This window comes from Solanum dulcamara, chromosome 9 (assembly GCF_947179165.1).
Source record: "Solanum dulcamara chromosome 9, daSolDulc1.2, whole genome shotgun sequence".
In the NCBI taxonomy this organism is placed as follows: domain Eukaryota; kingdom Viridiplantae; phylum Streptophyta; class Magnoliopsida; order Solanales; family Solanaceae; genus Solanum; species Solanum dulcamara.
The window spans coordinates 26,321,202-26,393,290 of NC_077245.1; positions in this window are offsets into that span (position 1 = coordinate 26,321,202).

Sequence of the window (72,089 nt, forward strand, 5' to 3'; positions counted from 1 at the left end):
TAAGTCTATTCTAAAACTGAAGGGTCATGATTTGTTGGTGAAGGGTAGGATCATTTCTTATCTAAAGGCCTAAAAGTTGATTACTAAGGGTTGCATCTATCAAATAGTGAGTGTTAGGTATATCAACTATAAAGTACTTCTCTTGAGTTGGTCCCCGTATTCATTGAGTTTCCCGATGTCTTTCTCAATGATCTTCCCAGTGTTCCTCTCGAAAAAGAAGTTGATTTTGGTATAGACCTTCTCCCCAATGCCCAATGTATCTCTATTCCTACTTACCAAATGGCACCGATGGACTTAAAGAAGTTGAAGGAACAATTGAAAGAATTATTGGAGAAAGGGTTCATAAAGTAAGTATTTCACTATAGGGTGCTCTCGCATTATTTGTGAGAAAGAAGGATGGGTCGCTTCGAATGTGAATAGACTATCGGTAATTCAAGAAGGTGACCATTAAGATTAAATACCCAATACCTAGTATAGATGATTTGTTTGATCAATTGCATGGAGCAAGACATTTCTCCAAGATCAATCATCAGTCCAGCTATCATCAACTAAGGGTAAGGGAGTGTGATATTTCCAAGATGATATTTTAAATAAGGTATGGTCACTTTAAATTTATAATGATGTCATTTGGGTTAATGAATGCACCGACGGTGTTCATGGACTTAATGAATAGGGTGTTCAAACCCTACCTTGATACATTTGTGGTGAATTTTATTGATGACATCTCGATTTACTCTTGGGGTGAGGAAGAATATAAGAATCACTTGAAGGTTGTGCTTCAAACCTTGAGGGATAGACAATTGTTTGCCAAATTTAGTAAGTATGAATTTTAGTTAAAAGAGGTGGCAATTCATGGTAACATAGTGTCCGGTGATGGGATCAAGGTTGGTCCTAAGAAAATAGAGGCGGTCAGGAATTGGCCTAGACCATTATCTCCTTCGGACCTTAGTAGATGTTTTGGTCTAGCTGGGTATTATAGGAGATTCATTGAAGGGATCTCTTCCATCTCATCTCTTTTTATGAAATTAATCCAAAAGAAGGCAAAGTTTATATAGATGCATGAGTGTGGAAAGAGTTTTCATACTTTGAAAGATTGACTTACTGTCGCTCATATCTTGATGTTATCGGAAGGGTTAGAAGGGTTTTGATTTATTATAATACTTCAAAGATTGGGTTGGTCTGTGTCTTAATGTAAATAGGCAAGGTTATAGTCAATTTTTCTAGGCAATTAAAAGTGCATGAACGTAACTACCCTACCATGATATTTAGTTAGAGCCATTATATTTTCTCTAAAGATTTGGTGGTATTACCTTTATGGAGTACATGCTGATGTGCTCAACAACCATAAAAGTCTCAAATATGTGTTCTCTCAAAAGTACCTCAATCTAAGGCAAATGAGGTGGCTATAAAATCCTCAAAGACTGTTTTATGATTGCGCATTACCATCTGGGTAAGGCTAATATTGTTGTCGATGCAATTAGTAGGGTGTCTATGGGAAGTGTTTCCCATGTGTAGGAAGGGAAGAGATATTTGGTGAAAGATATTCATCATCTGGCTAGATTACGAGTGAATTTAAGTTGCTCAAATGATTATGGTATATTCGTTCATATTGAGTCCTAATCATCTTTGATGGTAGATGTTAAGTTAAAACAAGACCTTGACCCGAGTTCTGTAGAGTTAAAAAAGTTAGTGAAAGAAAATAAAGTAGAGGTCTTTTCATAAAGGGTAGAGGGGTACTTCACTATCAAGGCCGATTATGTGTTCTGGGTGTGGATGGCCTAAGGAGTTTGATTTTAAAGGAGGCTCACAATTCTTCATAATCCATTCATCCAGGTTTGATGAAAATGTACTGAGATTTAAAAGAGCTCTATTGGTGGAATGGCATAAAGAATGGCATAGCAAAGTTTGTGGCCGAGTGTCCAAATTGCCAACAAGTTAAGGCCGAACATCAAAGGTTGGGTAGCCTCACCCAGGATATCAAAATTCCCGTATGGAAGTGGAAAGATGTGACTATGGATTTTGTAGTAGGTTTGCCTCATACTAAAAAACTTCATCATTAGATTTGGATGACTACGGATAAAATTATAGTGTTGGCGTATTTTCTACTAGTCAAGACATCTTATAGTGCCAAGGATTATGCTAAGTTGTATATTCGAGAGTTGGTAAGGTTGCATATTGTGTCTTTATCGATTATTTTGAATTTTGGTACCCAATTCACTTCCCACTTTTCAAAGAGGTCTTGGTACCAAGGTGAAGCTAAGCACTGTATTCCATCCTCAAACCGATGAGCAAGCTGAACGGAAAACTCTAACACTAGAGGATATATTAAGGGCTTGTGTGTTGGAGTTAAAGGGTGTTGGGATGATCACCTACTGCTTATTGAGCTTGCCTAAAACAATAGCTAATACTCAACCATTGAGATGGCACCATTTGAGACCTTGTATGGGAGAAGATATAGATCTCTGGTTGGTTGTTTTTAAGTCGGTGAGGTGACCATTTTGGGTCCCTATTTGGTGCTTAATGCTATGAAGAAGTTAAGAGTCGTTAGAGAAAGGTTGAACATGGCTTAAACTCGTCAAAAGTCCTATTTTGATAGTAAAAGAAGGGATATTGAGTTTAGTATGTATGATTGGGTATATTTGAAGGTTTCACCTATGAAGGTTGTAGTTCGGTTTGGTAAGAAAGGAAAATTGAACCCTAGGTATATTGGGCCTTATAGGATCTTGAGACCTGTTGGCAAGGTTGATTATGAGTTTGAATTGCATTTGGAAACGACTATGGTTCATCTCGTGTTTCATGTGTCAATGTTAAGAAAATGTGTGGGTCATCCAAAATTAATTCTTCCTTTAGAAGTAGTGAATGTTGAAGAAAACTTGACTTATGAAGAGGTCCTAGTTGAAATTTTGTACCGGAAAGTTAAGAAATTGAGGGGAAAACAAAGTTACTTCCGTTAAAGTCCATTGGAGGAATCAACAAGTTGAAAGCGCTACATGGGAAGAGAAAGCTGATATGATGAAGCAATACCCTCATCTTTTTCATTCTACTCAAGGTTAAGGTACTATGTGCTTTATACTCAAATTTTTAAGACTCTTATATTTCAGATTTCCCAAGACTTCATATGCATGCATATTTATAAAGTTGAATTTTAAAGTCATGTTTTATGCTAAGTTTAAAGATCTCATGTTTTATGTATTTCAAGTGTCATTGTACTCATGTTGGGTTGTTACTCCTCATGCCATGTACTTTTCTATGCTAATGATTCTCATTCGAGGACGGATGTTCCCAAGAGGGAGATATTGTAAGACCCCAAAAATTTGGAAAGTCCTAATCCAAGGAACAAAGAATGAAAGTGTTGAGAAATATAGAAAATTGGCACCCAGTATTGACAATGGAAGGACATCATAGGTTGTGGTACACACCATGCCTCATGGTGACCCACCATGGTGGAGGTTCTGAGACCCAATCATGCGGGGAAGGGATTATGAAAAGTGACTACGGACCGTGGTGAGCACCACGGGCTGTGAAACCTTCCATGGTGACCCATCCCCAAAGTTCTCAATAAACTTTCCAAGGCTAGGACTATGGATGACCACCATGGCCCTTGGATCTCTTCACAGATTTTGCTATGACCCGTGGTGATCGCTTTTGCAAGCTGTCCTGCAGGACTTGGACCACGGACGAGCTTTATGGGCCGTTATGCCCTTCATGGACCATGAAGGTATCCGTGGAGGAAGTTTAGAGACTATTTTTGTAGATTTCCAAAATATTTTCCCCAATTCCTTTATCACGGGACACCATCACGGGCAATGGTGAGCACCACGGACTGGAAGGATCCCCGTGAAGGTGAGTGTGACCAATTTTAAAAAGGGGCATTTTGGTCCTTTCATATGTTATGACACAAAGTGAGGTCATTTTGAGGACTTAATTGATCTATCTAAAGGCCCTAAACTCTCCCAATCCCTCATTTCTCAAAATTACACTCAAATACAAGATTCTCTCCTCTCAAGTTCTCCCAAGGTTTCAAGAAAAGCTAGGGTTTTAAGAAATGTTAGAGTTTCATCCCAAGAGCTTCAAGCCTCCACTTTCAAGTTTGGATTAAAGGTTATTTCCCCAAGGTCTATGGGTCTCATTCATGGATTATTCCACCCATGGATTCCAAGTGATCTCTAATCTCAGTATCTCAAATTTTAGATGATGAAATCTTATGAGTTTTTATATGATGATTCTGAATGCATAGGTTATTATCTATTTGGAGTTCATTTACCTATATTGGTATATATTGACTTTCAATTTCATGAAAAAGATGATTTATCAAAGATCCTTATATGAAGGCATGAAAGTAGCTTTAAAGTATATTGGTGCGTTACTTTTAGATGCTTTAATTTATGCATTTCAATTACCCTCATACATTTTAGATTGTTTAAAATATATTTAAAGGATGAATCAAACACACCCACCTAGTTTCATTATGCTGAAATGAAGTTTAATTCAAAGCTTAGACTCCAAAATTAAAGTTTATGAAAGAAAATATTTATGATTAAAGGGAGTCTTATGAAATGAAAGAATGATTGAATCATGTTGAAAGGGCTTTTTAGCCAAAAAATGGATTCTATGTGATAAGGACAATTCTCACATAGTTTAATCAAATGAAAGGTTTTAATAAGATATTCTACCTAATGATGATTTGATGTCTAAAGTTATATGAATGCTTGTGTTATTATGATATACAAACATTATTCCATGGGATTTAACCTAGCACCGAATATAGCATGTAGATGGGAACTCGACCTAAGGGGTCCTTAGGTAAAGTCTCATGTTGAATTAACTATGCGCCAACATAGGAGCCCTTGTAGTCTTAGGTTAATGGATCCACAAAAGCCCTAAAAGTTAAAAGGTAAATAAATGATTAAAGTTGATAGAGATCTACCCGGAAAGTAGTCTGTCTGTGCTAATGTACGGGGTTATGTTGGATTCCATGTAATAGCTCGCATCGTCTTAAATGTAGGTTATGGTCATCTCCCCACAATTGAAGGTTTTAAATTTTATATACATGATTGATTATGTCTTTATTGCATAATGTTTCGTACTTCCTAAATGTTGTAATGTTTCTTACATGTACATGCATGCCTACATCCTTAGTACATTCAAAGTACTAATGCATACTTTTTTGACTACATGATACCACCATGTATAGATCGGATTTGCTCCACACTCTTCTCCACATGGCTAGTTGATTACGTTGAAGGCCTACTTTGTCGGTGAGTTCCCATGTTTTGAGAACAACATCCTTTCTCTTTCAATCTTTTTTATGTAAAGTCTTTTGGGATACTTATCATACTTCTTATTTCCATTTATTATGAGGGTGAGATAGATACATGTCTGTAAGACCCTGGAAATATAGAAGGTCCTAAACTAAGGAACAAATAATGAATTCTCAGAAAGTGCAAAAAACTGGCACTAAGAGCTTACCACGGAAGCCATCACGGGCCGTGGTAACATCACAGACCATGGGGAAAGATATGGTAGAGATTTGAAGAATCAAACATGCAGGTGACAAACCATGATGGAGGACCACAGGCCATGGTGAGAACCACGGATCGTGAAGCCCTCCGTGGTGACCCCTCCCTAAAACCCTCAGGAAATTTCTAAAGGTAAGGTCCATGGACGACCTCCAAAGATCCTAGAACCCTCCACGGACCGTGGTGTGTCCCTGTGGTGGTCACTCTATAGGCCTCCTACAGGACTTTTACCATGACCACCTTTCACGACCCATATTTTCCTCCACGAATTGTAAAAGGGCTATGTTGTGAACTTCAGAGATTACCCTGCAGGCCCTTTCCAAATATTTTTAATAGTCCCTTACCAGAAGACCCCACCATGCACCATGGTGAGTACTACGAATAGGGAAGGGTCTCTTTGAAGCCAGTTCCGGCCAGATTTTAAAAGGGGCAGACTGGTTTTTTCTATATTTTAATTCAATGTGGTGTTGTTTTGAGGGTAGAATCCACTCATCTAAACCCCTAAATATTTCTAAGACCTCATTCTTCACACTTAGGCTCATGGTTTACAAATACTCTCTTCTCAAACTCTCCTAAGGACTCCAAGGCAAGATTAGGGTTTCATCTCAAGGCCTTTCCAAGTCTCCCTTTCTCCTCAGTCTTCATTAGGGATTTGTTTCCCTAAGATATGTGGGTTTTCATCCATGGTTTATTTCACTCATGGAGCCAAAATATTTTCTCAACATAGTATTTTTATTTTATATGATGAAATTTTATGGGTTTTTACATGATGATTCCTAATGCATAGATTATGGTATATTTGAAGTTCATTTACCTATATTGAAATATATTGACTCTCAATGTTATGAAATGAAGGATTCATTAAGGTTCTTATGTGGAGGCTTGAAAGGTTGTTTTAAAGTGTTTATGGTGGGTTGTTTTAAGATATTTAATTTAATGTATTTCCATCACTCTCATGCATACAAGTATTGTTTAAATGTCTTTGGAAGTTATATGAAATGAACCCACCTAGTCTTCTTATGTTGAAATAAAGTTGAAATTAAATCTTTGACCCCAACTAAAATTTTATGAAGCAAATGCCTATGTTTAAGGAAGTCTTGTGATATTATTGAACGATGATAAATGGCATTTTTAGCTAACGAATGGATTCAATGTGAAAGGACGATTCTCACATATTTTAAATCAAACAAAAGTTTTTAATGAGCTATTCCACCGATGATGATTTGATGTCTAAAGTTATACAATGCTTATGTTATTATGATATTTAAATGTTATTTCCGTAGGATTCACCTACCATCGAATGCGGCATGTAGATAGGAACTTGACCTAAGGGGTGCTTAAGTAAAGTCTCATATTGCATTAACTATGCGCCAACATAAGGGCCCTTGTAGGCTATTTACGCTAGTAGATCCACGATTAGCCATTAAAGTTAAAGTTAAGGAAATGATTAAAGTTTATAGATTTCTACCCGGTAAGTAGTCTCTCTGTGCCAACATAGGGGGTTATATTCGATTCTATGTAATAGATTGCATGGTCTTAAATGTCGTTTACGGTCATCTTCCCATAAAAAGAAAGTTTCAAGGTTTCATATAATGATTTCTCATGCATGCATTCAATTATGCATATTTTTTTATAATTGTCTTTACATTCTTCATTTACTAACGTATACTTTTGTTTATATAATATCACTATGTAGGGACCGGTGTTGCTCCTCACTCTCCTTCCCATCGCTAGATAACCTTTATATAGGTTAGGTTACTCGAAATGGGATCCTCGTAGTAGGCTAGACCAAGATCCAGCTGAGAGAGGGTAGTCTAGTTTGATCGTTAAAGGCCACTACTAGTTGGTGAATTCCCATGTTTCGGGGACAACACTCTTATATTTATAGCTTATGTTTGCATAGACTCTTGAGTTATTTTTTGTATTTTTTACTTATACCTCGAGGGTGATCTAGGGACTTGTCTTAGCCCCCGCTAAGTCTTAAAGGTAGAAGGTATTGTTAGACAAAATGTTTGATCTTTAAGGTGACTGTGTCAAATAGGGCCTTGCTCATGGTTGTGAAGCCCACCACAAATATGAATAGGAGACTATGGGATGTTTAGGAAATTTTTCACTTCTTTTAAATTTATGTCGTGCTTTAGAGTGTCCTGATCCTTTATTTAACTAACGTCCTATTCTGTGTTCTCTAAATAATGCCTCGAGGAAGAGCACCTTAAAGAGAAAGGGTTGATGATGAGGACCAAACTCCTCCAGTTCCCGATGCCCCACAGCATGAGGAAGGTGTAACCCATGCAGAATTTTGGAATATTATCACGTTGTTGTCTCAAGCCATAGCCAACCAGGGAAACCAAGGTGTTCTTACTTCTTAAGTACAAAATCTAGCTTCTAGGATTTGGGATTTCAAAAGAATAAATCTGCCTGAGTTTAATGCTTCTAAAATAGATGAGGACCCTATGGAGTTTATTAATGAGGTGTATTGGATTATGGCTATCATGGTTGTTCCTCAAAATTAGAAGGTCGGGATAGTGTCTTATCAAATCAAACATGTGGAATGAGTTTGGGATGAACAATGAGTTATTGAGAGGGATGAAGAAATGGGGCCGATAGGATGGGAAGAGTTCAAAGGATCCTTCCTAGACCGGTTCTTTCCATTAGAGCTAAAGGAGGCCATAATCCTAGAGTTCATCAACCTTCATCAATAGCCTATGAGTGTAAGGGAGTATGCCCTCAAATTCACTAATTTGACCAAGTATGCTCCCTTTATGGTCTTCGACCCCCGAGAAAGGATGAGCAAGTTCATTTTTGGTGTCTTAAACTTAGTGTCCAAGGATTGCAAGACGGCCATATTTGTCAAAGATATGGACATCTCCCGAATAACGACATATGTAGAGCAAATTGAAGAACAGAAGTTAAGAAAGTGGTCAAGAGGGATCAAGAAGGCTAGAGTGGATGGTGGATGGTTCATCCCTCAAAGGTCCAGTTATGGTACCATGGCAAGGGCCGAGGTAGGAAATGGTTTGAGGGACAAGGTTCCATCAATACATCATCTCCCAAGTTCAACAAGGACAAGGGTACTAATCCAATGGTTCCAAGAAAAAATATTGGTTCCCAAGCCTTCCCTGCTTGTAAAAAGTATAGGATGAACCACAATGGAGAATGCTTGACATGCTCCAATGCATACTTTAAGTATGGAAAACTGGGTCATCATGCTCGAGATTATAGAAGTGGTGGTGGTGTTAGGCTCAATGCCAAATTGCTCATGGTCAACAAGCTCAAAGAGGTGGCCAATGCACCAACCACTTTTATGCCTTACATGGGAGGTAAGAGGTTGAGAAAACACCAAATGTTGTTACTGTTATGTTAAAAGTCTTTACTTTTTATGTGTATGAATTATTAGATACAGGTGTGAACTTGTCATTTGTCACTCCATTCTTAGGTAATAGGTTTGATGTATTGCTCAAAATATTAGTTGATCCTTATTTGGTGTCTACTCCATTGGGTGAGGTCGGTTGTTTATAGAAAGGTTTATAAGGCTTGTCATGTGTCTATCTTACATAAATTTGTCCATTGTGATCTTATTAAGCTTGACATGTTAGATTTTGACGTTACACTTGGGATGGATTAGTTACATGCATCTTGCGCTTTCATAGATTGTAGAACTCATCGAGTCAAGTTTCAATTCCCAAATGAGTCTATTCTTGAATGGAAGTTTCATGGTTCGGTTGTGAGGGGTAAATTCATCTCTTATCTTAAGGACCGAAACTTGATTGCTAAGGCTTGTAATTTCCATATTGTGAGGGTTAGAGGTGTCGATTCTGAAAGTCCTCCTCTTGAGTTGGTCCTTATAGAAAATGAGTTTCTCGATGTCTTTCCCGATGACTTTTCTGGTATCCTTCTCAAAAGGGAAATGGATTTTGGTATTGATCTCCTCCCTAATACTTAACCTATCTCTATTCCTTCTTACCAAATGGCCCTAACAATATTAAAGGATTTGAAGAAATAATTAAATGACTTGTTAGAAAGATGGTTCATAAGGCCATGTATTTCACCGTGGGGTGAGCCCATGCTATTTGTAAGAATGAAGGATGGGTTACTTCAAATGTGCATAGATTACCATCAATTGAACAAAATGACCATTAAGAACAATTACCCAATCCCTAGAATAGATGAGTTGTTAGATCAATTGCAAAGGGAATGTCACTTTTCAAAGATTGACCTTCTGTCTGGCTATCATCAACTAAGGCTGAGGTGTGTGAAATTCCCAAGATGGCATTCTGAACAAGGTATTGTCACTTCGAGTTTGTAGTGATGAGCTTTGGGTTAATGAATGCGCCTGCAGTGTTTATGGACCTAATAAATAGGGTTTTCAAACCCTACCTTGATACTTTTGTTGTGGCCTTCATTGATGATATTTTTATTTACTCTCAAGGTGATGAAGAACATAAGAATTAGTTGAGGATTGTTCTTCAAACCTTGAGGGATAGGCAATTTTTTGCAAAATTTAGTAAGTGTGAATTTTTATTAAAAGGGGTGGCTTTTCTTAGTCACATAATGTCTGGTGATGGGATCAAGGTTGATTCCAGATGGGATCAAAGTTTATCCTAATAAAATTGAGGCATTTAAGAATTTTCCTAGACCATTGCATACTTCGTACATTAGAATCTTCTTGGTTCTAGCCAGTTACTATAGGAGGTTCATTGAAGGGTTCTCTACTATCTCATCTCCTATGATGAAATTGAGCCAAAAGAAAGAAAAATTCATATGGATGGATGAGTGTGAAAAGAGCTTCCAAGATTTGAAAGATCACCCATTCAAATCAAAATAGAATGAGCACCTATGACTAAGGGGAATAGTGACTTAATTACCTCCGCTCTTATTTTGACACTACCGGATGGATTAGAAAGATTTGTCATTTATTGTGATGCTTCAAAGATTGGTTTGGGTTGTGTCTTGATGCAAAATGGCAAGGTTATATCCTATGATTCTAGGAAATTGAAGGTGCATAAACATAACTACCCTACACATGATCTTAATTTGGCGGGTGTTGTTTTTGTTTTAATGATTTGGTGGCATTACCTTTATGGGGTGCAGGTGAATGTGTACACCGATCATAAAATTCTCTAATATGTGTTCACCCAAAAGAACCTCAATCTAAGGGAAAGGAGGTGGCTAGAAATCCTCAAGGACTACGACATGAGTGTGCATTATCATCCGGGTAAGGACAATGTGGTTGCCGATGTAATTAGTAGAGTGTTTATAGAGAGTGTGACCCATGTTGATGAAGGGAAGATGGAATTGGTGAAATATGTTCACCGGTTGGCTAGATTAGGGTGAAGTTGAGTTCTACCGATGGTGGTGGTATGGTTGTTCATAAGGGGTCCGAATCCTAATTGATGGGGGATGTCAAATCAAAAAAGGCCTTGACCCGATAATTGTTGAGTTAAGGAGGTTGGTGAAGGAAAAGAAGGTAGAGGTCTTTTCACAAGGGAGAGATGGGTACTATACTACCAAGTTTGGTTATGTGTTCTTGAAGTTGATGGCCTAAGGAGTTTGATTTTGAAAGAGGTTCATAATTCTTCATACTCTATTCATTCCGGTTCGATGAAATTATATCGAACCTTGAAAGGGTTGTATTGGTGGGGTGGCATAAAAAGGACAGAACGAGGTTCATATCTGAATGTCTGAATTGCAAATAAGTGAAGGTCAAACATCAAAGTCCGAGTGACCTAGTAAAATTTAAGATATTGAAATACCTACTTTGAAGTGGGAAGATGTGAATATGCATTTTATAGTGGGCTTGCCTCATACCCAAAAATGTCATGATTCGATATGGGTAATTATTGATAGAATGACTAAGTTGGCTCACTTCTTACAGGTTAAGACCTATTATAGGGCCGAATATTATGCTAATTTTTATATTCGGGAGTTAGTAAGGTTGCATGGTGTGTCGTTGCCAATTATTTTATACCGTGGTACCCACTTCACTTCTCACATTTGGAAATCATTTTAATGGGTCTTGGTACTGATGTAAAGTTAAGCAGCACATTCCACCCTCAAACTGATGGGCAAGCCGAAATAACAATTCAAACACTAGAGGATATATTAAGGGTTTGTGTATTGGAGTTCTAAGGGAGTTGAGATGATTATCTCCCACTTATTGAGTTTTCCTATAATAATAGTTACCAGTCAAGTATCGAGAAGGCCCCATTTGAGGCTTTGTATGGAAGACGATGTAGGTCTTCGATTGGTTGCTTTTAAGCAGGTGAGATGACATTATTGGGCCCCGACTTGGTGCTAGATGCTTTAGAGAATGTGAAGGTCATTAGAGAAAGGTTGAAAATGGCTCAAAGTCATCAAAAGTCCTATTCTGATACTAGGAGAAGGTATCTTGAGTTTAATATGAATGTATGGGTGTACTTAAAGGTATCACCCATGAAGGGTGTGGTTCGGTTTGCTAAGAAAGGGAAATTAAGCCCTAGATATGTAGGGCCTTATAGAATCTTGAGGTGAGTTGGGAAAGTTGCTTATGAGTTGGAATTGCCTCCTGAAATAGAAATGGTGCATCCGGTGTTCCATTTGTCTATGTTGAGGAAATGTATGGGGGATCCTACTTCAATTGTTCCTTTGAAGATAGTGAATGTTGAATATAGCTTGACCTATGAAGAAGTTTCGGTCGAAATCTCGAACTGCAAGTAAAAAGATTAAGGAACAAAGAAGTTACATCCGTTAAAGTCTTTTGGAGGAATAAACAAATTAAAATTATTAAATGGGAAGCGGAATTGGATATGATGAAATGTGACCCTCATCTCTTTCATTCTACTCAAGCCTAAGGTATTAATTCATTTATGCTCAAGTACTTAAGCCTCTTATGTTTCAGTTTTCCTAGTCTTCATATGCATGCATATTCAAGAACTTGCTTTTTAAAGTTATGTTTATGGTAAAGTTTAAAGATCTTATGTTTGATGCATTTCAAGTGTCATTGTATTCATGTTGGGCTGTTAGTCCTCGTGCTATGTCCTTTTCTATGTTAGTAATTCTCATTCGAAGATGAACGTTCCAAAGAGGGAGATATTGTAAGACCCTAGAAATATGATATGTCCTAATCCAAGGAACACAGAATGAATTCTCAGAAAGTGCAAAAAATTGCCACCAGGAGCTGACCACGAAAGTCATCACGGGCAGTGGTAAATATCACAAACCGTGGTAGAGATTCATACTTTTAGGGGATAAAACACAATGGAGGAGCAAGGGCCACGGTGAGAATCACAGACCATGTAGCCCTTCGTCGTGACCCCTCCCTATGACCCTTAAGAAATTTCCCAAGGCAAGGTCCACGGATGACCTTCATGGATCGCGGAACCCTTCTTGGACCGTGGTGTATCCCCAACGAGGTCACTATGTAGGCCTCCTGCAAAACCTGCACCACGACCATCTTTCACGTCCCGTAGTGCCCTCTATGGACTATGAAGGGGCTTCATGGTAAAACTTCAGAGATTGCCTAGCAGTCCCTTTCCAAATATTTTTCCAAGTCCCATTACCATAAGAACCCACCACGGACCGTGAAGGTCCAAGTTAAGTCAGTTCAGGCCAAATCTTAAAAGGGATAGTCTGGTCTTTTCCTGTGTTTAAATTCAAAGTGGTTTCGTTTTGAGGGTAGAATCCACCCATCTAAAGCCCCTAAACCCTTCCAAGAACTCATTATACACATGTAGGCTCAAGTCTTACAAATACTCTCTTCTCAAACTCTCCCAAGGAATCCAAGGTAAGATTAGGGTTTCATCTCAAGGCCTTCCCAAGTCTCCCTTCCTCCTCAGTCTTCATTAGGGATTTGTTTTCCCAAGGTATGTGGGTTTTCATCCATATGTTATTTCACCCATGGAGCACAAATGTTATCAAAACTTAGTATTTTAATTTTAAATGATGAAATTTTATATTGACTTTCAATTTTATGAAATGAAGGATTTGTTAAGGTTCTTATATGAAGAATTGAAATGTAGTTTTAAAGTGTATATGGTGGGTTATTTTAAAATGTTTAATTTGATGCATTTTCATCACTCTCATGCATGCAACTCTTATTTAAATGTATTTGGAATTTATATGAAATGAACCCACCTAGTCTTCTTATGTTGAAATGAAGTTGAAATTAAAGGTTTGACCCCAACTAAATGTTTATGAAGCAAATGCCTATGTTTAAGAAAGTCTTATGAAATGATTGAATTATGATGAATGGTATTTTTAGCCAACGAATGGATTCAATATGAAAGGACAATTCTCACATATTTTAAATCAAATGAAATGTTTTAATGAACTATTCCACCGATGATGATTTGAAGTCTAAAGTTATACAATGCTTATGTTATTATGATATTTAAATGCTATTTTTGTGGGATTCATCTAGCACCAAATGTAGCATGTAGATGGAAAATCAACCTAAGGGGTCATTAAGTAAAGTCTCATGTTGCAATAACTATGCGCCAACATAGGTGCCCTTGTAGGCTATTTAGGCTAGTAGATCTACCATTAGCCATTAATGTTAAAGTTAAAGAAATGATTAAAGTTTATGGAATTCTACCTGGCAAGTAGTCTCCCCGTGCCAACATAGGGGGTCATGTTAGATTTTATGTAATAGTTCGCATGTTCTTAAATGTCAGTTACGGTCATCTTCCCACAAAATGAAAGTTTCAAGATTTTATATGATGATTTCTCATGTATGCATTCACCTATGAATAATGCATATAAATGTTTTTACATTTTTCATTGTATAGAATACTCATATACTTAGTACATTCAAAGTACTAACGCATACTTTTGCCTATATGATATCACCATATAGGGACTGGCGTTGCTCCTCACTCTCCTCTACATGTCTAAGTTCGATCGTTGAAGGCTACTACTAGTTGGTTATTTCCCATGTTTCGGGGACAACACTCCTATCTTTCTTTCTTATGTTTGTATATACTCTTGAATTATTTTTGGTATTTTTTGCTTATACCTCGAGGGTGAGCTAAGGACATGTCTTAGCCCCCACCAAGTTTTAAATGTAGAAGGTATTGTTGGACAAAATGTTTGATGGTTAAGGTGGCTTGATTCTTATTCTATGTGAAATTCCTTAGTCCTGTTACCCCTTATATTTCCGCTACTTTTGTTTATCATTACCAATGAAAAGCTTAATGAATGCTAAGAGGCTTCGGTGAGGTACCTTCGGGTATCTCATTCACCATGTCACATATAGACCCTAAGCTTGGGTCATGACAATGTCTTAGCCCCCGCCAAGTCTGAAGCAGTAGAGTAATTGTTGGATAAATAGATGATGCTTTCGATATTGCTTGTGACTCTTGTACTATGTTATTTACCTTAGTCCCATTATACCCTTTTTCATCTTCTTATTATTGAACGTCATTACTTATGAAAACTAAATGAATACTAAGAGGCTTGGGTGAGGTACCTCCGGGTGTCTCATTCGCCATATCACGTCTAGGCCCTAGTCTAGGGGCATGATAGAGTATTATGCTCTGCTTTCATCTATTTTTTAGTAACAAAGTCAAAATAGAGTTGGAATCGACCCTCAAATTATCAAATTATAATTTATGAAATTATTAGAAAAATTCCCAAATTCTATTATTTGTATAAGATTTAAAGATAAAATAAACAAATCAATTGAGAAATAACAAATTAAAAGTTAGAGTATTACCCTTATAAAAGAAATCTCTACTACACTTTATTTTATCCATGTCTCAGACACTTTAATAGTTACTATCCTATTTTGATACTCTTTGAGGCTTACACCGGTGACATGGAATTTTGGAAAGAGTTGTAAAGATTTTTACACTTTTTATGAGTTTTTATGTAGAAGGATTCTGTTATGAATTATATTGGTTTTAAATATTACTTATGTGCGTATTATTTTTCACTTTTCCATTGTAATTAGTTTTCTTAACTATCGGTCGGGGTTGAGATAGATCCCATCACTTCCGGAAGACTCTAGGTCTTGAAATTAGTTTATTTAATGGTTGATAGTAAATTTCTATATAATGATACTCAATAATCTTATCACTTATGTACTTATACAACCAGATATACTTGCACTAGTGTTTGACCTCAACAAGGGTCTTTGATTAGTGTTCTTGTATCTCAACTAGATAAAAGTAACGGAAAATCTTTCATTGAATTCAATCCAGATACGTAAAAATAAGTAGAATTTTAAAATAAGTAAATAATTATAAAATGTATAAATCATCATATTTTGTCTTATTAAAAATCATCCAAAGAACATGCTAAAAAATAGAACTTCTAGACCATCTCTTCTTAAGAACTAGGTGGTGGAATAATGCAACAACAATGCTTAGAAATACACCCACAACTTTCGTAGCCAATAGATTTACAAAAGTTGGTACAATCTGCCGCAGTGTTGCAGCCTTGAGGAACTTCTGTATATCTTCCAATCACACTATGTCGTTTTTCCAATTCCACACATTTTCCCATATGGTTAAAATTGAAAATAACTACGAAATACAGAAGCACACTAGTCCATAAAGCCTTTGTCATTTTCAAAGTAAATGTAAAGTGTTTGTAATCCTTTTTGTTCAGAAATAAAATGATAAGGCCTAAGTAAGTTCTACATTAATTTATATACTGGTGAAGCATACAATATATAGAAAATAAATAAATATGTTATTGATTATATAAAATACATGATTGTCTTAAAAAAGTTAGAAAGTTATTTATTTCTAAAATAATATTTACTCTCATACCTAATTTGGAGAATTCGATTACTAAAGCAATTGTTGGATTTAAAATCTAAATGATTGTCTTATTTTTTTTTGGAAATTATTTATTGATAGATAGTCTTTATAATTACACCTAATTAGGATAATATGATTATGATATGTTAGTAGGGGCGGAATAATTGACTGGGCCAAGAACTATGTATCCTTACATAGAAATTTCTTTTAATTGGGATATAATGAATTAATAGAGCCCATAAAATAAAATTTGGCGTGGGTACTTTGGTTGCGAGCTAAAATTTAAAAACGACATTGCTTTTAAACTGGTCATGAGTTTGATTGCCATGTCACGCAAAATATTTAGAGCTTCACTATATTTTTCTTACTTGTATTTTATTTTATTTTCTCTCATACAACTTTATCTTTCTCTTTTATACTACCTTATTTATTAAATTTTCATCAAGTTTGCTTATTATTTTTTCTTTTAATCTATTGGTTTTTTTTTATTTTTCTTCCTATCCTTTTCTTTAAACCCTTTTATTTACTTTTTTTGTTTATTTTATAACTTCGTTTAGAAGTTTTTGTTAAATATTTAGAAAATACATATATTTCATCCTAAACTACTACCTAATTTTAAAGAGACACTTAAACTTTATGACCCATGAACAATTTAAAATTAACAATATTATCTCATTTTTCAGTCAATTCCACCTTTAAGGATAAAGTAATTTTGACGTGTTAAAATGCCATAAACCAATTACCAAAAAAAAAAGAAAAAGACTAGTTTTTATTTATAAAAGAAAAAACTTTCAAAGCCCACCCCATATTGTAATGACCCTCCGGGTCATTTTTACTATTTTTCAATCTTTTAAGTGTTTAGAGATTTTCTTTAGTGACCTTTAGTAATTTATGGCTTGCTGGAATTAATAGTTCGATTGCTTGGTCGTTCATTTGGATTATGTATCAGTTTTTGTGTTTTGAAGCTCTTGGAGTTTAAATAATTGACTTTGGTCAAAACTCAAGGAAAGAAGTCTCAGAATTAAATTCTGATGGATCCATTAGCTCTAAAAGAGTTATTTTAGGCTAGTGGCAAGGTCGGCTCAATTACCGACGCTTTCAGTTTAAAATTGTGCTATTAAGCATTTTAGCTTTTAAGTTTTAATCAATGTTTAACCTTGATCTAAATTCTTGGAAAACACGCTTGGATGAAAATTCCACCATTGTGGTTACCTTTGAAATATTGAGTTTGGTCTAGAATGACCTTTCATACTTGTCACATGGCTTCTGGTCTCATTGTTAGATTTTTGTGAAATTTGGCTTAAAATGATGATTGAATATAGGATATGCTTTTAATTAAGATGACCTCGGATGAAAATTTAAGCTTAATCATTGAGTCTAGAACATCGAATTTAGTATGGAAGCATAGTTATTTTATGCGTATAGAGTTCCAAACTAATCTAGGGCATCCCTTCAAAGATTCCTATGATGGGAAAAACCAGCTGATATACATCAGCTGGTGCAACACCAAACTGGTCTACACATGTGTGCCATTAGGCAGCAATCGAGGTAGCCAGTGGCTTTGGCTTTTGTATTAGCAAAGGTCTGAGGAGTCGGCTGTTGCATTAATGTGGCCTGACCCTCTGCATTCATGGACCTCTCCCTCTACAATCACGATAGTCAGTTGAACTGGTCTTTAAACTTAAAGACCAGTCGAGAATCAGCCTGGCCCCATTTGGTGTTATTTCGATTACTTGAGCTTGTGAACTTTGTTTGAGGTTATTTCAAATGTTCGGTTTTTGTATAGATTGTGTCTATGTATTGGAATGTTTAGGGAGCTTCATAAAGGATCATAGTGAGGTAGTTTTTATGCTCGAAGGTTTGTAAAGCTCTCCTTCCTTAGCTCTAATGGTGATTTAAATGCAGGGTGTGATTTCAGGCCATTCTGAGCCTTGACTTGTGTTTAATTTTGGGACTCAAGTTCAAGAATCTAATTAAGACCTTTTAACAGAGAATTTTATGATTATCGATTTATGTGCCATATATCTATTTTAGACTCTAAAGTTATTCTGTCTCTATTTTAAGTGATTTTGGTTTCTAAACATTCGTAATGATGAGGTGTTCAATTTTTTTAGCATAGCGGTAATTTGTGGTGTTTTGGAAGCTAATAGATCTTGTACGACAGATTTCAGAGAGTACGAGATTGGCGTGAAGGTAGGCTACGGTCTCCCCTTTGACTGAGCTTTATTAGATAATGTTTAAGTATGGATTACATGTGATATAGGTTGTTAATAACTTAGTTTTAGGTTGCTTTCTTCTATCCTATTTTCTTGACTCTGGTTGAACCTTAGGTTAGCGTAGTCACTTGAAATACTTACTTTAGATTTGTGGACTTGTTTGTAGAATGGATTAGTTAGATTATCCTTATTTAGCACTAATATTGATAGCCTTAGTCTAGGACTGAGCCTTAAATGTGTTAGACGTGATCTTTTGACCTTGTAGCTAGGTGTGACTTTTGGTAGGGCTAGTTTTGGATGATATTCATTATTCTAGTACTTTAGACCTTAGTGGCTCATCATAGCTGTATGTATGTCTTAGCAATGCTCAGTTGTAAGAGAGAGTTGTATATTTGACGTAAGGCATCCTTTTGTGAGACATTTCTCCGTCAACGTGATTCTAAGCCACTTCTTGATTCTTTTGCCTTATGTTTAATGGTAGGCTTGTGATGCCTCATTGACTGTTGTTATATTATTGGGCTAGAGGCCATGTTCGAGGAGTAGTTTGATCCCAGATTCGTTTCCGTTGCCTTGGTAACATGGTAGGATTTTCATTACATTTTGGATTGTGTGTACCTTATTTTGATACTCGTGATGGCATGCTTTGCATTAGTTTAGTATTTTCATATACTTTATGGTATAATCCCGGTTCATTTGTTAGTTTTCACTAGTATTTTTGAGAAGACACATTTTCAAACTCGTACTATATTTAAACAGGTTTTAATAGGAGTTGTACCACCTGGATCACTTAATATACAACAACATTATGAGACTTATAAGGCATCAAGGATGTGCTCCTTTTCTACTAGAACCATCAGAGGAATCTGGGTTGCACTCATCTTTTACTTGACTATCTAGTGTGGCATTTCCCTTTTTAGCATCAACTTGGCTACTCATTCTCCAGTAGCATGATGATGATGTTATATATCTAAGACCTGATTTCAGCCCAGGCAGTGTATACAAAATTCACACATCACCTATAGGACCCTTTGACCATGAGTACCATTGTGTATTGGATGAGGAACTATATAGGTGCTACCTTGCAGGTCGAGGGTCAGGATGGGTCTATACACTTGGTTATTGATGATTTGTGAGAGCCACCGATGATACTATTTGTTTTTACTACAAACTTCCATTCATACACATCGCCTATCACTAGTATGAATTTTTGATGTTTGGCACTCCCGATTTTATGGGGAGGGAGGGGTTATGTTTGTTGCTTATATTTTGTTTGTTGTTTGTACCTTCTGGGTATGAGAGTTCTTTCAGTTATTATTTGATTATAATTGTGCTTATCTTATGTTGCATTTATAGTTGGTTAATAGGGTGTCTTAGTCTGGACTTCTTGTTGGTACTCCCTGATAGACTGAGTTTGGATTAGTCCTCGGATGATTATTTGTTTAGCAGTGAACGTCGGCATTTCTACTATTGATTAGTTGACATCTTTAATGCTTTCTTGTTATAAATAGGATGATAGCTTACACTTTCAGGTACGTTTTTTTATTCTATTTCCTTTCTACTGGTATCATGTTATTCACTTTTATTTCCTATATTATCTTGTGTTATCTCCTATATAGTTACTTGTGTTGTACTTACCATGTGTATATGTTGCTCAAAGTTGCTTTATCGGTGTAGCTCAATCGGCCTATTCCTATTAGGTATCATTTTTTAGTACTCATACTATACTTCTGCACACTACAAATCATAGTAAGGGTGTAGTAAATGTTATCACCAGTGATTTAGATTTTGTGCAAAGCCGCAGGGTTCATTATCAGTATTAGAGTATGTCTTTGGATTCCTTGAGTGGATTTTAATGGGAGTTGTACCACCTGGTTCACTCAATGTACAACTTTATGAGACTTATAAGGCATCAAGGATGTGCTCTTTTTCTATTAGCACCATTAGAGGAATCTGGGATGAACTCGTCTTTTACTTGACTATCTATTGTGGTATTTTGTTTTTAGCATTGACTTGGCTACTCATTCTATGGTAGCACAATGATGATGTTATATATCTAAAACCTAGTTTTAGCCCAGGTGGTGTATACAGACTTCGTACGTCCCCTATAGGCCCTTTTGACTAGGATACCACTATGTATCGGATGAGGGAGATATGTAGGTGTTACCATACAGGTCGAGGGTTGGGATGGGTCTATACACTTTGCTATTGATGATTTATGAGAGCCACCGATGATACTGCTTGTTTTTACTATAAACTTCCATTCATATGCATCGACTATCACTATTATGATTGTTTGATGTTTGGTACTTCCGGTTTTATGAGGGGTAGGGATTATGTTTGTTTCTTATATTTTGTATGTTGCTTATACCTTTTCAGGTATTGATGTTCGGTCAGTTATTTTTTATTATAATGGTGTTTATCTTATGGTGCATTTGAAGTTGGTTAATAGGGTGTCTTAGTTTGGACTTCTTGTTTGTACTCCCTGTTAAGCCGAGTTAGATTAGTCCTCATATGGTTATGTGGTTAGCAGTGAATGTCGTTATTTCTACTCTTAATTAGTTGACTTTTATAGTGCTTTCTTATTATAAATAGGTTGATGGCTTACACTTTTAGGTATGTTCCTTGATTCTGTTTTCTTTCTACTGGTATCACGTTATTCACTCTTACTTCTTATCTTATCTTATGTTATCTACTGTGTAGTTACTTGTGTTGTACTTACCATTTTTATATATTGTTTATAGTTGTTTTATCTATTTAGCTCAATCGGCCTATTCCTATTAGGTACCATTTGCTTGGTACTCATACTATACTTCTGTACCATATAGATCATAGTAGGGGTGTAGTAAGGGTTATCACCAGTGATTTAGTTTTTGTGCAGAGCTGCAGTCTCCATTATCAGAGTATTAGAGTTTTTAGAGGGTTTTCCTTGCCGCTCCATTTGGAGTTATAGCATTTGATAGCAATTGGTTCTATCTTTCTCTAGGTTGTTAGCCATGTCAGGGCCATAGAGCCGGCATGCCTTGATTCTTATAAAGAGAGTGGTACAAAGCCTCGCCCTCAGTATAGTGCTGACAACATCCTACTATGAGGTGATTATATGTTCAATGAGGTTCATCCTCCTTCTCGACCTATCTAGCCTACGAAGGTAAAACATTAGGTTCCAGGTGGTTCTGTGGTAGGTCATGTAGCCTAAGGCAAGGGAAGGGATGTTCACCAGCAGACTTAGCCTAGTAATTCAACCGCTTTATTAGGTCACTTGGCTCAGTAGGGTACTTCATCTAGATCTGGTGGCGGACAACACCAAGGCAAGTTTTATTCCCTTCAGACTCGATATGATCAGAAGGATTCCCTTGATGTGGTCGCTGGTATGTTATGATTTTGTTGTCTTAATGTTTATGCATTCTTATATTCGGGAGAAAATATTTCGTTTATGTCTCTATGTATTGCTATGAATTTCGATTTAGTCCAAAAATCTTGTTAGATCCTTTCCCAATCTCTACTCCTATTGGTGACACAAGTTTAGCTAAACAAGTATACATAAATTTCCCGATATAGATTTTTCAGAAAATCACCTCAGTTGATCTTGTAAAGCTGTAAATGCTTGATTTTGATATAATTCTTAGAATGGATTGGTTACACTCATGTTATACCTTAGTCGACTGCAAAACCAGTGTTATTAAATTTTTGTTTCCTAATGTGTCGGTCATTAAATTAAAAAAAGGTAGTACCTCAGTTCCTATAGGTCTTTTTATTTCTCACCTTAAGGCCAAAAAGATGATTTCCGAGAATTGTGTCTATCATTTAGTTTGGGTTAGAGATTTTAATGCTAGAATCCCAACTCTTCAGTCTATTCTAGTTGTGCATGAATTTCTAGAAGTGTTACCCAAAGATCTTCCCGAAGTCCCTCCAAAAAGGAAAATTAACTTTGGGATAGATTTTCTTGGAGATATGCTGCTTAACTCTATTCCTCCTTATAGAATAATTCCATCTATGCTAAAGGAGTTGAAATATTAGTTGAAGAACCTACTAAATAAATGTTTCATCAAACTCAACATCCCACCATGGGGTGCCCCAATTCTCTTTATGCATAAAAAAATATGGTTCTACGATATGTGCATTGATTATTATTTGTTTAACAAGTTCAGAATAAAGAATAAGTATTCCATATCTAGGATTTATAACTTGTTCGATCAGCTTCATAGTACAACCTTTTTTGCTAAGATAGACCTTAGAATAGGCTATCACCATCTCAGAGTCACAAAATGTGAGATTCTGAAGATAACCTTTAGAACTTGGTATGATCACTATGTATTTGTGGTTTTGTATTTTGGTCTAACAAATGCTCCTGTAGCTTTTATAAATTTGATGAATAGGGTATTCAAAGAGAATTTTGGATATATTATTCATTGTCTTCATAGATGATATCTTGATTTATTCTCGATGTGAGGATGAGCATGCATGTCATTTGAGGATTATCTTGCAGTTTCTTAAGGACCATCAGTTGTTGGTAATTCCAATAAGTGTGAATTTTTGTTAAGGTTTGTAGTGTTCCTTGGCCATATTATCTATTCAGAAGGGATAAAGGTTGATCCTTAAAAGAATGAAGCAGTTAAGAATTGTCCTAGATCTCTTTTTCCCTTAGATATTAGGAGTTGTTTGGGTTTAGCTGGTTAGCATAGATGATTTATGGATAGTTTTTCCTCAATTTCTTCTCCTTTGAATAGGTTGACAGAGAATAATCCAAAATTTTAGTTGTCCGATGCTTGTGAGAAGATTTTTTAAGAGTTGAAGACTCTACTTACTACAACCCCAATTTTGACTCTAAAAGAAGGTTTAGATGGTTTTTTAGTTTATTGAGATTCTTCCAGAATTGTTCTTGGTTGTGTGTTCATATAACATCGCAAGCTCATAGCTTATACTTCTAGGTAGATTAAATTTCATGAAAGGAAATACCCGACTCATGATCTCAAATTGGCATGAATGGTGTTTGCCTTGAAGATATTGAGGCACTATCTGTATGGTGTTTATGTGGATATGTTCACCCATCATAAGAGTCTTCAGTATGTGTTTAATTAAAAGATTTTAAATTTTCACCAGAGGAGATAACTTGAGTTATTAAAAGATTATGATATGAGTATTTTGTATTATCTGTGTAAAGAACATATTGTGGCGGATTCTCTTAGCAAGTTGTCCATGAGTAGTGTTTTTCATATTGAGGATGATAAAAAGAAGTTTGTTCATGATGTTCATAGACTTTCCTATTTTGGAGTTAGTTTATTGGATTCAGAAGATGCTACAGTTATTGTTCAGAATAGTTTGAAATCTTCTCTTGTGATGGATATTATGTCAAATCAAAATAAGGATCCAAATTTTGTTCAATTGAAGGAAGTGGTTCTTAAAAAGATGGTTGAGGCTTTCTCCCAAAAAGGAGATGGTGTGTTTCATTATCACGTTCAATTGTGTGTTCCAAATGTTGATTGCTTGAAGTAACAAATTATAGCAGAAGCATACAATTCTCGATATTCTATTTATAAGAGAGGTACTAATATGTATCATGACTTACTGGAAGTCTATAAATATAATGGGATGAAAAAGGTCACTACAAAAGTTTTGGTTATGTGTCCTAATTGCCAACAAGTTAAGGTTGAGCATCAGAAACTAGACGTTATGGTCTAATATTATTAGAATTCCTACTTGAATGTTGGAATATTTGAATATAGAATTCATCACAGGTTTTCCTCGTACACATTGACAACATGATTCTATATGGGTGATTATATACCGAATGACAAAGTCGACATATTTCCTTCCTGTTAAAACTCCCTACTCAGATAATAGTTATACTAGAATTTACATTTGAGAGATGGTGAAATTGCATGAAGTCCCCATATTCATCATTTTGGACAATGGTATTCACTTCACATCTTACCTTTGGAGATTATTTTAGAAAGGTAGATACACTAGTTAATCTTAGTACAAATTTTCATCCACAAACAATTGGCTAGGACAAATGGACTCTTCAGACCTCGGTGGATATGTTGAGAGCTTGCGTTATTAATTTTTATGGTAATTAGGATGATCATTTGCCTCTTATCAAGTTTTTTTACAACAATGTTTACAATTTTAGTATTTATATGGCTATATTTAAGGTGCTCTGTGGTAGGAGGTACACGTAGCCTATTGTATCACCCAGAAAAGTGTCTAAGCTAAAACCTGAACCATGCTTCATATAAATATTGGGTCGTATAGGTGATTCTCAATTGTTAATAGGTTTTAAGGTAAATTACTTAGTGTGGGATTATATTTGGATATGTTTTAAGGTCACAAGAATTCTCTAGCATAAAGTTGAGTTGAAAGTTTCCTTACCAACTGAGTTTAATTATATGATTTTACATGGGTCAACTTCAAATGATCATATATCCTAAAAAATAAAGAATTAGGTATCCCTTTATGTAATACCCCCTAAAAACGTTGTATATGATGTTCCAATTCTCGATGAAAATAATATAGCTTCTATATTTTTGACATAACTTTTAATAGGTTTGTTCAAATTAGGTGAATCAAATTTTTAAATAATCTGAACATCATTACCTACAACTTTTATGAAGACTATATTTTAAGTTTTATAGGTTAATTAGGTCACATAAATTAATTGTTGCATGACATAGTGTTGTGATGAAATGAAGTATTTGTAGAAGAAAAATCATTTCACTGTAGGATGCTTCAAATTGGTTGATTTTTGAATGACATGAAAGTAGACTTCTAGAGAAACAATTCATATGAAGACACAAAATCTTATGCGGAAGTTATCTTATTCAAACGCAACTCTGAAAAAGGGTATTTTGTTAAAAGAAGGTTTATCTCACCAACCATGAAAAAATCTAGATCCATTTGACATCACCCATGACATCAATATCCTTCATTTGACATCACCCATGACATCAATATCCTTCATTTGACATCACCCATAGCATCATAATCATTCATTAAATTTTTATATTTTTCTTTATAATTATTTTAATTATTGTTAGGTCTCTTCTTCACACCTATAAATACTCACCTTATTTTATTATTTTTTTCATCAAGCTTTCTCAAGCAACTCTTCTCTATATACACTCATTTACTCATTCTCAAAATATAGTTTTAGTTCTTAGTAGTGTAGAAATACTATTCTGGTGATTCATATACTCCGGGTAGTACACAAAATGCTGCAGCGAGTAGAAAATGCTAGTTTCAAGAGTGTTAATAAGTCCTTTGATTCTAAGTAACGCTTCAGATTCCAGGTATGTAAAGCTTCAATGATAGTATTTCTTCCACTCTCATGCCTAAAGTATTTTGATTATATGATAAATTCTATTTATTTTCTTTAAGTTTTACTCTAAGTTATGTGGGAGTTTATTTATGGGTTTTTCCACCCATGTAGTCCAAAAACTCTTTCAATTAAATTTCCTGATTTCAAATAATATTTTCTTATGGGTAACTCTTATTTTTACTTAATAGCATGAATAATGGTTATTGATTATTATTTTATTTTGATGCAACATGATTTCGTATGTATGAATTGATGGTTTACAAGTAATTTCTCTATGTATCTCTTTAAAGATCTTGAAATTCATGATGGGTTGTTTAAAGTATAATTTTTAATTAATGAATTTCAAAGTATTTATGCATACTTATTTACGTACACGTTTGCAAGTTGAAGTGATTTGAACCGACCTAGTTTTACTATGTTCTCAATGAAGTTTGACTTAAAAGTTTTGACTCCAACTGAATATTTATGAAAGCAATATCTATGATAAAAAAGAAGTCTTGTAAAATAAAAGAATGATGATGTAATGACCCTGAAGGCCATATTTAGAATTTTTGTAAAATGACCATTTCACCCCTCTCTTTAGATGTCCTGAGTTATTTCTGATTATTACCGAGTGTTGATTTTTAGAAAATACTATGAAAAGTTAAGTCCTTGGAAATTTTGAGTTTCATAAGCTTTAAGTATTAAAAAGTAGTATTTGGGGTCAATCGGAGCTACGGGTCTTGGAACGGAATTCCATCAATTCCAGCAGCTCAAAAATGTCGAAATCGGTTTAGGAGATTTTACGGAATTATTTTTGGAGTTATAATGAAGATTTGAGGCCTTGAGTTTAGAATTTGAGGAATTTTAAGCCAAGGTTTGACTTTGGTTAACTTATGGAGTTACGATGCTCAGAATAGATTTCCAACGACTCCGTTGGATTTGGGAGATGGTTTTTGGTCTAGAAGAAGTGTTTGTTGAATTTTTAGAGGTTCCGAGTCCATTTTGGTATTTTGAAGGCCTAAGTTGGTTTAGTTGCGACTTTTCTAATTTTGGGGCAACGAGATCTTGAATTTAAATTCTGATGGTTCTGTCTGCTCAAGAATGACCAAATTAAACTAGTGACACTATTGGAATGACTATCGAGGCAATCGATATGAGTTTGGGGCAATTTGACGCTTTTGACTTTGAAAGTTAGCCTTTGGTTGTCTTTGGTCAACATTCTTGGAAAACGCACTCGAATAAAAATTCTAACAAAGCGGTTAGGTTTAGAATGTCGATTTTGGTCTAGAACGACCCTTTGTTCACTTTTCGAGGCTTTCGGATTGATATCGAGGCCCGTTGTGCAATATGGCTTAAAGTAACTCATGGGTGTGGGACTCATTTTTTATTAAAATAATCTCGAATGGGAATTTGGAATGCGCCATTGAGTTCGTAATGTCGAATTTAGTGGGAGAGTATATCTGGTTTATTTTTATCGAATTCCGAATGAATTCTGAGCACCTCATCGGGAATTTTTGAAAATCCAAAATCTGAAAAAAAATAAAAATACAGCAGCAGCCCCTTTTGTTTTTTTGGGGTTTTGGTCCAACTTTAAAACCCCATAACTTGAGCATTAGGGCTCCAAATTAGGTGATTCAACAGGTAAACTTGTGAGATTTTTCATAGAGAACGTAGTGGAGAGATTAAAAATTGATTTGGAGTATCCGATTTAGGTATAAATCGTGATTTTAGTTGCAGCTGTGTCCATTTTCGAATTGTGTTTTTGAAGAATATTGAATAATTATTTCTAGACCTATATAAATCCGATTTTGGTGATTCAAGGATCTAAATTCAAGAGAATTTTGTGAGAAATCTTGAGGTGATCTCATAAACGCAAGGGGAAGCTTCGTTTAAGGTAAAATGCGTTTTTAGTTACTAATTTAGTCATTTTTGGAATGAAATTTTATGGAATTTTGGAAGAGTGTATTTTTGTCAATATAATTCCATTTTGAGTGATTCTTGAGGCTATATTGTGGAAATTTTCGCAAGGATCATCATAGTGTAATTTTTTTGGATTGAAAGAGTCTCGTTTTTTTAGAATTTGCTAATTTTGATGCTGCCATTTTTGGTCCTTTAGTCGGAATTTATGAGTTTTGGTTGCATGCTCATCCTGCATAGATTTTCACCCCAAATTATATTATAAATCTAATTTGTGAGCTCGGGGGGATGTTTGGAACCTATTTTGGTGTGTTAAATCCAGAATTCCATATGTGGGTTCCATAATTCCCATTTTAGACCTCAAAATTGGTCTGTATCCAAAAATTATGAAATTAGTATCTAAATAACCGTATTGATTTCATGGTTCTGTTTGTGAAAGTCGGCAGTATTCCGAGGTAGTTCGAAAGGGAAAAGCTCTGGTACAGTGATTTGGAGCCCGCGTGTTTAGCCTATAGGTAGGCTACGATTTTACCTTTATTTAGATTGAGATGGAATGTGTGAAAGCATGTTGAAATAGTTGGAATTTGGGTTGGGTAGTTTGATTATATATTTTAGGTGTTAGAAATCATGCTTTAGGCTTGTTATCGAGGTTTTTGGATATTTAGAAGCATGTATATCTTGTCTTTATTTGTTAGTATTATAAGTAGAGTTGAATGAGCATGGTGTTGATACTATAGGTTATGTTGTCCGTAGTATAGGATGTAAACTTGCTTTAGATGTCCTAGCGTCGCTCCGGTGGACTTAGATCCTTATAGAATAGTGTAATGGTCTGGTGCCTGGTAATTTGGCCTTAGTTAGGCGTTACCCTTGCTCTTTAAAATATCCTCATCCATAAATTAGTATAATCGTGACTTTCATGATGTGTTGGCAATACTAGATTTCGTGATCATTGACTTTGGCTCCGGTTCTAGTTTTGGCGGCATATTGATTAACTTATTTGGAAAAAGATTTTTTGGTACTGTTGTATTCTAGTTGGGAAGTAGAATGTTTGGGATCATGGGATAAATTATTTATGAGCATCTGGGTACCAAGTCCTGGCCTCTATTCTAAATTATCAGGGAGCATCCGATTACTCAACTCTGGCCTCTACCGTCTTGCTAATATGACGAGCATCCGAGTACCTAGTCTCGGCCTCGATCATACTGAAGTATTACGGTGAGCATCCAGGTACCCATTCCTGGCCACAACCGCACTTATGTATTATGGAAAGCATCCGGGTACCTAGTCCTGGCCTTGGCCACTTTGAATATTCGAATGAGGTAAGCATCTGGGTCCCAGTCCTGTCCTCGACCCCTAAAGCACCACTAGATCGATTTACTCTCGGAGATTCTGGGTTTGGAAATAATATAGTACTTTGGCTCCTAACATCACAGATTCTTGGTTCCTAGCCTTGGTAGTTGTAGCTATTATGTGTACTCGGCAGGCTTATGGGGGTTCATCCGAGTTTTTATTTAACTTTCGCATGAGTGTTATAGCTCGGCTTATGGGGGCCCAGTTGGGTATAGTTAGATGTAGTTCTCATAGGTAGTACTTTTTCCCCCTTTTGATGCTTATGTTGACTCCTATTTAGGCTATTCCTCTTTTTCATAATATTTTTACCTTTTCTGCTTAGTCGGCCTATGATGCCTACTGGGTACTTATTGTCTTGGTATTTATAATACACTTTACATCTATTTTTATGATGCAGGACCGAGCACCATCTACCGCCGTGGATAGATCGAGCCTGTTGTAGTCAACTTCGGAGACTAGGATGAGCACTTGGCGTTTTAGGATCATTCATGTCTCCTTCAGTATGGATAGCCCATCTTTTGCCTTTTGAGACTAGTCAGTTGTTATATATATATATATTTGGTCCACTTTCGAGACTTGTACTCGTCTTTTATTTTGTAGAATCTCTCTACTTGTGAATTTTAGATTTTGAGAATGTTCTTTAGTTGTTTCTATCATGCTTTGGTTTACTTCCGCTTATTCTTTCTACCTATATTTATAATTTTTCACTCTTATTTAGTTTCTGCCATCAAACCCATTACTTGAAGTTCCGGGTTGACGGGTTGGCTTACCTACTGGTGGGTTATAGTAGGTTTCATCATGACCTAAGGATTTTGGTCTTGACAAGTTTGTATCAGAGCCCAATGTTTATTGGTATCACTTGTATAGAGCTAACATCTAGTAGAGTCTCGCGGATGGGTGCGGAGATGTCCGTACCTTATCTTTGGGAGGCTAAAGGGAGTCATTAGGAACATTCTCTATGTTGTATCATTTTGTGCAATGTTGTGTCTTATTAATTTTGTGAAATCTCATTTGTTCCACTCTTTCATGGGGATGGTTCGTACGTGCACTACCACCGGCCGTGATAACATACCAAGGCTTGGCATGCCTAGAGGTCATCCTTATGGGAAAGGTAGGGGAGAAGCACTAGCTCTCGACCCGGAGATAGAACCAGAATTGGTAGAGGAGCATTAGCATTCTCCTATTCCTACTCAGCTAGAGGAACCACCACCACCAGCACAGCCCCCAACTGCACCAATTATGATCCCAGCACTACAAGCAGTGATTATTTAGCTTCTCATGGCTATTGGGGTTGTACCATAGGCCCCGAACCTAGTAGAGGGCATACTAGTACCTCAAGATCCGCCCATCCAGCCAACACTTGAGGTTCAGCTGCCTCCACTAGTTGTTGCACCCCCGCCAGCAGTTCTGGAGGGTATGATGTCATTAAAGGATCAGAAGATGTTAGGGGTATTTCAGAGGCTGTCACCCTTGATATTTTCGGAGCCATTGGCGAGGATGCCATGGAGTTCCTGACTACCTGTCAAGAGCAGCTCCATTCCTTGGGTCTTGTGGAGTCCAAAGGCGCCGACTTCACTTTTCACTAGTTCAGAGGGGAAGCCAGACAGTGATGGCGCTCTTATTTGTAGTCCAGACTAGCTGGGTAACCACTATTGACATGGGCCCAGTTCTCAGAGGCTTACTTACCTTGATATATCCCTAGGAGTGCTTGGGACCAACTTCAGGATAAGTTTACTCGATTGGAGCAGGGCCACATGATGATTGTAGAGTACAAGACTAAATTTTATCAACTTTTCCATCATGCCACTATGATTCCACCTACTGAGGAGGAGCAGGTACGATGTTTTGTAAATGGATTAAGACCTTACCTGAGGTTGGGAGTGAGCACCTTGTTTCTATGGGCCGCTCTTTTCTAAATATGGTGGATCATACCCGCATGATCGAAATTATTCATCGGTAGGCCTAAGAGGATAGTGATAAGAGACCCATGCATCAGGGTAGCTATAGTGGGTCCCATTCTAGAGGCCATGATAGTTATGACAGGCCCCGCCAGCGGTTCCAGCATGATAAGTACCAGTAGGGTCAGTCGAGCCGGCCTATTTAGGCTGCCCTACCAGTAGTTGAGGGTAGTCATCCCCATTCGGGGGGTTCCACCACAAGGCAGAGCTCAAGGGGATTAGGTCCGCTTTCTTCCTACCACAGATGAGTTATCACGGGTCTTTCAGCTTCAGTATACTTGATTGTGGCTCATTGGAGCACTAGTCTAGGGAGTGTCCCAGCCAGGCTAGATCATTGGTAGTATCACCATCTCTACTAGGAGGCAAATGTTCATAGGAGAGGTTCTCGGAGAGGCAGGTTAGGTGGTAGGCAAATGTTCATAGGGAAGGCCGACAGGGCCACTTCTATGCTGCTCCGGTGAGGGTAGAGGCTAAGGCATCAGATGATTTTATCATAGGTACTATCTTTTTTTGTCAGCAGACTGCTTCAGCTTTATTTGATCTAGGTTCCATGTATTCCTATGTGTCTATATATTTTGCTCCACATTTGGGTATTCCTTATGAGTCACTTGAGGTCCTGTTACATGTTTCAACCCCGGTAGGGGATTATTTAGTAGTAGATCAGGTTTGTAGATCCTGTGCGATGACTATTCAAGGGCATGAGACTTGGGCAAATCTTATTTTACTTGATATGCTGGACTTCAATGTTATTTTGGGCATAGATTGGTTATCCCCTCATCATGCAGTTTTGGAATATTATGCCAAGACCATTACATTAGCCATGCCTAGTATTCCCCAATCTTGTGGCAGGGTGTTTATAGTCGCTCACCGACTGGGATCATATCCTTTATGCGGGATCGACAGCTAGTTACATTTGGGTGCTTGGCATACTTAGCATATGTCAGTGATGTATCCAATGAGACCCTTACTATTAATTCAATCCCTATGGTTAGGGAGTATACTAATGTCTTCCCCACTGACCTACTTGGTCAACCCCCAGAGAGAGATATTGACTTTACCATAGATTTAGAGCTGAGAACTAAGCCTATTTCTATACCAACATATTGTATGGACCTTATAGAGCTCAAGGAGCTCAGCGTTCAGCTTGAGGATCTTCTAGGTAAGGGATTTATTTGCCCAAGTGTGTCACCTTAGGGTGCGCCTGTCTTGTTTGTTAACAAGAAGGATGGGACTATATGGATGTGTGTTTATTAAAGGTAGTTGAACAAGGTAACGGTGAAAAACCATTATAACATGCCTCATATCGATGATCTATTCAATCAGCTTCAGGGTGCGACTGTGTTTTCTAAGATTAACTTAAGGTCTGGCTACCACCAGTTGCAGATTAGGGATGCCGGCATTCCTAAGAATGCTTTCCAAACTCGCTATGGCCACTATAAGTTCCTTGTGATGTCTTTTAGGCTTACTAATTCCCCCGCAGCTTTTATGGATCTTATGACTTGAGTATTCATGCCTTATCTTGACTCTTTTGTGATTGTATTCATCGATGACATACTGGTATACTGGCGGAGTAGGGAGAAGTATGCGCAACACTTGAGGGTTGAGCTCCAGACTTTGAGAGATCAACAATTTTATGCTAAATTCTCAAAGTACGAGTTTTGGTTAGAGTCTGTGGCATTTCTGGGACACGTGGTATACAAAGAGGGTATCAGAGTGGATCCGGCAAAGATTGAGGCTATTCGTGGTTGGGTTAGGCCCACATTTGTTATGGAGATTCAAAGTTTCATTTGATTAGCTGGGTATTATAGACGATACATTGAGGGTTTCTCTACCATTGAAGCCCCATTGACCCATTTGACCCGCCAAGATGTTCCCTTTGTGTGGTCCAAGAGTGTGAGTTGATCTTTCGGAAGCTTAAAGAGTTGCTTACCACCGCTCTTGTTCTGACTTTACTAGTTGAGAGAGAGATCTTTTTGCTATATTGTGATGCTTTTGGTGTAGGTCTTAGGTGTGTACTGATGCAGTATGGCCGAGTTATTGCTTATGCTTCTAGATAGTTGAGAGTGCACGAGCTCAACTACCCCACCCATGAACTAGAGTTGGCGGCAGTAGTTTCCACGCTCAAGATGTAGAGGCACTACTTATACGGAGTCCATTGCGAGATATATATAGATTACCATAGCTTAAAGTACATTATGAGTTTGAAGGATCATAATTTTATACAATAGTGTTGGATTGAGCTACTGACTGATTATGACATCTCTATCCTCTACCACCCAGGCAAGGAGAATGTAGTAGCGGACGCCTTGAGCTGGAAGACGGGGAGTATGGGTAGTTTAGCTTACTTGTCTACTTCGGAGCGACCCCTAGACTTGGACATCTAGTATTTGGCTAATCAGATGGTCAGGTTGGAAATCTCAGATTCCAGAACAATTTTGGATTTTGTGGGAGCCCGATCATCTCTAATGGACCAGATTTTTGGCCGGCAGTTTGAGAATGGAGGATTGGTAGAGCTTCGAGAGTTAGTATTGTGAGGCGAGAGTGGCCAGGATTCTATAGATTTAGATGGCATACTATGGTTCGATGGTCGCCTTTGTATTCCTAGAGTTGGAGACTTCATTCAGTTGATGCTTCACGAGGCCCACCATTCTAGATATTCTATACATCCAGGCATCGCGAAGATGTATCAGGATTTAAGACAGCATTACTGGTGGTGTGGTATGAAAAGAGATATAGCTAAGTATGTATCCTATTGTTTATGGTGCTAGCAGGTTAAGGCCGAGTATCAGCGGCCTGGTGGAGTCTTTCAGAGATTACCCATTCCCGAGTGGAAATGGGAATGAATTACCATGGACTTCATGATGGGATTTTCTCAAACATCTAGAGGTAATGATGATATTTAGGTCATCGTTGATTGATTGATCAAGTTAGTGCATTTCTTGCTAGTACGGTCCACTTTTATCGCAGATCATCTAGCTCGAATCTATATTCAGGAGGTGGTCTATCTGCACGGGGTACCAATATCCAGTATATCAGATAGGGGATCTCAATTTACTTCAAGTTTCTAGAGGGATTTTCAGAGAGAGTTGGGCACCCAAGTTGATCTTAGTATGGCATTTCATCCACAGACCGATGTCTAATTAGAGCGTACTATTCAGGTTCTGGAGTATATGCTGTGAGCTTGTGTATTAGAGTTCAAGGGTCATTAGGAGCAGTACTTGGCTTTGGCAGAGTTTATGTACAATAACAGCTACCACTTTAGTATTAAGATGGCCGTATTTGAAGCCTTATATTGTAGGCATTGTCGTACTATGGTTGGTTAGTTTGAGTCTTTAGAGCCTAGGCCGCACAGTACCAATTTACTTTAGGATGCCATAGCTAGAGTTTGGGTTATTCAGGATAGGTTAAGGACAACTCAGAATAGGCACCAAAGTTATGCTGATCGTAGGCATCGGCCCTTGCGCTTTGAGGTAGGATATCAGGTGTTCTTGCGTGTATCGCCCTTGAAGGGTGTGATGAGATTCAGCAAGCGGGGTAGGCTTAGCCCCCGGTATATCGGGTCATTTGAGAATCTGAGGAGAGTTGTAGAGGTTGCTTATGAGTTGGCTTTTCCACCAGCATTTTTAGCTATACACCCTGTTTTTCATATTCTAGATAAGTCTCACGTGCTTCAGTATGACTCTATTGAGTTGGATGATTGCCTGTCTTTAGTTGAGGAGCCAGTTTCTATTCTAGCTAGATATGTTCGCCAGCTTCATTCTAAGTCCATCCCTATGATTAAGATCAAGTGGCGCCATCGTCCGATCGAGGAGGCTACATAGGAGACCAAGCAGGAGATGCAAGAGCAGTTCCCCAGCTTATTTGACCCTCTAAGTATACTCTTATCCTTACTTTCATGGACAAAAGTTCTTTCAGTAGTGGATGTTGTAATGACCCTAAAGGTCATTTTTGGAAATTTTTGTAAAATGACTATTTCACCCCTCCTTTTAGATGCCCCGAGTTATTTTGATTGTCCAAATTGGATTAGGAGACCTTACGGAATCAGTTTTGGAGTTGTAACGAAGATTTGAGGTCTTGAGTTGAGAATTTGAGGAACTTTAAGACAAGGTTTGACTTTGGTCAACTTTTGGAGTTATGATGCTCCGAATGGAATTCCGATGACTCCGTTGGATTCGAGAGATGGTTTTTGGTTTAGAAGAAGTGTTGGTTGAATTTATAGAGGTCCCGAGTCTGTTTTGGTATTTTAAATGCCTAAGTCGATTTAGTTGCGACTTTTCGAGTTTTGAGGCAATGAGATCTCGAATTTAAATTCTGATGGTTCCGTCAGCTCTGGAATGACAAAATTAGGCTAGTAGCACTGTTGGAATGACTATCGAGACAATCAATATGAGTTTGGGGCCATTTGGCGCTTTTGACTTTGAAAGTTATCCTCTGGTTGACTTTGGTCAATATTCTTGGAAAACACGCTCGAATAAAAAATTTGACAGCGCAGTTAGTTATGGAATGTCAATTTTTCTCTCGAATGACCCTTCGTTCGCTTTCTGAGGCTTCCATACTAATATCGAGGCCCATTGTGGAATGTGGCTGAAAGTGACTCATGGGTGTGAGACCCACTTTTTATTAAAATGATCACGCATGGGAATTTTCAATGCTCCATTGAGTCTGGAATGTCGAATTTAGTAGGGTAGTATATATGGTTTATTTTTATCGGATTCTGAACGAATTTCGCGCACCCTATCGGAGATTTTTAAAAAATGCAGTAGAAGCAACCCCTTTTGTTTTTTTTGGGTTGTGGTCCAACTTTAAAACTCCATAACTTGAGCATTAGGGCTCCAAATTGGGTGATTCAAAAGGTAAACTTGTGATATTTTTTGTGAAGAACGTATTTGAGAGATTAAAAACTGATTTGGAGCATTCGATTCAGGTAAAAATTGTGATTTTATTTGTAGCTGTGTCTTTTTTTGAATTGAGTTTTTGAAGAACTTTGAGTAATTAATTCTTGACCTATATAAACTCGATTTTTGTGATTCAAGGGTCTAACTTCAAGAGAATTTCATGAAGAATCTGATGGTGATCTCAGAAACGCGGTTGGAAGCTTTATTTGATTAAAATATATTTTTAGTTACTAATTTAGTTATTTTTGGAATGAAATTTTATGAAATTTTGGAAGAGTGTATCTTGGTCAATATAACTCCATTTTGAGTGATTCTTGAGGCTAGATTGTGGGGTTTTCACAAGGATCATCATAGTGCAATTCATTTGGGTTGAAAGAGTCTCATTTTTTTTAGAATTTGCTAATTTTGATGCTGCCGTTTTTGGTTCTTTAGTTGGAATTTATGAGTTGTGGTTGCATGCTCGTCCCACATAGTTTTCCACCCTAAATTATGTTATAAATTTGATTTGTGAGATCGGGGTGACGTTTGGAACCTATTTTGGGAGGTCAAATCTGAAATACCATTTGTGGGTCCCATAATTCCCAATTTAGACCCCAAAATTGATCCGTCTCCAAAAATTATGAATTTAGTATCTAAAAGACCGTATTGATGTCGTGGTTCTGTTTTGAAAGCATGGAAGTATTCTGAGGTAGTTCGGAAGGGAAAAGCTCTGATATAGTGATTTGAAGCCCGCGTGTTTAGCCTAGAGGTAGGCTACGATTTTATCTTTCGTTAGATTGAGCTGGAATTTGTGAAAGCATGTTGAAATAGTTGGAATTTAGGTTGGGTAGTTTGATTGTATATTTTAGGTGTTAGAGATCATGCTTTAGACTTGTTATCAGGTTTTTCGGATATTTAGAAGCATGTGTATCTTGTCGTTATTTGTTAGTATTATAAGTAGAGTTGAATAAGAATGTTGTTGATACCGTGGGTTATGTTGGCCTTAGTATAGGATGTAAACTTAGTTTAGATGTCCTGGCATCGCTCCGGTGGACTTAGATCCTTGTAGAATAGTGTAGCGGGCTAGTTCCTAGTAGTTTGGCCTTAGTTAGACGTTACCCTTGCTCTTAAAAATATCCTTATCCATAAATCATTAATCATAGCTTTCGTGATGCATCAGCAACACTAGATTTTGTGATCATTGACTTTAGCTTCGGTTCCAGTTTTGGCGGCATATCAGTTGACTTATTTGGGAAAAGATTTTTGGTACTGTTGTATTCTAGTTGGGAAGTAGAATGTTTGACATCATGGAATAAATTATCTATGAGCATCTGGGTACCAAGTCCTGGCCTCCATTCTGAATTATCAGGGAGCATCTGGGTACTAATATGATGAGTATCTGGGTATCCAGTCTCGGCCTCGATCATACCGATGTATTATAGAGAGCATCCAAGTACCCAGTCCTGGCCTCAACCTCACTTATGTATTATGGCAAGCATCCGGGTACCTAGTCCCAGCCTTGGCCACTTTGAACATTCAGGTAAGGTGAGCATCTGGGTCCCAATCCCAGTATTGACCCTTAAGTCACCATTAAATCAATTGACTCTAGGAGATTATGGGTTTGTAAATGATATAGTACTTCGGCTCCTAATATCGCCGATTATTGGTTCCTAGCCTTGGTAGTTGTAGCTATTCTATATACTCGGCGGGCTTATGGAGGTTCATCCAGGTTTTTATTTTACTTGCGCACAAGTGTCTCGACTGGGCTTATGGGTCTCAGTTGGGTATAGTTAGTTGTAGTTCTCATAGGTAATACTCTTTCCCACTTTTGATGCTTATGTTGACTCCTATTTAGGCTATTTCTCCTTTTCATATTGTTTTTATCTTTTTTGCTCAGTCGACCTATGATGCCTACTGGGTACCTGTTGTCTTGGTATTCATACTACACTCTGTATCTACTTTCGTGATGTAGGATCGAGCACCAGTTAATGCCGTGGATAGATCGAGCCTGTTGCAGTCAGTTTTGGAGACTAGGGTGAGCATTTGGCATTTTTGGATCATTCCTGTCTCCTTCAGTATGGATGGCCCATCTTTTGACTTTTGAGACTAGTCAGTTGTTATATATATTTTTGGTCCACTTTCGAGACTTGTACTCGTCTTTTATTTTGTAGCATCTTTATACTTGTGACTTCCAGGTTTTGGGAGGGTTCTTTATTTATTTATATCATGTTTTGGTGTACTTCCATTTATTCTTTCTGCCTATCTTTGTCATTCATCACTCTTGTTTAGTTTTTGCCTCAAACTCATTACTTGAAGTTCCGGGTTGAGGGGTTGGCTTACCTACTGGTGGGTTATAGTAGGTGTCATCACGACCTAAGGAATTGAGTCTTGACAGATGAAATGCTATGAATGATGGATTCTTTATGCTATAAGGATAATTCTTGCACATTTGACTCTCCAAATGTTTTAATGAGCTATTCTACCAAATATAATGTTTTGAATTCTCAAGCTATATGTTATGACTATTTTGAAGTATTAAACTATTTCTTGAGATTGATTTAGCACAGAATGGGTCATTGAGGTGAGATTCGGTAAGGGAATCCTAGTAGCAACCATTTGTCTCATTACCTATGTGCCAACATAGAAGTCCTTGTAGGCTTAGACTAATGGATCCATGAAAGCCCTTAAAGTTAAAGTTAAAGAAATGAATGAAGTTGACTAAGTTATAACCGGCAAGTAGTCTCCCCGGCCAATGTAGGAGGTTATGTTAGATTCCATGTAATAGTTCGCATGGTCTTAAATGCCAGTTATGGACATTTTCCCACAAAATAATTTTTTAAAAGGATATCTATATGATTGATTATGCATGCATTGTATTATATTTTATATTACATAAATGTTTTAATGTTTTCTTAATATTTATGCATGCTTACATACTTAGTATATTCAAAGTACTAACGCATACTCTTTTGCCTATATGATATCACCATGTAAGGACTGGTTCTCCTCCTCATTCTCCTCCACGTGGCTAGTTGAGATTTCATTTGAAAACTACTTTTGGTGAGTTCCTATGTTCCGAGAACAATACTGCTTTATCTTTCTAGCTTATGATATATTGAGATTTTAGACACTTACTATGAAATTTCTTTCTATTATGATTGAGGGTGAACTAGGGACTTTTCTTAGCCCCTTTAAATCTAAAAGTTAGAGGTATTATTGGGAATATGTAAGTTGGAGATTTACTATTATGGATTCTGCTTGTTTATCTATTATCAGTACGTATGAAAGGCTAAAATAATGCTAAGAGGCTTGTTTGAGGTACTTTTGAGTTCCTCATTCTCCATGTCACATCTATTCCCTAGGCTTGGGTCATGAACTTTACCTATTAAATTAAAGGATTCTGATTCCTCTTTCCAATGCCACTGAGTTTGCCTCATTTGGAGTTTGGAGTAAAACGTTATGTCTATTTTAATAAAACTCTGTCAAAAAGTCACTTGTTAACGACTGCCCTTCAAAGGCCATGAAGAGGAATATAAATCGCAAAAAGGAATCGTGCTCTAGCTTAGTGAAATTTAGATCATGGGTGAGGACCATGAGAGGGACCATGACCTGTGATAGGCACCACGACCCGTGGTTACCTTCGTATAATTTATCCCACCAACCCAACTCTAGCCTTCATCACCACAGGCTGTAATGGGGTTCACGGTCCATAGTGGATCCTCCGTCTAGGGGTTGGTTCAGTTATTTACTTAGGGGTGTATTGGTCTTTTCCTACTATTTTGTTACATCCCACACTCTTGAGCTCAGAATGTCTCTTAAGCTTCTTGAAAGTTATCAAGTGAGTCGGATAATCTACTACTCTATCAAAAAACTCTTAAGGAAAGAAAAATGCGACACCCCATGAGAGGGAAGGTTGGATATAGGGTTTATGAGAAGTCGGAAGGAGTTGGAGTTCAAGTAAAGAGTCATAGGACTCGATTTACCTACGTAAGCTACTAACTTAGAAGTCTTACATACTTAAGTTACTTGAGTACATACCAAGCTTACCTAGCAAGGATTACATAGGTTCTTAAAATGAGACGAGATTATGAACCTACGAGTAAGAAGAAAGAATGACACATGGCAGCAAGAATAGGTGCCACGTGGCAGCATAGGAAAGTAACACATGGCAGAAGGTGACCCATCTACTTGGGTTCAAGTAGGTGACCCACCTGCTTGGGCAGTGGACCCCACTGCCATATGGCAGCTCCTAATTGGCTGCATAGATGTGTTGGCACAATAAGGGATGAACATGTGTCACCCTAAGGGGATAACATGTGTCACCTCCAAGTGCAGAAATAACCTCAGTTTCTATCCAAAACTTAGCCAAAAAAAAGAGAGAAAATGGTAGAGGAAAAGAAAGAGGCAGCCACGACTTGGAAGAGTTCAAGGTAAGTTCTCTAATTTTTCTCTGCGAATTAATTATCTATGGTGTTACTTGATCACGTGGAATGTATATATGTACCTTATTATTCCTACGGAATTATTCCTTCATCTTTACACTTGGAAAAAATAGGAGAAAGTTGACAGAAAAACTTAGAGAGCCAAGGAGAGGGGCTACGAGTTTGGCCACCTTGAGGTAAGCCTCCAAATTTCATTCTGTGAATTAATTATTTAAGATATACCATGGTTTCATAACGATTTTTAATATCCTAAAACCACAATTTGGGCAGTGAAGAAGTGACCTGAATAGTGCACTCTATTTCAGCACCTTAAGAGGTTTGTGAGGTGGGTTTTGGCGAGTTTTGACCAATTTTGGGTAAGGTAAGGTCTTTCCTTTCAACTTGGATTTTATGGTGTTTTTATGAAGTTTATTAAAAGTCATGTAAGTGGCTGGAAATATAAAAAATCCATAAATATTCTTGACGATTCGAAACAAACTAAATTGGAGTCGCTATAGTTAAATTGTAGTCGAATCAAGGTGTTATGCTTGTGGTGTACGGCTGCAGGTGTGGTGGTGTGTTACAGGGCTTAATAGTATTATAAAAGAGGAGTGGTAGCTTCTGTTTGCATCCATATGACCCCCATTTCGTATAGTTAAAGGTTTTATGAAATAAAGATTAAAGACCCTATTTTGGTATCATAATTTTAAGCAAGTTGTTTGGAGCTTATGTTGTGTAATGTTGCCATGTTTTATGTGTATATGAGCTGCAGGTTGTTTTTGTTGGTTGGCTGTAGTAATTAGCGATGTAATTGAAAATTCGGATAGGGCACGTTATAGGGGAGGTGTTGCCCAATTTTCGTTAACTCCTTAACTAGCTAAAGAACTAGTCGAGAAGACGAATGAGGAAATGAGTTCTATGAATACTCGTGTGCAACTTAAGATGCTGAAAAGTCAAGGATGGTTCATATTCGTATTGCTTCTGTATTGAATAGGTTCAAAGGATAATGAGGCGAACCTGATAAAGAGTAACTCGTAAGAGGTATGTAGAGCTTATTCTCTTTCTTCTTTTGGCATGTCATAGTTGTAAGTTAAATATGATATGAGCTCCGGGGTAATTCCATTATTAAGCATCTCCTATTTACTTCTGAGTATTGAACTCCTATAATAGTTAAACTATTTCTCTAGAAACTTCTATATGTTAAAGAGGTACAAAATGTACAGGCTCCAAGTCTTAAAGACTATGTGATAACAAGTTTTTCTAATTCCATAAGTGATTTGGCCTTATTTTGGTACATGTCTAGGGTCCCCGAGGTTACAACTGATATAGACCCTAATGGCTTTTAGAAGACACTCGAGATGACTACACTACTACTTGTGTCCTCAGACGAAAGTTTAATCTTCTTATACGGTCAAGTCTCTGATAATGATTTAAATTGCATATAGTTACTCACTACTCTACTCGTGAATACTGTAACACTTCTTTCACCGAGTCCAGGACTGGGGTATGTTATCGTGCACATTTCACTGCAGTATCCACCGAGTCCCTCAGTAAAATGCTGGATACACTATACGAGGGAATGGTAATGTAATGACATGAAAAATTCACCTAGTCCCTCACTAGAGCGCTGGGTACGTATGTATATATATGATGATATGTTGTAATAAGGTGATGATAGAACCGAGCCTATGATGGCCCTACAAATATGATTTACTAGATCCCCGAAAGGGCCATCTATATTGTATAATTTGAGCATGTATGATTTTATGATTCACATGGTACAGGTACAGGTTTTTGATTTGATATTTTATCCCCTGCTTGTCTATTTCATATATACTTCCAGTTGTATTATATTATGTTTTACATACTCAGTAAATATATCGTACTGACCTCCTTTTCTTGGGGAGCTGCGTTTCATGCCCGCAGGTACAGATACAGGTTTTGAGAGTTCATCAGTGTAGAATTCCATTCAGCTCAGCTGGAAGAGGCTCCATTGTATTGGAGCCTAGTTTTTGGCACTGGCCACTATTTATATAATTGTTTTTGTTTATTCTGGGGTACGACGGGGGCCCTGTCCCTCCATATGTTGTCATTAATATTTTTAGAGGTATGCAGACATGCATATGTGGGTTGTGTATGTCAGTTTGGTTCTTCTGCATCTACATGATGTATGGTACATGTTATTATGTTATGGCAGCCTTGTCGGCTTGCGTTCCCTTTTATGATATGATACAAATGAAAGAGCCTACATGTTTATGGAAATATTATCAACCAATGGGGTTCTGATGCATGATATTATGTTGTTTATAGTTTGGCTTGACCACAACTGATAGATATGCATACGAGGGTTCAGGTCAAACCCCAATCGTGGCCTACAGGCTTGGGTCATGACAGAAGTGGTATTAGAGCAGTTCATCCTTGGATTGTCTGCAGACCGTATCTAGTAGAGTCTTGATTATCGATGTGTTGTGCGCCACATCTATAAATAGGAAGCTACAGGACATTTAGGATGTTACCTTTCTTTCATATCTAAGATCGTACTATAAATCCAAGTCATAGGATAATTATTTATACTAACCTTAGACTTTAGCAGAAGGACGACATCAACAGAAGGAAGCAATTGACGACATGGGAAGCTACAAAGCACGTAGGTAAGTAAAGTAATAGCACAAAAGATATCTGTTGGGTAAGGTATTAAAGAAAAATTGAAATGTTAAGTCGGAAACTGAAGGGAAAAAATAGACGGGAAAGTGCAATAGATGCAGTTCGAAGTTGGACATACGAGGTAAGTCCATTATTTCTATATTATTATTGACATTGAAAGCCCTGTGTGGTTGCGGTATGAGCTTATATTGGAAGTCATGTGCAGCTATGATATGATATGAATATATATATATATATATTAGCCCTGTGAGGCATTATTGGTATTTTCTGCGTGCAGGTTTTGGTATAGTAAGGAGTATAGAGGAAACTCTGCCGAAATTTTCCTAGAACAAGGAAAGGGAAAGAAATATGTAGTCTTAATATGTCTTGGAAGTTGATACCGAGTACCCATATTATGTTTAACTAAAACTGTAGGAGGTACTTTCCATGTTGTCGATAAGGGGCACCCTTTAACCTGAGCAGTCCAGTTCAGACCACAGTATCTCCAACCATATTTGTGTTGTATGCAAACAAAAAAAACTCAGGTTAAAGGGTAGGATTTCTAGCGATTGAGTTTCTCTTCTCTTGAAAAGTACCAAGCCCCCAACTCTTAGTTGTAAATTAGATAAGTTGTTCATAACTCGAGGATAAACTCAGAGGGAGACCATGTAGGTCAAGTGTGAAGAAGTACTGTGATGTTTAAGGGATTCTAGTTTTCTTCTAACGACGGTTGGAAAGTGCTCTATGATAACAGTTTATTAGAACTTCACAGACTAATTGGAGAAATAAATTCTAACAGAAGCACCCCAGATAGATGTCATGAACTGAATATGAGTATGAACTAAAGGGGGGATATGTAGGTACGAATGTAAAAGTGTGGTATAACAATACGGGGATAAAGTAAGACCTCTAATAAGGCACACTTGGTAGGTGTTGAATAAGTTGAAAGCCTATGTTGGGTATGCAGTAAGGGCAAGGGGCACAAGGTTTAAAGGAATGATACGTGTACACAACATCGCCTCGAAAATAACGGAACCCCTAATAGATAAAGATAAAGAAGGTAAACTTAAGGAATAAATGGTGCAACTTCCATTCACCCCAAGAAACAAAGGATATAGGTTGGAATAAATTTACTACTCTGAGAGAACCTTAGACAGTCATTGTCAGAATACAAGTGTTTCCTACCTAAAATTTAAGACGACTACCAGTGAGTATTAACCTTTCATAAAGATAAGTAGAAGGTGGCCTTGGATGAGTTGTTTCCTGGGTCACATTATTCAAGTACTGATTAGTAGATGAGACATCATATTAGATATGGAAAGGTTCTCATCGCCTCATGATTTAGAAAAGGTTCCATACATAGATAATCAGGTTATAAAATATAGAGAGAGATGGAGACATGATACAGTACCAAGTAGATTGGGGAAAGAGATTGGATGAAATGGAGACTGGACGTAGATACATAGAGCAAGGTATAAGCAGATAAAAGTATAAGTATCCTCTAAAAGAGGGGAAGCCAATGAGAAAATTGCAAGGGTAAGGTAGAGGAAATTGATGTGGCAACATATTTAAGATGGATTCTTAAACTTAAATAAGATCCCTTACTGAACCAAGTTAGGAAGGTCTGGAAGTCACCAATAATTGGATAGAAGTCAGAATGATATGTAAGGCAGTGTTAAGAAGTTTCTAACAAGATATTAAATATCATAACGCTAGAAGGTGGGTGCATATAAAAAGAAAAGGGTATAACAATGAAAGGATATTGAATAACTCAAGAGACACTACAAAGTATAATGACATCATGCTAGACCAAAAGCCAAAATGATGGTTATAGAGTTGGTCGCAAATAATGTTGCGATAGATGAATAACCAAGAAAGAGGAATGGAAAACCTCCTATGGTGGGAGATGAGAAGAGTAAAGAGTGACTAAGGGGAAAAGAAAGAAGTGCGATAAAGTAGGACGGGCGATTTCAATGTGAAGAAAGTAAATACAGCAGAATGAACCACGAGATGAAAAGATTGTGTCCACCTCATACAAGTTCTATCAGAATGGTTAGACAACCTATGATTGTATATGTTATGTATAGGGCCAAGTAAGAAAGTACATAATAAAAGGAGTTAGGATATTCTGGGTATATGATAGAAAGGTGCAAAGATAGGTTGAGTCAACTATCGAGATGGAATTAGTCCTACGGACAAGTAAGACATGGCCACAGTTGGACCAACGATCTACTTTGACACCGAATGTAGGATAAGGGAGGGACTTCAATTATAATTAATGTCTAGAGATCAATCCAAGAGAAGATTGGGAACATAGGTAGGTCTTAGTACTGCATTTTTCCCTCGAGCTGCTAGACAGACTGAGCATACTATCAAAACTTTAGAAGATATATTATGAGCCTGTGTAGTTGGCCTCAAGAGTAATTGGGACAATTGTATACCACTTATTTAGTTTTCCTACAAGAATGGCTACCATTCCAATATCCAGATAGCACCGTACAATATGTGGTATGGTAGAGTGTGTAAGTCCCCCTATTGGGGAAAAGACTAAAAGACCCCGACATGATTAAGCAAGTTGTTGACTAGCAACTTAGAGTCGGCAGAAGTGATATATAGATGATTGACATCGACAGTCAGAGTTCAAATTGATGATTAGGTGTTCGTAATAGGGTCACCCAGGAAGGGAGTAATAAAATTCGGCAAGAAAAGGAAACTTAGCCCGAAATACATTAGACCTTATCAAATTGTTTGTAAGACAGACAAAGTTGCCTGTAAGTTAGACCTACCACTCGATTCTGAAACTATACGCCCTGTACGTCGGATACAAATGCATCACAAATGTACTGGTGATCCACCTAGCATATGTCCCATAACTGATGTCCACAAAATGGAAGAGTAGTCCTGTGATGAGCAACCTAACTCCATCTTGGATCGAAAAATTAGAAGATTACAAACTAAGGACGTAACTTCATCAAGGTATTATGGCAAAACAAAAACCAGAAAGAGCATGACCTGGAAATCAAAAAGAAGATAGAGAGAAGATATCCGTACTTGTTCCCAATATAAAAAGGTAATCTAAGCCCCTAAATAGGTTGAGAGATGACGGTTATACAAAAACCCCCAAATCCTTGTGAAACCCTATGAGGTAGGTTAACATTCGAGGATAAATGTTCTAAAGGGGGGAAAGATATTACACCCTACACTCTTGAGCTCAGAATGTCTCTTAAGATTCTTGGAAGTTATAAAGTGATTTGGATAATCTACTACGCTATCAAACAACTCTAAGAAAAAAAGAATGCGACACCCCGTGAGAGAGAAGGTTGGAAATAGGGTCATGAGAAGTCAGAAGGAGTTAGAGGCCAAGTAACGAGTTGTAGGACTCGATTAACCTACGTAAGATACTAAATTAGAAGTCTTACATACTTAAGTTACTTGAGTACATACCAAGCTTACATTGCAAGGATTACATAGGTTCTTAAAATGAGATGAGATTACGAACCCACGAGAAAGAGGAGAGAATGATATGTGGCATCAAGAAGAGGCGCCATGTGGCAGCATAGGAAAGTAACACATGGAATAAGGTGATCCACCTGCTTGGGTTCAAGTAGGTGACCCACCTAGTTGGAGGGGTGGACCCCACTACTACGTGGCATCCCCTAATTGGCTGCATAGATATGTTGGCCCAATAAGGGCTGGACACATATCACCCTAAGGGGCTGACACATGTAACCTCCTAGGGTAGAATATATATATGTGTTTTGTGATTAATAACCTCAGTTTCTATCCAAAACTCAGCCAAAAAAAGCGAGAAAATGCTAGAGGAAAAGAAAGAGGCAGCCACAACTTGGAAGAGTTCAAGGTAAGTTCTCCAATTTTCTCCACAAATTAATTATCTACGGTATTGCTTTCTCACGTGGAGATGTATATATGTACCTTATTATGCCTACGGAATCATTCCTTCAGCTTTACAGTTGGAAAAAATAGGAGAAAGTTGAAAGAAAAACATAGAGAGCCAAGGAGAGGGACTACGGGTTTGGCCACCTTGAGGTGAGCCTCCAAATTTCATTATGTGAATTAATTATTTAAGTTATTCCACGGTTGAATAAAGATATTTAATATACTAAAATCACAATTTGGGGCAGCGAAGAAGTGACCTGAACAGTCCACTCTGTTTCAGCACCTCAAGAGGTTTCTAAGGTGAGTTTTGGCGACTTTTGACCAATTTCGAGTAAGGTAAGGTCTTTCCTTTCAAATTGGAGTTTATGGTATTGTTATGAAGTGTATTAAACATCGTTTAAGTGGATATAAATATGAAAATTCCATAAATATGCTTGATGATTCATAACAAACTAAATTGGAGTCGCTATAGTTAAATTGTAGTCGAAGCAAGGTGTTATGCTTGTGGTGTGCAGATGCAGGTGTGGTGGTGTGTTTCAGGGCTTAAAAGTATTCTAAAAGAGGTGTGGGAGCTTCTGGTTTCATCACACGACCCCCCCATTTCGTATAGTTAAAGGTTTTATGAAATAAAGATTAAAGACCCTATTTTGGTATCGTAATTTTAAGCAAGTTATTTGGAGCTTATCTTGTGTAATGTTGCCCTATTTTATGTGTATATGAGCTGTAAGTTGTTGTTTTTGGTTGGCTGTAGTAATTAGGGATGTAATTGGAAATTCGAATAGGGCACGATATAGGGGAGGTGCTACCCGATTTTCGTTAACTCCTTAACTAGCTAAAGAACTAGTCGAGAAGACGAATGAGGAAATGAGTTCTATGAATACTCGTGTGCAACTTAAGATGCTGAAAAGTCAAGGATGGTTCATATTCGTATTGCTTTCGTGTTGAATAGGTTCAAAGGACGACGAGGCGACCATGATAAAGAGTAACTCATAAGAGGTATGTAGAGCTTATTCTCTTTCTTGTTTTTGCATGTCTTAGTTGTAAGATAAATATGATATGAGCTCTGGGGTAATTCCATTATTAATCATATCCTATTTACTTCTGAGTATTGAACTCCTATAATAGTTGAACAATTTCTCTGGAACTTCTATATGTTAAAGAGGTACCAAATGTACAGGTTTCAAGTCTTAAAGACTATGTGATAACAAGTGTTTCTGATTCCATAAGTAATTTAGCCTTACGTTGGTACATGTCTAGGATCCCCGAGGTTACAACTGATATAGCCCCTAATAGCATTTATAGGACACTCGAGACGACTACACTACTACTCGGGTCCTTAGATGAAAGTTTAATCTTCTTATACGGTCAAGTCTATGATAATGATTTAAATTGCATATAGTTACTCACTATTCTACTCTTGAATACTGTAACATTTCTTTCACCGAGTCCCGGGATGGGGTATGTTATCATGCACAATTTACTGCATTATCCATCGAGTCCCTCACTACAGTGTCGGAGATACTATACGAGGATATGATAATGCAATGACATGAAAAACTCATCTAGTCCCTCACTAGAGGGCTGGGTACATTTGTATATGTATGATGATGTATTGTAATAAGGTGGTGATAGAGTCGGGCCTATGATGGTCCTACAGATATGATTTATCGAATCCCCAAAAGGGCCGACTATATTTTATAATTTGAGCATCCATGATTTTATGATTCACAGGATACAGGTACAGGTTTTTGATTTGATATTTTATCCCTTGCTTCTCTATTTCAGATGTACTTCCAGTTGTATTATGTTATGTTTTACATACTCAGTACATATGTCATACTGACCCCCTTTTTTCAGGGTCTACATTTTATACCCGCAGGTACAGATACAGGTTTTGGGAGTTCGACAGCTTAGGATTCCGTTCAGCTCAGCTGGAAGAGTCTCCATTGTATCGGAGCCTAGTTTTTGGCACTGGCCACTGATTTATATAATTGTTTTTGTTTATTCAGGGGTACGGCGGGGGCCCTATCCTGCCATATGTTGTCGCCAATATTTTTAGAGGTAAGCAGACATGTATATGTGGGTTGTGTATGTCAGTTTGGTTCAACTAGGTCTTTGTGATGTATGGTACATGTTATTATGTAATGGCAGCCTTTTCGGCTTGAGTGCCCTTTCATGATGTGATACAAATGAAAGAGGCTATATGTTTATGAAATGGTATCACCCAATGGGTTTTTGATGCATGGTATTATGTTGTTTATAGTTCGGCTTAACTACAACTTATAGATATGCATACGGAGGTTCAGGTCGGACCCCATTCCCAGTCTACGGAGTTGGGTCGTGACATATTTCATATTAATAGTTGGATGTTTTTAGTCCCTTCCCTAATAAACTATAAATACCCAAAAGCCTCTTTAACCTTTTATTCTCTGTCAAACACCTAGCACACAAATCACCTCTGTAATAATTTCTCTCCAAAGATATTTCTTCTTCCACAAATGAAGTTAGGGTTCCAAGGTTAAGATCAAGTATCCATTGGTAGAAGCTTACACTTAGGGCTTTCAATTATCAAGGTATGTGGGAATTAATCCATGGGGTCCCAAGGTTTTCTTCAAATCTCGTTCATGAATTCTTCTACTAAGCCTCAATTTTCCTTGAATTCATTGGGCCTTCTTAATTATGATTTATTCTATGATTATTGATCAAATTATGCATAATTCATATATCCTTGTATGATTTCAAGTTAATTTTTCATTGACTCATGTTATATGCTATTTTCAAGTATGTTTTTAAGGAATTATGATCATGAATTTTTAAGGGATTTCAATGAATATTTCTGAATGATTATCAAGGCTTATGAACAACTCATGATAGATAATGAATGATGTTTTCAAGGGGGTTTCATGTAACAAATTAGCCATGAAGGTTTCCATGATTTAGTCACTTGATTAAAGTGTGACTTTGCTATGAGTGTCTTGCCTTAAATTAGATGCTTTTAGTTTAGTGTCTCTTATTGATTGGCTATGTTATGAGATCATGATGTTAATAAGCTTTTCTTATGGCTATTCATGTTTTCCATTGGGAGTTGTACATAGCACCAAGAGAACTAATAGCGATTACTCATATCCCATAACTATGTGCCACCATAGGTTTAAAGGATATTAGAGGTGAGTACCCAATATCAATGGCATTATAGGCGAGCACCCAATATCAAAGGAGATTAGAGGTGAGTACCCAATCTCGAGGACTAGAAGAAAATACCCGGTTCTTATGAGGATAATGCCTTGACATCCTGGCATGATATATTAGGCCCTCTTCGATAGGGAAATACATCAGACTCCATGTTATATCTCACTTGGTTATATGTTAGTTGATGGTCTCTCCCACAAAATCCCATGACATGACTACCTTACGTCCTTTCTTTTGGTTTACTTATTCATTTTAAATTTACCATGTATTATGTCTTATGATGTTTTTAAAAGGATTTTCTTCAATTTTTAAGCTTGGTCATTATACGATCATGTTTATGCCATGCATTTCATACTTCTCACATACTTATTGTATTCCAGGTACTAATGCATAATATTATCTACATTCCATCATAATGTAGGGTCTGACGATCACGCACATTCCACTCGTAGCTATAGATTTATTACTACTTCTATAGTTGGTGAGTACTTATTCTCCGAGGAAAATACACCTATCTTTTCATTGTTCCTCATGATTTTTACTTTCATATTTTGGATAAGGTAGGAGCTTATTTTATGCCCATATCGATACTAGTAAAGGCATGTTGGATATCAAGGAGTATAAGTTTTCTTTTATTCGAGTTCGAGACGTAGTATCTTTTTTCTATTTCTATATTTATGTCTTAGCTTGATTGCTTTAGTTACCTTATATATGCTCATGATTGATATTCTAAGAGGCTTGGTTGGGGTCCTTCCGGAATTCGATCACCAAGTTGCACCTAGGGTCTAGCTTGGGTCGTAACACCTATATAATGGTTTGAAGTAGGTGAAGTGGCTTTGATAGGTCCTAAGTCAGTTTAAGAGGCCATGGAAAAATTCTAACTTATCAAAGAGAAGTTGAGAAATGCCTTGAGCAAGAAGAAATCCTATACCGACGTGAAGAGAGCTTTAATTCGAAGTTGATGATTGGGTTTAAATTTGACCTATGAAGGGGGTGATGAGATTTTTTAACAAAAAAAGCTTAGTCCTAGATATGTTTGCTATTATAAGATTTTGAGGCATTTTTGTAAGGTGATCTATGAGTTGGATTTGCCCACGGAGTTAGAATCAATGCATCCACAATTGCATGTGTCCTTATTAAAGAAGTGCATTAGTGATTCGACTTCAGTTGTGCCTTTAGAGAGTGTTGGTGTGAAGGAATGTTTCTCTTACAAAGAGGTCCTAGTTGATATTCTTAACTATCAGGTTTGTAATTTAAGGAATAAGGAACTTACTTTAGTGAAAGTAATTTGGAGGAATCAGTTAGTTGAGGGAGCTTCTTGGGAGGTTGAAGGAGATATGATGGTCAAGTACCGATCTCTTTCCTTCAAGTTCAGTTCCAGCGTGAGGTAATAGTTCCTCCATGATACTCTCTTTCAAATTCATGTCTCTAAGTTTTCTCATGTTTTGGTATGCATTCATGTTCATGAAGTTAGTGCAGTATTCATGTTTTAGCTCACAGTCAAACATTCCAATAGTTTTCATGTTTAGCTATTTAGTATTGGGTTGCAAATATTTTACCCTACTTTATTCAACCTTGTTAGACTCAATTCGATGAAGAATGTTCCTAAGGTGGAGTTATTGTAACACCTTAGAACTGCCTTAATTCAGATCAAGGTTGAACAATTCAAAAATCTAAATTCAGGAAATTTTTGGAATTTACAGAGGAGGATTATTAGTTGTAAAAGGAACCACAACTCATAGAAACCATCCGTACACAACTCTTCAGAAATTAGGAAATTGGACTGATATTTATGAGCCAAGTTTATGGGTCATAAAAGTGTTTACGGGTCGTGGACATAGTTCATAGATCAAAGTTTAGAAAGTTGGAAAATTTTAACTTGTACAAGATGAGTGAGGTTTTACGAGAGGTCGTTAGTTTTACTAGTTGTGGATGGACCACATAAACTAATAATCCTAAAGTTTGAAATCCTTCCTTATATATATGAACCCCTCTTTTAAGGATCGTAGATGGATCTACAAACCGTAGACGGGTCTTGTAGATCAATCTTCAGATCTTGATATTTTCAATTCTATAATTCTACAAGTTTCTAGTATGGGTCTATCACGACCTGATATCTCGAGTCATGATCGTTGCTACTATAACTCACTAGTAGGTAAGCCGACCCATATCCCGAAACTACAAGTAATGGATTAAGGGTAGAAACTAAACAAAAATAACCAAATTACAGAATAAGTGTAAACATCACAAAATTTATGTACAAATAAAAGATCTCTCCTAGTACCTGGAAGTCATATGTAATGAGATATTACAAAATGAATACAAGTCCCAAAAGTGGACCATAGAAACAAAGACGTAGAAGGATATAGGTAAAGTCCAGAACGCAATGTGTTCACCCTCCTCTCTGAATCAGACAACTACAGGCTCAATCTTAACATTGATAGCTGATGCTTGGACCTGCATCATGTAAATAGATATAGAGTGTTATATGAGTACCAAAACAAAATATACTTAGTAGGCATCATAGGACGACTAAGCAAGAATAATAAAAGTAATATGAAAAGCTAAAATGTAAAGACAACAAAAATCGAGATCAAGAATATAATAGGAATTCACATGAGTGTACTAAGAACAGGAAGAAATAAGGTACAAATAACTAAACCCAAATAAGACCCCATAAGCCCAGAGGGTACACTCATCCAAAAGTTTATTTTAAGCTCGAACGAACCCCATAAGCCCAACAAGTGCACAGAAGATTTAAGAACTACAAGGAGAACCTAAAGGTACTTGTAATATTACCAAAGTATAACATGCAATTGAACCGAGTCAACTGAATGCTAGGGACTTCAATCACAGTGGAATAGGAGCCAAGGACTTTAACAAAAGCAAAGAATGGGCCAAGGACTCTAACCAAGCCTATTGGTACATAAAGGAATCTAAGCGAGGTGAGAGATACACAAGGACTTGAACCAAGGTGAAGGATGTTCCAAGGGATCTAACTAAGGATGAAGATAGCCAAGGACTCTAACCAAGGTTGAGAATAGCTAAGGACTCTAACAAAGGTTGAGATTAGCTAAGGACTCTAACCAACACTGAATATAGCCACGGACTCTTAACTAAGGCTGAGGATAGACTAGGACTCTAACCAAGGATAAAGATAGCCAAAGACTCTAACCAAGGTTGAGGATAGCTAAGGAATCTAACCAAGGTTAAAGATAGCTAAGTACTATAAATAAGGTTCAAGATAGATAAGATCTCTAACCAAGGCTGAGGATAGCTAATGACTCTAACCAAGACTGAATATATCCAATGACTCTAACCAAGGATGAGAATAGCCAAGGACTCTAACCAAGGCTAAAAATAGAGGCAGGGTCTTTAACCATGACTCAGTGGATTCAATCAAGGACTTTAACTAAAAATAGCAATGATTCAGCTAGATTTAGGATTAGCGGCCATATGAGCATTAAGGGGAGAATCCCAAATCGAGTGTTGTCAATAAACCACTCCAAGCCCAAATAAATCAAACCAGAATCGACGAATGGTCTTCGAAATAAGAACAAATACGTAAAAGCCAACAAAAAGAGGGAATTATGGATATAAGATTTCAAGAGCTGGGTTACTTCCAAGCTAAGGCTTAGACTATCATACCAAAGTCTGCTATATCAGTCTACAGGGAGCTCAATAGTCTGAAGTGATGTCAGAGAGATTCTATGGCCTATCGATTCTAGGCTATGCAATTCTATTGAAATACAAGTATAAGCCTAGAATAAGGCCAAACATGCTCCAATATCAAGAACAAACTATAACAAGTATCATGACAAGGAACGAATGATCAACAATAAAGAAGACAACATGCCAATGATCTAAAATTACCTAAAATAGGCCTAGAACAAGAATTCAAAGATGTTAGACACAATCAATTAGGTTACCAATGTAAATTCACAAAAATCACCATACATTTACATATTCAAGCTCAATATAAAAGTCCTGAAGTCTTAGCCTACCTTTAGGTTGACTGCGTGTGCTCCAAATAAAGTCTCTAAAGCATTTCCCTTTTGTATGGCCTTTGAATGCTGCCACACTATCAAAAATAGGATCAAAATACTAATATGATTGTTTAGACACTAAAATTACTTCAAACAGTGACAAACTAATTTTACAGTCTAAAATAGGAATGTGGGACCTATGCTAGAAATTTTAGAATTGACTCCATAACAGGGTCCTAATTTGCTCCCCAAACTTGTGACACTAAAATCACTTCAAATAGAGACAAACTAATTTTGCAGTCTAAAGTGGGAATATGGGACCCATGCTAGAAATTTCATAATTAACTCCTTAAAAAGGTCCAGATTAGAACCCCAAAATTGTGGCCCAAAATAGAACACAACTCAGGGCTCTAAATAGCCCAAACATGCCTCGTGGAAGAATTCACCCAAAATATAAACAAAAATAGGGTTAAAAGCCCTTTTAGACTTGAAATTACCTCAAATAAAGGGTCCTCGACACTCCCCGACTGATCACCCACATAGACAATACTTTCCAAACACCTTGGACTTCAACTCACCCTATTTGAAGCTAAAATGAGAGATAAATAATAGTTTGAAATTTTTTTCCCTAGCTGAAATGCGTCTGGTCTTTAAACAAAAGACCAGACATAATTAAACATAGAAACCACGGCAAAGGAGGCTCGCTATCATGGAGGATCATGAAAAATTCCTTTTGTAAATGTCGCTAGAGTCCCCCGAAGTCTAGGGAACAGGAATTACCAATCACGATCAATGGCCCACGAACATGGAGGCTTGATATCTAGTGCTTCACAAACGCAGTCAACGTGGCCCTTGAATGAAACAACAAAATCATGGATACACCAGCTGATGCACATCTGCTTGTTTTGGCAAATTGAAATACTCTGATGGGGTGCTCCGCATTCTTTCGGTATCCAATGCACATAAATGAACTATTCTACCCCAAAATATTTAATGTTTCAAACTCAATAAATTTACAATAGAGGTTATCTCGATTACAAATGGGTCTTACATCTAAGTGCCATTTTTAACCATTTTAAATAAGGTCTACATGATTAGACTTGAAGCCTTAGAAAGCGCACAAAGGGTCGTTCTAGACCAAACTCGACATTCTGGAGCTACCCATGATGACAGATTCTCAACCCAGCATATTTTCCAATAATGTTGATCGATGTTAAACTTAGTCCAAGGCTTCAAAGCTAAAACTCCTAATGGTTCAAACTCATAATATAAGCTCCAGGACTTGAGTCAACCAAGCCACTAGCCTAAAATGACCCTTCGAGAGATGATGGAACCATTAGAATTTCAAAATAAGGTTGTTTACCTGACAGTTTGACCATAGTCAACTATTTAAATTCATAAAGCTCCAAAACACAGAAATTGGCATGAATCCAAAATGAATGACCAACAAACTAAAGAGTCAGTGCTAACAATTCAGAAATGACTTGAGGTCTCTATAGGAATGCCCTAACAACAAAAAGAATGAAGTTTCAGAAAGATGACCTAGAGGGTCATTACAATATCCACTACTAAAAAGAAATTTGGTCGGCAAAAGAAAGAGTCAAGAAGTACTTGAAGGCTCAAATAAATTAGGGAACTACTCCCTCATATCCTGGTTGTTCTACTAGATAAAATACTCAATTTTATGATCCTTCGAATGGAACTTAACCACAAGAATGGCTTGTCACGACCTAACCCCATAGGCCGTGACTGGGTCTGACCTGGACCCTCTTATGCGTATTTATCAGTTACACTTAAGTTGAACCATGTGTGATGTGATACTATACACAAAACCTCAATAGTTTAAAATTTTTTCATGTACCTGTAGCTTCTTTCATTCATATCATATCATGAGAGGCACGCGCAGACAAGGTTACCATAACATAAAAATATTTACAGCATGTCGTATAGGCACAGTCGAAACAAACTTATAAACAACCCACATTCATATGTCTACAGACCTCTAGGAATAGTAACAACAATATATGGTAGGACAGGGCCCTCGTTGTACCCCTGAATGTACAAATATATATATTAAGTGACCAGTATCAAAAGTTGGGCTCTAGAATAGTGAAGCACTTCCGACATAGCTGAGAGGAACTCCTAAGCTGACGGATCTCCAAAATGAACATCTGTACCTGCGGGCATGAAACGCAGCCTCACGAGAAAAGAAGGGTCAGTACGATATATGTACTGAGTATGTAAAGTTTAACACATCGTAACTAAGACCATAACTGAAATAGGGATGCAGGGAACAAGTATAATAACTTAATGAATTACTGTACCTGCACCTTACGACACATAAATCATACACATCATCATATGCTGTGCTCAGCCTTCTAGTGAACTCAGTGTCATAAGCATTTTCTCATATTCACACATCATTGTATGATCACATATTTTATTTCATCATATCATCGTATACGGTATCATATCATCGTACACGGTATAATCTTATCATGTATATAATTATATTACACCCGGTTCACTATGGGGCTCGGGGTCACAATGTATCACTCTAATCTCATATGCATGCCTACATAAAGTATCCGGCCCTTTAGAGAGGGACTCGGTGAATGGAGTGGTGTACATCTATAGCGTACCATCATAATATACATATCGTACCCAGCCCTCTAAGGAGGGACTCGGTGTTCCTTCCTTATTCCGCCACATATACTATCACATTACAACTGGCCCGGGACTCGGTGAATAATTGTATCGTTATAACATATAACATATATCACACCTCACGTACGACATCGTCTCCTCGTGCATGGAACTATACACATCTGGCCCGGGACATAGTGAAAGAAGTAGTAAAATTATGCACGATAACGTTCTCAGCTCATTGTGGGACTCGAGAAAGGATGGGTTATAGTATGCACGAAGAGAGTAGTGAGAAACTATATGCAACTAAGTCACCCTCTGAGACTCAATGAAACTCTCAAGTGAGCCGTCACCTGAAGACCAGGGGAGTAATTATTCGAGATACCCCTTTAGATGTCATTAAGGCTTACATCAGTTGGGGCTTCAGGGATCACAGACATGCATCAAGATAATGCCATACAATTTATGCAATCAGAAATATAGTCTATGCAACCAGAAACACAATTTATCTAGGCAAAGACTCAACTTAGGCAATCAGACACGTTTATCATTTCAGAGCCTTTAAAAAGAGGAGCTGGTACTTCCACTTACTATTCATTATATAGCAGACTCGAGAATAGTCATTTGATTACTTTCAGACTCTCAATGTTCAGAAGTGACTACAAGTCACGAGTTACACTCAGAGTTCATAAATGGAATTACCTCTAAACCCGTATCATATATAATTTTACTTAAAATTAATCCATTCCAAAGGAAAGAAAAGATAGGCTTTACATGTACTGGTTTTCATCACATAGAATATTTAAAGGCAATGACTCAGCTATTGCAGGAGTTCTACTATCGAGAAGTAAATGAGAGTCTCGACTCATACTCAGGGTTTTACGAATGGATTGAATCCCAAATATCATATACATAGCATTTATAGCTTACATCTAAGACATGCCAAAAGAAAAGAAGAATAGCTCTACATACTTATTCCAAAAACACGCCAAAAGAAAGCTTCACATACCTTGTCTGAGTTATTCCTTATCCTGTTCGCCTCGTCGTCCTTTGAACCTATCCAATAGGAGAGTAATGTAAGTATTAAAAAACTTGGACTTTTCAGCAACTTAGACTACCCACGAGTATTGATAACATTCATCCCTTCGCTCGCCTTCTCGACTAGTTCCTTAACTACTTAAGATGTTAACGAAAATTGGGCAGCACCTTCCCTATAATGTGCCCTATCCGAATTCCCAACCATGTCCTTAGCACCTGCAGAAAACCAACAATGCAACCAGCAGCCCATACATATACATATTACGACAAAGTTACTCAATATAAACCCCCAATAATTCACTCAAAACTAAAATACCAAAACTAGAGTTTTTAATCTTTCTTTCACGAATTCTTTAATTGCAAAAGCGGAGGGTCATGTGGCTACAACCAGCATCTCCCCCACCTCATTTAGAGAAATTTTAGACCCTGAAACACGCCACAACATAACCATCAGCAGCCCCTACGCGTACAACACCTTATTTCGACAACAACTTAACTATAGCGATTCCAAATTCGTTTATTTCGAACGCCAAACTTTTCAAACCTTTTCCCCAACTTCAAGCAGATACTAAGGTGTGTAATACACCATAATTTAACATCATAAACTTTAAATTAGAGGGTAAGAACTTACCTTTCCCGAAATTGGCTAGAACTCGCCGAAATCGCGCCTCAGAATTGTTTCACGTGCTGAATCGTTGTGGCAGCTTGTTGTCCGATTTTTTCTGCCCCAAATCCTAATTTTATACTAATAATACTTCTATATCATTGTACTATACTCTAATTAATTAATTTATGGAACAAAAACGGGACTTACCTATTTGTTTTCTCCCAAGACGTCGAAATTTTCACCTTAGCTCTTAGGTTTTTTTTTTCTCATGTTGCTGCTGGAAATTTGTGAATGAACTGAAGGTAGTCCCAAAGGGGTACATGTGTCATCCCCTAAGGAGGACACGTGCCCACCCCCTATTGGGCCACCGTATCCATGTATTCCATGTGGGGCTGCCATGTGGCAGTGGGGCCCACCCCCCCAAGCAGGTGGGTCACCTACTTGACCCCAAGTAGTGGGTCACCTGCTTGCTTAGGGGCTGCCATATGTCACCCTCCCATTGGCTGCCCCGCGAATTTTGTTTTCCTCCTCGTGGGTTTGTATTCTCGTTCGTAATCTTGTCTCACTTTAAGAGCCTATGAAACCCTTGCTACGCAATCTTGGTATGTAATCAAGTAACTCACGTATGTAAGACTTCTAACTTAGTAGTTTACGTAAATAAGTCGAGTCCTATGACCCGTTACTTGGCCTCCAACTTCTTCTGACTTCTCTTGGCCCTATTTCAAACCTTCCCTACCATGGGGTGTCATATTCTCCCTTCTTAGAGTCTTTCAATAGGGTCGTAACTTAAGTAGCTCACATACTAGATTCTAAGTAACTTAAGGAACCTTCTGAGTTCAAAGATGTGGGGTGTAACATGGCTCTAGAACCCAACTATCACACATATCTAGCCAAAATAGAAATTAGCTTCTCCACAAAGGTCAAACGATCATTCAACTAAACTGAATCAAACCAGAGCACATGACACTCATATGGAACATACCGACATAATATTGAGATTTGGAAAGCTATATAAATAGCTAAATATGTTGGAGGTAGAGCTTAATCATAAGCGATATCTCCTAATTTCCTCATAATCAAAAAATGCCCTATAAACCTGGGATAATCTTGCCCTGCCTCCAAAATCTTATCACGTCCTTCATAGATGATACTTGGAAAAAATATTCAATCACCAACTACAAATCTCAATGGTCGGTGCCTACGATTAGCATAACTTTTGTGCCTACTCTAAGCTATCTTGAGTCTATCCTGAATTACCATCACGTGATCTAAGGCCGACTGAAGCATGTCTGTACCACGTGGCCTAGGTTTTTTAGACTCCAAATCGATCATAGAGCATCAATGCCTACCCTATAAGGCGTCAAATAGGACCATTTTGAATATTAGTGTGGTAGTTGTTATTGTACGCAAACTCTGCCAAGGATAAGAACTGTTCTCACTGACCTCCAAAGTCTAAAACATATGCCCCCAAAATATCCTCAAGATCCTAAATAGTACACTCTGGCTGACCGTCAGTGTGTAGGTGAAAATTTATGGTAAGGTCTATACGGGTACCCAACTCCCTCTAAATATTCCGCCAAAAGCTGGAAGTGAACTGTGAACCCTATACAAGCACACCATGAAGATGAACCATCTCTCAAATGTAGATATGAGCCAATCTTTTAGCACTGAAGAAAGTATGAATGGAGAGGAAGTGTTCTTTTTCTTAATCAATCCATGATGATCCAAATACTTTCAATACCTCTAGGAGTCTGTGGTAACCCCACAAAAGGTACATGGTGATATGCTCCCACTTTCACTCAGGAAATGGTAAACTTTGTAGGTTTTCACCAGCCTCAAGTGCTTAACCTTGACCTACTCATAGCACGAGTAATGGGACACATAGTGCATGATATCTCATCTCATGTCACTCCACCAATAGTGTTTTCACATATTGCGATACATCTTTACTATGCCCAGATGGATAGAGTATCTGCAATCATGAGCCTCATAAAGTATCAGCTGAAAAACACCCCTAACTCTAAAAAGAAATAAATAACTATCAAACCTCAAAACAACATCTAAATCTAAGGTAGCCAGACTAGCATCACCTCACAAAACTCACTCTCAGAAAGCTACCAAGTTTCCATCCTCATATTGACGGATACAAATCTAATCTAAAATAGATGATTGAACTCTCACATAAGCCAATACCAGCCTCGAATTTGATATATCAAGTCAAATCATGATTTTGGCTAAAGAAGGATGTCTAAAGACAAAATTCACTCCAAAATAGAGATGAAGGGTAAACTACCCAATACCACCTTCTGGCTCAAAGCATACACTACTATATTCACCAAGTCTGGATGGTAGAGAATAGAAAGGTCATATTCCTTAAGGAGTCAATCTAATGGCACGCTGCCTCAAATTAAAGTCCCTCTAGCTCATAATGTACTAAATACTCCTATAGTCAATTTAGATATCACTACGAACTCCATACAGGTAATGCATCAAAATCTTAAGCACAAAAACTACCATCGCCAACTCTAAGTCATGAGTAGGGTAGTTGCACCAATGCAATTTAAGTTATCTCAATCCTTAAGCTATAACCCGGCCTCTTTGCATCAATATATAACCCAAAAAAATATCAGATATTTCATAATACACCTTGAATCCCTCCCCCTCAACTTGAAGAGTCAATACTAGATAGGTAGTAAGAACCTTCTTGAGCATTAGAAATACCATCTCACTTCTCCACTTAAAAAGGACATCCTAGCGAGTCAACCGAGTCATAGGTGTTTGAATAACATAGAAGCTCTAAAAAATCATTTGTAGTAACCTATGAATCTCATTCACAGAAATGGGCCTAGACCAATCACAAATAGCCTCAATCATCATCGGATCCTCCATAATTATATCTTTGGACACTATGTGCCCCATGAATGATTTTGACTCAAGCCAAAACTCGCACTATGATAACTTGACATAACATTGTTGATCTCTTAAATTTTAGAACACAATCCTTAATTATTTCATATTCTTTCTTCGGCTACGCGAGTACACCAATATGTCATCAATAAAGACTATGATGAAGGAATCATGGTATTGCTTGTACGCATGGATCATCAAATCCATAAAGGTAGCTGGAGCATTAGTTAGCACAAAAGACATCACTAGGAACACATAATGACAGTATGGAGTCCTAAATGCTATCTTTGGGATGTACACCACCCTAATCCTCAACTGATGGTAATCAGATCTCAAGTCAATCTTTGAAAACACTGTAGCACCCTGAATCTGATCAAATAGGTCATCAATACGAGGCAAATGATAATGGTTCTTCACTGTCGCCTTATTTAATTGCTTATTGTCAATACACATCTGCATAATCTTTTCTCTTCACATACAAGACTAAGGCACCCTAAGGAATTACATTAGGACAAATCAATACCCTACCCAAGATATCTTGAAATTGAAAACTAGGCTCATTGAGATTTATGGGGGTCATACAATAAGGTGGGATAGAAATTGAATGAGTACTTAGCTTTAAGTTGATGGAAAAGTTAATATCATGCTCTAAGGAAAGGCTAGGTAAGTTTTAGGAAATGTATACCCAAACTTGCGAACAATAGGAACTGAATCAACAGAAGGGACCTACCTACTCACATCCTGCACATATGAAAAATAAACTAGGAATCTAATAGCCACTAACCTCTGAGCCCAAATAAACAAGATGACTTCGAACAGTGTGTGACTACAAGATCCCTACCATACTACCGATGGGATACCAATCATGGCTAAGGTAACAGTCTTAGCATAACTATCCAAGAACTTTTAGTGAGGGGATAACATGTCCATGCTCAATATCATATCAAAATCTAGCATATCAAACAATATAAGGTTAGCTTGGGTATTCGTCCCTCAAATAGTCACCAAGCAAGATCTAAATACCTATCCAGTACAAAAATATAGAAGCGAACATAGGAAGAAGGGAAAGATGTTACTGTTCATCATCTCCCAAATTTTAAATTCCAATAGATATTGTTCAATATCTCTGGTCTGTTGTAATGGCCTCACCTCCATTGATGGAGCTCCTTAAGCCACCGGATCTCAAAGTGAATATAGCTCATGAAGAATCATCCTCTAATCCTTCTAATAATACATTCAATCTGTAAAAGATACTGAAAATGCAGTAGCAATTTCAAGTGAAGCTAGATTGACTCAAGTACACTCGATTAGGAAAGACTCCATTGTTATAATCTAAACTTCTCAAATGCTTGTCATTGTTGAGAAGCAGCGTAGAGCTAACAAAATAATTTCACTACAAAAATCTGGACTGATTCGTATTAAACCAGCTAGGGGAGATGAATCTCCATTTCAAATGTCATATATAGTCAAAAAATCAAACCAAATTACCTATCTAATAGAGAGCCCTCATCACACTAAGTTCAGTAGAATCGGTCATAAATCGCCAGAAAAACGCCCTCAAAGTTGAGGAACTTGCGATGGGATTCAACATCTAACAACTACTGGGTTTATTCAACACGCAAAAGTGCACCTCATTGCCAAATTTTAGGTAATGATGCTGGTGGATATGAGGTGGTGGCACCGAAGCTCTGGTGAACCAAATGGAACAAGACCAATTCCAAAATGAACACAATAGTGAAGCACACTTTCCTAACCAAATAGGTTGTCTTGAATCTTCTCCAATAAGTTCAAATGTCTCAGGGAGAATTTCAGCAAGATGGCACTGAAATTTAAAACAAAAAAAATTTAAAAAATGCTAAAAATGATTAAGAAAATAATGCGCACTTTGATCAAGAACTTACTGCTGGGCACAGAGGTAAAGAAACTTATCATAGCCTTCAAAAAATCAGTAATTCAGTCCAAGGATCACATAACATTGTGATTCCTGCTCTGTTATGCAGCCTATTGAGCTGGAGTCTAGTACTAGTGGTGATGAAAATGAATTGGGATTGATCAATGCTAGGACTACTAGTAATCCTAGTGTTCAGATTAGTCCAGGGAAGAATATTAATCGAAAAGATATGATAAGATGAAAGAGGGACAAAATTAGGCCAAGTTTTATGCCACTACCACTCACAGCCAAAGACAAACTCTCAAAGAGCATCGTCAACCTAAGAAAATTCCTTATATCCCTAATAATCAACCTTTGAAGGTGTCTAGTAACTTTGATTTGTCAAATCCAACAATGTAAGAAATGATCTCAATATATCCCAAGAGAATAGAAACAGCCATGTCCCTAAACAAACTAAATATCCTAACACTAGCAGTCCTACCCCTCCCAAACCTGTGATTCCTTATACTATGGTAGAAAATTGAGAGCTCAGAAGGCCATGAATAATACCATAATTGACATAAGTCCCCCTAAGATCACTACTAAACAAGAATTTCCTATAGTAGTTTTCAGAAAAGAGAAGTTTATGGTGAAGCTGGCCACAAGGTATAAGTATACTCTTATTGTCAAATTCAAAAACATTATGCCCAAAATGGAAATTATCAGAAGAGAATTCATCTTACAAACTGAACTTAGAAGTGGAGTGAAGCTCACTCATTTTAACTCTAGATATCTATACATTGACTTGGACAATGAATATGATCACTCCAATATTTGGTCCAAAGGTAAAATATTCATCTAGAGCCAATTAATGAGACTGCAGCTCTGGACCCCTACCTTCAAGCTAGAAGAGGAAACTCCATTGGTCCCTATATGGGAAATCCTACCTAAATTACCATGGCATTGTTACTATCTAGAGGTTGTGACCCCACTACTTTCCCCTATTGATAAGATACTATTCTTGGATCTGACAACTTACAAAAAAATAAGAGGGAGTGTTGTCAAAGTAAAGATCCAAATTGATCTCACAAAACAAAGACCATATCATGTGTGGATAGGGTTTGATGATGATGATAATAGATAAGGAAGCTGGCAAACAATTCAGTATGAAGGGGTTCCCAAATATTGTGAATACTGCAATCATCAGACATATACCACAAGAGTATGCACAGTCAAGAGAAGAGATGAGGAGAACAAAAGAAGGAAAGAACAAAAAGAGGCTGAGAAGACAAAAAACAAAATAAACAATGGAAAGAAAAAAGAAGTGTAGTTGAAGGAAAATATATGTGGTCCTAATCAACTAAAGGTGTCTCACATTGAGAATAAGAAGAAGGATCAAGAGCAAGAAGAATGGCAGATTCAAAAAACAAAAGGCAAGAAAAATAATCAACAACATACTACACAAAACAAACAACAAAAGAAAGTGCAGCAAGCAACGGATCCAAGCTACAATCAACCACTTGCAACAAGGCAGCAGTCAGGGCAACAACTTCAACAAACAGGTATAAATTTTAACTTCTATGAAACTATACCCCATTAATATAATGCTGACTCTAGAGTCCATAGCCATCACCCCCATCCCTATATGAATGGAAACCCAAACCCCTCTATCCTATCAAAATAGATGGCTCATGACATTGACAAAGAGCAAAGAAAGGAAAAGCACAACAAACCAAAAGAAAGGCAGAAAAGAACCGATATTATACTTGATTTTGATAATCTGGCACAGGACTCTAATGCTCTTAATAAAAGATTTTTAGGTATTGACTCAATTCTCCCACACTCTCATGGCTCCCCCAATAGTTCTCATGTTGTGGCTGGTGTTGATGATGTAGTTTATGGAGGTGAGGATGGGGGATTGTAGGAGAAACTCACTAACTTGCATAAAGGGGTTACCAAGGGGAGGGAGTGTTCTTTGGTTGACCATATGAAAAACCTTAGAGCGCTTGATACCACTAAGGTGACTACTACAACATCAAGCATATAGAAGAGGAAATAAGAACATTCAATACAAAAAGAGGACTACTATACAGTGGATAAGGAATCTCCTGATAGTAATCAGAAAAGGCAAAATAAGAGTACTCAGATCCTTAACAACAAGTCTATATAAGGCCTTAGTATGAAGAAAAGGGTTGCTTTGAAGAAAAAACTTATCAAGAAAATGCAATCAGGATAGTAGAGTCTGAATTATGTTCTTATGGAAGAACAAGCATGCACCCATGTGACACCCTTGAAAATTTAGGATGTAGCTACTAAGAGATGTGTACTCAATAAGAGAGTTATTCCAGAAGACCTAAGAGATGAATACAGAGTCACCTATTCTGAGGATGAAGAAGATCCTAACCAATATGATGAGGCTCAAAAGGAAGATGAGGAACAACATGAAACTTAGAAAGTTACTATAAAAAATGGACTTTCCCCTAGAAGTCAACAATAAAAGAAGAGGAAAAACAGACAAAGTACCACCAGCCATTCTAAAAATGCAGCTATTAAAAGCAGCATCAACACAAGATCTAAGTTACAAAAACATTGATGATTAGTACACTTTTTTGGAATGCAAGGAGTATTGATACTCAAGGTATGTTGGAAAGACACCAGAAGCTCAAGGACTATCACAAGCTATCTATGTTGGCAATCCTTGAACCCTTTTCCAACCAATCTCAAATTAATTTCTATAAAATTTAGCTTAGAATGGACCATGCTACTTATAATCCTAATAGTAAGATATGGCTTTTCTGGAACTAGGATGTTACTTGTGGTATCTTGGATCAAGATGAGCAGCAACTTACTTGTGAGATAAACCACATTACATACCCTATTACCTATATTACCACATTTGTGTATGCTAAATGGAAATATTATCTAAGAAGGGGTTTCTGGGGGAAGATGCTTCAACTTTCAGACATTGATAAACCATGGTTCATAATAAGGGACTTCAATGTAATTATTGATACTGAGGAAAAGCTGGGTGGATAATCTTATAATATGAATAAAAGTTTTGATTTCATAAGTGTTATTGAGGCCTGTGGTCTCACTGATTTAGGTTTTTATGGACAGAAATTCATATGGTGTAACAATAGAGACAATGAAGCAAGGATATAGAAGAGATTAGTTATGGACATGGTGAATGATAAGTGGCTGGAAGTGATGCCTTTGATCATTATTACTCATCTAGCTTCAACTGGCTCTGATCAGTGCCCTCTTCTTTTAGAGTGTAATGTTAGACATGACAATACTATCAAGTATTTCAAATTTTTATATTACTGGGTGGACAATGATACCTTCTTAAACACTGTGAAGAACTACTGGGAGAGGCCTATTAAGGGGAACCCTATGAGAGTTTTTCATCAGAAACTAAAAAGAGTCTCCTACACCCTTACCACTTGGTCTAGGCAACAATATAGAGACATATTTGCAGCTGTCAAAGATTTTAAAGAGAAATTTAAAAATATTAAGGAGGCTCTCATTAATGATAACTCTGAGGAAAATAGAACCAATCTCAGTCTCATCAATGCTTAATATATTAGGCACCTGAAAGTGGAGAAATCCATCCTTAAATAGAAGACTCAGCTACAATGGTTTAAGGATGGAGATGCTAATTCCAAGTACTTTCAGCTAATTATAAAAGGAAGAAGAAGAAGGTTGTTCATACCTAAAATTACTAATGAGCAAGATCATATTATTCAGGGGGATGATGATATAGCAAAGGTTGCCTGTACTTATTATGAAAGGATCTTCACTGGTGAAGACAAGTTGATCAATAAGGAGGTTATCAAATGTATTCCTAGTACCATTACTGGCCAACAGAACCAATAGTTGTGTACCTTGCCAACAAAAGAGGAAATGAAAATGGTGGTATTCTCTATGAATGCTACATCTGTTGCTGGCCCTAATGAAATCAGTGGAAAGTTTTTCCATGCCTTCTGGAACATAATCAGTGATGATCTACTTAACCTTATTCAGTACTTCTTTAATGGTCAGAAAATTCCCAAATACATTACTCATGCATGTTTGGTCTTACTCCCAAAAGTGCACCATCTTAATAAAGTCACATATTTCAGACCCATATCTCTTAGTAACTTCATCAGCAAAGTCATCTCTAAACTCTTGTGTGTCAAACTTACCTCCATTCTTCCCCATATTATCTTAGAATACCAATCAGGATTTTTGAAAGGAAGGAGCATCTCTAGAAACATAATACTTGCCCTAGAAATTATTCACAGCATCAAAAAAGTCCAAGCTTGGGGATAATGTAGTCATAAAACTTGATATGTCTAAGGCCTATGACAGAGTATCTTGGTCCTTCATCTGTCTTTTCATGAGAAAGGTGGGATTTGGGAAGATATTCATTGATATGGTGTGGAGAACTATGTCAAACAACTGGTATTTAGTAATCATAAATGGTACTAGGCATGGCTTCTTTCATTAAACAAGAGGCCTCAAGTAGGGAGATCTTCTTTCCCCTGCTTTATTTATTATAGGTGTTGAAGTAATGTCAAGAATGCTTAATAGTCTTCATCAACACTACTTGTATATTGGTTTCCACATGGAGAGAAAAGGCCCTCAAGTTAATCATCGGAATTTTGCAAATGACATAATAATCTTCACCTCTACTTCTAAATTTTCTCTAAAGATAATTATAAAAACCATGTAGACTTATGAAGACACCTCTATTCAACTCATTAATAAGGATAAGAGTCAATTCCTTGTCCCTATTAACACTCCTGCTGATATCATTGAGAGGGTTAGGTCCATCACAGTATTCAACTCTATAAATAGTCTCATTATATACTTAGGATGTACACTGTACATTGGAGGTCAAAGCATTATTTATTTCACTTGTATGGTTACTAAAGTCATTTCTAAGATCAAAGGTCGGCAGACAAGGTTACTGAGCTATGGAGGAAGAGTCACTCTTCTCTGATCAGTTCTGCAGTCTCTCCCAGTTCACTTCTTGTCTGCAATTACCCCTACCAAAACCACTCTCAAATAGATCAAATGCCTTATGGTATACTTCTTCTGGGGCTGGGACAAGGAGAACAAGAAATACCATTGGGAATCTTGGGAAACACTTAGCTACCCATATAAAAAGGGTGGTATTGGAGTCAAAAATGTAGAGGATGTATGCCTTGCTCTCCAATATAAACAATGGTGGATTTTTAGGACTAAGAGGACCTTATGGGGTGAGTTTCTCAAAGCCAAATATTATCAAAGGGCAAATCCTGTCATTAAAAAGTGGGGCACTATACAATCTCTCAATTGGAAGTATATGATGAAGAATAGAAGTGACATAGAACCTCACATAGAATTGTTTATCAACTCTCGTGAATGCGGCTTTTGGTTGGATGATTGGTTAGGGGTTGGACCCCTAGCTAATCACAGTGAACACCCCCTAGACTAAACAACAGCACAGTCTCTAAGTTCCTAATGAATTAAGGTTGGAATGAAGAGAAGGTCACCTCATCACTTGGTGCACAGGATCCTGAACACTGAGATTAGTTTTCAACATAGTGCCCCTGATCAGGCTTAATGGAAATTGAACTCTCATGGAAACTTTACTTGCAAATCAGCTTGGGAACAGGTCAGGAGAAAGAAGAATAAAACTATGATTGATTCTCTTACATGGCATACCAACATACCTTTTAAGGTATCCTTTCTTCTATAGAGAACTTTCAGGTACAAACTTCCCATAAATGAAAATATTACTACTTTTGGAAGAGAACCTGCAGCCTACTCTTGTTGCTACAAACCTGGCCTAGATAATATTGATCATATTTTTGCATCTTGAACCTTTGCTAAACATATCTGGAGGTACTTTTCCAGCTGGTTGGGGATCCTCCATGTTGACAGCCCCCTTAGAAGCATCTTTATGAAATGGTGGACCATTAAGCCTAACAACTCTGCTCACCAACTTATCCTTCAAGTTACTCCCATCTTTATATGTTGGATTGTTTGGAAGAATAGATGTTCTAGCAAATATGGGGGAAAGAAGTCTAGTACTACTAGAGTGATCTTGTCAACTATCAAAGACTTATATATGCTGATTTCTACTATGTATCCTTATGTTGTTTGGCCTGAGAACTGGAAAGAATTGGTTACTATGATAGAGAAGTGCGAGCATGAGATAAGGCTAATCAAAGTTCAATGGATCAGACCCTCTCCTTCTATTGTTAAACTTAGAATAGATGGCAGTGCTATAGATAATATTGGAAGAATAAGAGCAGGAGGAATTCTTAGAGAACATAGAGGTGCTCTAATTTATGCATTTTCCACTCCCTTTGGCATTGGCTCCAACAACCAAGTTGAGATTCAGGCAGCATCCTTTGACATTATTTGGTGTCTGTAACATGGCTACAATAGGGTGATCCTAGAAGTAAACTCAGAGCTACTAGTGTAATAGCTCAAACATGAGATAAAACCTTCATGGAGCATTCAAAGCTACATCATAGAACTACAGGGATTGGTCGAGTTACTGTAGTTATTTCATTATAGACACACCTTTAGGGAAGCTAACCTCCCTACAGATACACTTTCCAAACAAAGTCACTTGATGGAGCACACTCAACACTACTATAACTACCACCAACTTCCATAATAGACCGGGGGCATTTCAAAATGGACAAAGCTGGAATAACAAGTTTCACGAGAAAGAAAATGAAAAGGATCAAACAACCCCCCTTAACTTTACCTGTTGTATTTTGGAACTTGATATAGAATTCCCTATGTCTAATTTTGTCTACTTTTTTCTATTCAACTTAGCTATTTCTTACGTAAGTTAAAGTTATTTTGAATAGATCATAGATTTATGGTTTTCTTCTAATTATTATAAAGGGAGAGTCTCCCTCATTTAATGTTTTCCTAGATATTTGTATCGAGAAAGGTCCTCTCTTTTAGGGGCTTAGTATCAAGGTTTACATTTTGATAGATAATCTCTATAAATATGGTCATAAGGTTGCTAATATCCATCAGTTATATAGCCTCCAACAACAACCAAAAGAGACTAGAGACTACTAAACTTTTACAAACTTGGTATGACAAGTTTCAGAAGGACAAAGATGAAGAGGCTCAAAACCTCCAAGCATGCACTCTCAATTTGTGGAACTTAGAATATATCTTTTTACTTATTTTGTATACTTTTTCTTCTTCAATTTATCTATGGACTTTTGTTAATTTATAGCTTACTTGAATAGGATTAGTGTAGGCTCTTTTCTTTTCATACTTTTGTTAGGGGAGAGTCGCCCTTATTTATGTTTTTTAGTTGATTTGGATCGAGAGGAGTCCTCTCACTTAGGTTCTTAGCTTCTTGGTTTACTTCTTAATAGTATTGGGTATGAATCAATCGACCTTAATAGGTTAGTCGATTTATGACCCACCGAGGATTGAAGGTAAGGTTTATGTCCCCCTCCCTTGTACTTTTTTATTTATTTATGTTAAGTCTTGGGGTGTGTGTCTCAACCCCTAACTGCCACGAGGTATGAGATCCATCGGGTTAGGTCCGTTTAATTAAAAGAAATCTAGTACAAAAAAATAACCCACCAGGGTCGAAATACCTAGTGGCACTAGCAAGGTCTCTGGACATATGCCTAACTGAGGAGAACAATGCAAATATACATATAAAAAAGTATAGCCACATCAATAAAGCCTAGGCCGGCGATGGAATAAAAAAGCCATACATGTGATCACATTATCTGATATCATAGCCTCCCCCTTGTTGGAGTTGTATAGAAATGGCGCTGAAAACCTCTAACTCAAGAATCATTCCTACCACCTTACCTATATTCCCAGTGACCACCACGTGCACCGTGATGACCACCTCAACGGTCCTCACCCTGGCCTTTCTTCTAGTTTGAGGTGCTATTGTTGGATCTAATTGAGTTGACAGTGGAGTTGGTGAAAATATCTTATGTATAGGGAACCCTCTATACTAATCGTCCAACCCCTCAGAATCACAGAACACTAGTGAATATTGACCTGCAACCAATGAACAGCCACTACGGCCTAAAGGGCCCAAGTGTGAACCCCTTATATTTGACTCAGGCCAGTAGTTGGACTACCCTATTAGTGCTGATCATTCTTAGAAGCATGTAGTAAGGCCTAATCGGCCAGCTAGACTACCCCTGTTGAAACCTCTAGTAGGGCCTATCATATGAATCCATAAACCTAGGATGGGAACCACTATAGCTACTCTCATGCCAAGCCCTGTTATCACTGATCATAATGGAGCTATTCATGAGTACGAGAATTATCCACTACATATAAAAATAAATGGCATGGAAAAACTAAATACTAATCTCAATCTGAAGCTAGATTCCCAAACCTCGAGCAAAGCACCAAATCCTCTCCTCCTAAGTAGTTAGAATCATTGTAGCATGACTAGAGATCTCGTGGAACCTAGTCTAGTACTTAGACACTGTCATAGAGCCATACTCTAACCTCAAAAACTGATCGTGGAGTCAATCTTTGATGCTCTGTAGGATGAACCTAGAAAAGAATGCCTCTAAAAACTTTGTCCATGACATTGGTGGAGACCCAATAAGCCTAGTCCCTAAATATTAATGCCATTATTTCCTAGCCAGCCCATCAAGCTGATATGCGATGAAGTCGACTACTCTGACTCCATCAAACCTAATGTGTATAACTGGTCTCGATAAGTAGTGAGAAACGCATGGTCATCCTCCCCAAGTACCCCAAAAAGTATTGGCAATAACAATCTCACAAATAGATTGAGCATCTTCTACTCCGTTAAAAGCATAACACTATCCATAAACTCAGGTTAAGAGGCGACTAACACAAGTGGCGGCTGAACCTCTAGAGTTGCTGGTGCAGGCTAACCCTGTAGTGCTAGCATAGTTAGAATTGGAGTTAGAGCCTACTGCATACTCCCAAGTATAGTCAAAAGTTTAGTAATAGAGGCCTAAAGATCGGGAACCAGAGCTGGTCTGGGTGGTGGCTGGG